This window comes from Podarcis cretensis (assembly GCF_951804945.1).
Source record: "Podarcis cretensis genome assembly, chromosome: 14".
Classification (NCBI taxonomy): domain Eukaryota; kingdom Metazoa; phylum Chordata; class Lepidosauria; order Squamata; family Lacertidae; genus Podarcis; species Podarcis cretensis.
In genome coordinates, this window is record NC_137183.1 from 48,821,255 (window position 1) to 48,882,202 (window position 60,948).

The 60,948-nt window shown below is 44.1% G+C and overlaps 2 protein-coding genes and 1 long non-coding RNA gene across 7 annotated transcripts in view; 2 read left to right on the forward strand and 1 right to left on the reverse strand.

Moving 5' to 3' along the window:
- B9D1 (B9 domain containing 1) overlaps positions 1–6,116 on the forward strand; it is a 9,482-nt gene extending 3,366 nt beyond the window's left edge. For 2 of the 4 annotated variants that reach the window (XM_079954051.1, XM_079954053.1), the window contains exons 4-7: positions 656–752; positions 1,274–1,336; positions 3,335–3,402; positions 4,404–6,116. In XM_079954051.1, the coding sequence (XP_079810177.1) occupies positions 656–752; positions 1,274–1,336; positions 3,335–3,402; positions 4,404–4,549 (374 nt within the window). In that variant the 3' untranslated portion in view covers positions 4,550–6,116. The remainder of the gene's footprint in view (positions 1–655; positions 753–1,273; positions 1,337–3,334; positions 3,403–4,403) is intronic. The other 2 variants (XR_013833153.1, XM_079954052.1) reach the window with 2 other exon arrangements.
- A 12,339-nt stretch (positions 6,117–18,455) lies between these two features.
- Positions 18,456–22,555, forward strand: LOC307203379. Its single transcript, XR_013833209.1, has 2 exons — positions 18,456–18,551; positions 20,831–22,555. It is a non-coding gene; the product is annotated as an uncharacterized lncRNA (long non-coding RNA).
- EPN2 (epsin 2) lies at positions 21,993–60,339 on the reverse strand. 2 transcript variants are annotated; one of them, XM_079953822.1, is made up of 9 exons: positions 60,142–60,339; positions 45,402–46,180; positions 38,434–38,546; positions 36,392–36,484; positions 35,934–36,090; positions 29,512–29,688; positions 28,513–28,605; positions 26,387–26,593; positions 21,993–23,957 (listed from the first exon to the last, which is right to left on the reverse strand). In XM_079953822.1, the coding sequence occupies exons 2-9, from the start codon at positions 45,994–45,996 to the stop codon at positions 23,596–23,598; spliced, it is 1,797 nt and encodes a 598-aa protein (XP_079809948.1). In that variant the 5' UTR covers positions 45,997–46,180; positions 60,142–60,339; the 3' UTR covers positions 21,993–23,595. The 2 variants fall into 2 exon arrangements, with proteins under 2 accessions (XP_079809948.1, XP_079809949.1); XM_079953823.1 differs by lacking the exon at positions 60,142–60,339 and adding an exon at positions 59,537–59,741.
- Positions 60,340–60,948: the final 609 nt, after the last annotated feature.

Consider the following 60,948-nt stretch of genomic DNA (forward strand, 5'->3'; position numbering starts at 1 on the left):
CTGTCACAACTCCAGAAATAATACAAAACAAAACGGGCCAGCCTATCACTTTATGTCACTGAGCTACTTTACCCTGGGGGCAGGGGGAGGGTGGGGAGACACCTGGCCACCTGTTTACCCAGTGGGAATTATTAGTCGCTGAAGCCAAGTGATACAGTGGTGCCCCGCAAGACGAACGCCTCGCAAGACGGAAAACCCGCTAGACGAAAGGGTTTTCCGTTTTGGAGGCGCATCGCAAAACGAATTTCCCTATGGGCTTGCTTCGCAAGACAAAAATGTCTTGCGAGTTCCTGCGGGTTTTTTTCCCTTTCCCCCCCTTTTTCTAAGCCGCTAAGCCGCTTATCAGCTGATCCGCTAAGCTGATAAGCCACTAAAAGCCGCTAAACCGCTAATAGCGCTAATCCGCTAAGCTGTCAATGGGCTTGCTTCGCAAGACAAAAAAACCGCTATACGAAGAGACTCACGTAACGGATTAATTTCGTCTTGTGAGGCACCACTGTACAACTTCAGAGCTGCTCTCCCACCAAACTTCATCCACACACCTGCAGCTGGTGCAGAAAACATGGTGGGATGCTGGTAATAGCCAGCAAGATGGGAAGAGGACCAAATCCATCACAGCACCCTTAGGTTGATGAACCTTTTCTTTTCTCTCAAGGGCCTCAGATAGTCATAAGCGTGTACGGCCCTGATCTTTTTGGGAATGACGTGGTCCGAGGCTATGGAGCTGTTCATATTCCTTTCACCCCAGGGAGGTGAGTTCATAATCACACTCCTTAACTCAGTTTGAACATAGTTGCCTTAAGCTGTTGCACTCTTCTTCTTTTAAAAAATACAGTTTTGTTGGTTTCCAGTCTATAACAATTACAAAAGAGAGAGCAAAAGATGCAAATATATTCTTGCAGTCTTGAAAACTGGCGTCCAGAGCATGAGACGGACGCTACCGCTGGATTATGGGAAGTCGGCCAAAGAGGAGCTGATCTCTCAGCAGAGCCATTGTGGGTGGGTCACTGAGATGACATAACAATTATTTCCTTAAAGAATAGGTCCCAATTCCCCACCCCACCCCACTCAGTGGGTCACTGCAACATTATTTTATCCTTGTTCATTATTGACTCCACAAAACATCAAATCCTTTTTCTTTCTGCCAAGGGGTATGTGAGATTTTTTGGCTTTGATGGGGCACTGAAAACACTGACTTTCTTAATCTTTCCTTTTCTGGATCTTTTCTAATTGGTTGAGCTCCCAGATTTGGATATCCAAAATTCTGTTTCAGGCATAGGAGGACCATCCCAATGTTTGTTCCTGAATCGACATCCAAGCTGCAGAAGTTTACAAGGTACTGAAGAATGCGTACGATGTGGGTGAATATTTACTAGGAAGTGTTTTTTTTTATACATGTCTTAGAAGCACTGGGCTCCAGTGGGCATCATCTCAATTTACTTGGTTCACTTGTCCACACTGCTGTCCCTTTGGCTGCTGGGGTAACAATATGACCTCCCTGCCACCAATTAGACGGCTTGCAAATGTAACAGCTTGACTGCAGATAGGTGCCCTTTTTGTGCAAATCATCTATTTAATATTTAGGGAGCAAGCCACGCAAACGAGGGCCCTATGCAATTTGATATTTGAACCAAACAGTTATACAAACTGGCCCCTGGCACAGCCTGCCAGCGGCTTGAAGCTTCTCCCTAACCACACTTGCATGCACACAACTGCTAACACTTTCCTCGCTGCGTGTTGGGTGGGAGGGGCTCGATCCCCATACACTGTAAACAACACACTGTTGGCCTGGGCTGCGGACGAGGCACAGGGGGGAGTTCAAACTGTTGGCCAGCTGTGGCAAAGGGAAACTCGCCAGGGGCCGGCCAAGTAAGAATAAGGAAGCAAAGGGTCATTGTTTAACAGCAGGGCTCTGGCTTTGCAAACTCAATCCTTGGCATCACCAGGTAAAAAAGGTAAAGGTACCCCTGCCCGTACGGGCCAGTCTTGACAGACTCTGGGGTTGTGCGCCCATCTCACTTAAGAGGCCAGGGGCCAGCGCTGTCCGGAGACACTTCCGGGTCACGTGGCCAGCGTGACATCGCTGCTCTGGCGAGCCAGAGCCGCACACGGAAACGCCGTTTACCTTCCCGCTGGTAAGCGGTCCCTATTTATCTACTTGCACCCGGAGGTGCTTTCGAACTGCTAGGTTGGCAGGCGCTGGGACCGAGCAGCGGGAGCGCACCCCGCCGCAGGGATTCGAACCGCCGACCTTTCAATCGGCAAGTCCTAGGCGCTGAGGCTTTAACCCACAGCGCCACCTGCGTCCCTTGCATCACCAGGTAACAGTGGGGAAATTTCCCCATCTGAAACAGTGGAGAGCTGCTGCCACTCATCAGGGTACATTTGATTTAAATCAAATCAATTTAAATCACTAGCCAGTAAGATTTGATTTAAATCATTATTTTTTTTTACGGAAAGAGTCATTCTTGCTGGAGGATGGTTTGATTTTGGGAATAACAAATTTTCAGAGCAGTTTTTACAGTTATGTTAAAAAATTACTGATTTGGTTATACTAATAGAAATACATAGGCAGATAATTATGAAATTATTGTGAGGTTTAATAAGTTAACTGCTTATATTTGGACAACTTTTCTGCTGCACATTATTGGAAGGAGAAAAACAATCATTTCCTTAATAACAATTTAAACAGTTTATTTAACTAAAACAATAACATTATAGCATATGTATCCATGTTTGTTAACTGATGTGGTTAAACAATTTAAGTGAGTTTTAGCACACATGAAAAACTTAAAACAAATCCTTATTTTCTGATAAATAGCCTTTGGACTATAATAAAACCTAAATAGAAAACTATCTTTAGAAAGATATTGTTCCCCAAAACCATTTTATTTTTGAAATCTGATTTAAATTTATATATCTATCTATCTATCTATCTATCTATATATATATATATATATATATAAATCATTGGTTTTTATCCACTCTGCCACTCACTGTAGACTAGGGGTGGGGAACCTGTAACCCTCCAGGCAATGTTAGACTACACCTCCCATCAGCCCTGGCCTGCAAGGCCAGTGGTCAGCGATGAGAAGAGCTGTGCTCAAACCACTTCCAGAGAGTCAGTTTCTCCACCCCTTCTTTAAAGCACCTTGCTGTGTGCTTTCCAACAAAGTCTGGGAGCATTTGTGGCTGGTTGAACTTGTAAGAGATTCTGGGATTGTGAGATTTAGGGCCGCAGTAACATTTGACAGGTTTGGGTTACGGGGGGGATTCGGATCGAGTGGAATTGTGAGGCTGCCTCAATGACCCGGGACCTTTCTCTTTCTCCCAGCTGGCTTATGGGAAGACGCCCAGAGTTCACGGACCCCAAGGTCGTAGCGCAGGGAGAAGGCCGAGAAGGCAAGTGCTTGGGGAGGGAACCCCCCTTGGATGGGATGAACGTTATCTGCAGGCCAGGCCCTGCGGAGGTGGAATCACAGGCAGAGCCTGGCCCCTAAAGAGCAGGGGCAAAGACTGAGCTTGAAACGTTGACCCAATTCAGAATCCGCTCATGTTCAGGGCTGCTCCTCCTCCTGCAGAAGACGTTGGCACCGGATAATTCTTGTGGCATTGGGGGAGAAGAGTCCCAAGTGGGAGGTGTTCCGTGGTGGAGGTACAGAAGACAGCATCTGGTTTGGTTTATAAATATACCCTGAAGCTGGAAGGGCATTAGGGATTGGGAGGGGAACTGCAACTAAGGGAGAAATATGCGGGGGGGGGGGGCAACATGAACCTTGAGATGCCTTCCAACTCTAGCATTCTGTGATTCCAAAGCAGGCTGTGTTATATCTGCAAATAAATATGCATTGCCAAGGGAAGACATCCAGTGTTAGTAGGGGGGCGATGAATGTGCAGCGCTTACTCTCCCCCCATTGAATTTTCAAGTGCAGTTGCATTCAGAAAAGCAAACATTGAACCACCACCCTTTGATCTTAATGACCTTTTTATGGCCTCGGCCCAGTAGACCTGAAGGAGCATCTCTACCCCCATCATTCAGCCCGGACACTTGAGGTCCAGCTCCAAGGGCCTTCTGGCGGTTCCCTCATTGTGAGAAGAGAGGTTACACGGAACCAGGCAGAGGGCCTTCTCGGTGGTGGCACCCGCCCTGTGGAACTCCCTCCCATCAGATGTCAAGGAAATAAACAACTATCTGACTTTTAGAAAACATCTGAAGGCAGCCCTGTTTAGTGAAGTTTTAAATATTTTATCGTGTTTTTAATATTCTGTTGGGAGCTACCCAGATTGGCTGGGGAGGCCCGGCCAGATGGGCAGGCTACAAGTAATAAATTATTTTTATTTTATTTTAAGAGTGAAATAAACTCCTGCTGGTTTTCATTTCATTCCACTTGGTCTTCTTCCAGTGACCCGGGTGCGCTCGCAAGGCTTCGTCACCCTCTCCTTCAACGTGGTGACCAAGGACATGAAGAAGCTGGGCTACGACGTGAGCCCTGCCAGCGCGTCCAACCCCTCGCTCCCGTCAGTGGCAGGCGGCATTCAAAACTACTGAACACCAGGTGGTTGCTGGCCTGCTTTGAAAGCCCGTAGGGTCACCTGCCCCCCTGGCAAAGGTATTTGAATTAGGATCATTCCAGATGCCAGCTCAGGCCTGTTGTAGTTGTCACGGGACTAACAAGTGTGTCCTGAGGACCGTTTCAAATGTTCTGTTACCAAGGTGCTAGGGCAGGGGTGCTGAGCTTACAACCCCATAGCCTGTATCTGAACCCTGCTCTCTGCCCCACCAAAGCAATTTTGGGTACACCCCAAATACCAGCTTTACCTGCAGTGACGAAATCAGCAGCAAGTAACGTGGCATCCCTAGACAGGGCAGAGAGGTTTAAACCCAGGCCAGCATTGTGCCAAGTCCACCCTCTTTATATGAACTGCAGAGCAGGCTGAGTTTTCCTTCCCTCTACCCAGCGCAGCAGGGATAGTGAGCATGGTTGCCTCCAGGTGACTGCATCTCCCATCATCCCTGGCCTTCTGGCCAAGCCTGATGGGAGTTGGAGTTCCAACATCCGTAGAGCACTGACAAAGGGCCACTCTACCGAAAGGAACGCGGCAGGATTCTGGAGGGCACCAGGCCATGGCAGATGGCTCATATATGGCTGGTCATGTAAGGAAGGGTTCCATGTATGTAGAAATGTAGTGCAGCAGGTAGCAAGCTTGCGGGCTTTTTTTTTTAGCAGCACAACACTTGAAAGGATTACCTGCAGCTTAAAATCATGGGTCTTTTTTTACACCTCACAAGCCTACATGGTAGGAGGGTTGGCTTCACTGTCGTGCCGCTCAATTTCTCGCTTCTGCTTTGAGGGGTCGGTTATCCCATAACAGCCGAGACAGAAAGCATAGCACATAGGAAGGGCTTACAAACTGGCCTGCTCTGTGCCAGCTACACTTAAGCCATTTGCAAGTGTTCCTCTGCCCAGCTTGCTAGCAGTTGCAAGGGGCAACTGTTTTCTTCAGGGGAACGTTACAAAGCATGTAGTGGCAGAAGCAGTCTTAATGCCCTAATGCTCCAGCCTCCCCAATTTAATCCCTTGGTTTTTGCACACACGTTACTCATCCTTAAGCATTCACTTGTTTAGGATGAGGTTTGTAACTCTTGGAAAGTTGGAGGTAAGAGAGAATCTGCTTTTCTCGCTCTCCGCCCCTTCTGGCACCTGATTTATCCAATTTCATCAGTATTGCAGAACTGGTTTAAATTAGCCCTGCAGGGAGGCCCACTGCTGTTGTGCAGCAAACAAGCGGGTTTAATGGCCAGCATGAACGAGACCTGCAGGAAAGAGGAGGGAAATCAAGTATAAGGGATAGTCTTAATATTACTTGAAAATGGTTTCTTGTAGTATGGGAAGTGATATTTTAAAAATAACGCCAACACTTATTTACGAACGCAGTAGCATTCGCTATTAAACAGATGAGCTTATTTAGAATTTCCTACAGCAAAACTGGTGCTTTGTGAATTCCCACCAACTTGCCCAGTGTACTTTGGAAGGATCTAGAGAGTACCCTTGTACTTACACCATTTTGTACAGTTTCTTTTTAAATAAAGGATTTCCACATTTGTCGGGGCAGCAGTCTTCTTTGTAGTAATATTGTTTGCAAGGTTTTTTAAAAAATGTGATGGGGAAAAGAGAGTCTTCTTATCAAATCACTCTGGGTATGTCCATACATAAATGCACAGAGCATTTAATTTTATTCCTATGTATCAAGAGCACAAAACAATGATCCTTGGGACTTAATGATGTCCAAAAGAAGAGATGGTGGTTTGGTTAGGGTGAAACAAACCACAGTCTGAAGGCTTTGTTCTCAGCTTACAAGTCATGGTTTGTTTAGAGCAGGGTTTCCCAGACTTCGGTCTCCAGCTGTTTTTGGACTACAACTCCCATCATTCCTAGCTAGCAGTGCCACTGGTCAGGGATTATGGGAATTGTAATCCAAAAACAACTGGAGACCAAGTTTGGGAAACCCTGGTTTAGAGCAAAAGAAACCACTATCCCCTGTTCGGCAATAACACCAAGCCAAGGAACATGGCGCTTGCTTCTGCTCCATAGGTGGGAGGAGCAAAACTGGAGTGCTCTGCACTTCCATAGGTAAAGGTAAAGGGACCGCTCACCATTAGGTCCAGTCGGGAACGACTTGGGTTGTGGCGCTCATCTCGCTTTATTGGCCGAAGGAGCCGGCGTACAGCTTCCGGGTCATGTGGCCAGCATGCTGGCGAACCAGAGCAGCGCATGGAAATGCCGTTTACCTTCTTGCCGGAGTGGTACCTATTTATCTACTTGCACTATGACGTGCTTTTGAACTGCTAGGTTGGCAGGAGCAGGGACCAAACAACGGGAGCTCACCCTGTCGCGGGGATTTGAACCACCGACCTTCTGATCGGCAAGTCCTAAGCTCTGTGGTTTAACCCACAGCACCACCCACGTCTCTGCACTTCCATAGTAAACAGTTAACCACAGCTTACCATGGCATGCAAATAAATACACCCAGAAAACCCTCGTCAAAGGGAAAAATGAGATAACACCTGGCAAAGTTTTGCAGAGATTTCAAATAGTGGCAAAATTCAGCAAGCGCAGTTGCAAATGGAGCAGAAAAGAGAAGAAGTTAAATTGGTGGCTCTTTGTGCCCTTGCAAAAATTAAATAATTTTGGCCTTGTTAAGGTTTTCCAGCAGGGGGAGCCAGAGCTCTTTGGGAAAACCAAACGGTAGACAGATAAAACTCAGCAACATTTGTAGTCGTTTGCCAATTTGAGGTTGCAAGTGTAGCGCAACGAAATCGCAAGACCGTGTGGCATTTGCTATGTACAAATTCCCTCCCTCCAAATGGAAGTGGCACATAATATCAAATTGGCGAGGACAAGCGTTCGCTTATAATGGAGCATCAAAGAGCTGGAGCAGATATTGTTCCCGCCGCCACCAAATCGGCTCTGCGCTCATGGAATCATATTGGATGCATGCAAAAGATGGCAGCACATTAGCGCTGTTTCATGGTGCAACCTCCTGCAGCCACAGCAGCTTTGGCGCCTATACGCTGAGGGCGGAGGTCCTTTCGAAAGCTGACGTAGTGAGGCCGTGCTGCAAGGAATTGATCCAGGCAAGGTCTTAGGCCACTGCCTGCTTCCCCCAAGTCATTTCAGTCATTCTGGAGATTGCTGCTGCTTTTTGCAATAGTGGCTTTTGACAGGGTGAGGGTTGGGTTGGGGAGCAGGAATAGAAGCTCTTGAGCGACTCCCCGTTTCCCAGTTCTTTGAGTACAGTGGTGCCCCGCAAGACGAACGCCTCGCAAGACGGAAAACCCGCTAGACGAAAGGGTTTTCCGTTTTGGAGGCACTTCGCAAAATGAATTTCCCTATGGGCTTGCTTCGCAAGACGAAAATATCTTGTGAGTTCCTGCGGGTTTTTTTCCCTCCCCCCCCCCTTTTCCTAAGCCGTTAAGCCGCTTATCAGCTGATCTGCTGATAAGCCGCTTAACAGCTGATTGCTAAAAGCCGCTAAACCGCTAATAGCACTAATCCGCTAAGCTGTCAATGGGCTTGCTTCGCAAGACGAAAAAACCGCTATACGAAGAGCCTCACGGAACGGATTAATTTCGTCTTGCGAGGCACCACTGTACTTGCACAGAGGCTCCCAGTGCACCCTAAAGTCACAAGGACGTGCGATGGAAAAGGCAGGGAGTTTGTACCACCCACCATCACTGCTTTATGAACAGCAGAATTAAGCAGGGCACTCAAAAGAGGTCCAGGTAGCACTGTGTATTCTTTGGAACAAATGTAGAATTGTAGACAGCTGTCAGGCAGAGAAAAGCAGAATGGAAAGGAAAGCATATCAGAAAATTGTAGGCAGAGAAAAGCAGAGTGGAAAGGAAAGCATATCAGAGACTGGCCAGCTCTAAGCTGGGCGCTTTCACAGGCTGGGGCCAAAAATCAGAACCAGCTGAGACACCCTTCCCTGTGGGTATGACAGAGCAGAAATCAGGCTGTCCCACACAAGGAGAACATTACTACACCAAATAGAGATTTAAAAAAAAATATTCTCTGCTTCCGGAGGCGGCGTGAAACGGCAATGGCGGTCCTCTTCGCGCTATGAAGAGGGGCTCTGCAGAAAAGGGTCGTCCGCTACGGCAAAGCGGAGACCCATCAAGAAAAACCACAGGCAGAGCGAGCCTGTGGCCGTGGGACTCGGCGGGCACCAGAAGCCCCCCCAGAAACGAGGAAGGAACCCCGTAAGGGGCTCCGGAGCGTGGAAGGGGGAGCGGTGCTGTGAGTTCATCACTCTTTCTGCGGAAGCGAAGCCGCGCGGCTGCTGCCGATGAGCGCCGACCTTTTTTCCTGGAACATCAGACTTTAAACTACAAACCCGTGAGTAGGGGGACTTTAAAAATTTGGGACAAAAGTTATTGAAATTCGGCTAAAAGCGGGAGACGTAACCAGGAAGTCCGTCTCCTGACTGTGCTTAAAGGATCAAAGCAAAGAATTTGACAAGCTGGAAGCATTTAAAAAGGACTGTAAAAAGTGTGGATTTTCGCGCAACAATTGAACTTTGTGTTTAACAATTGAAAAGAGACAATCTTGTTTTAATTTTGTTGGCTTCTGACTGGACCTTTCCTCTCCTTGGTGGATTTATAAATAACTGAGAAGCCCAAAGTCACGGGCTGCCGGGGTAACAAAGAGCTGTCAAATTGCTGAAAATGTCTTTAATTCCGAAAGTGCTACATTTGAGCACTACAGTTTAGTTACAAATTGAGGAACTGTATCTTGCACATCTTTTAAGACTTTGTTTCAACATTGAGGAAGCTCTATAAACCAAAAGGTACTTGAAGGTTCTCCTTAATTTGTTTTTAACTGCTGGGATTTTAATGGCGGAATAGTCCTTTCTTTCTGCTGAAGTACAAATGTACTCCCCCTAGAGGACTTTGGATTTATAATTCTTTGGGAACAGTATTTTGTTTTGACTCTTTGCTACCTTGTTGTTTACTTTTTCGAATCGTCTTTCCCATGGGACTGTATATAATTTAACCTTGGCACGTAGTCAGGATTGGAATGAGTGGCACAGGTAAAGCAAGATTGGCTAAAACGAAAGCTAAACAACTAGTACAAACAACTTTGACTTCTCAGCCATGTAGATCATCTGTCCCAGCTGTTCTAGTACAAGAAGAGGTAGTTGCGCAAACCGCACCAAAGGATATGGCATCTGGAGAATCTGAAACAGTTTTAAATCAAATTTTGGAACAACTGGCAATTTTAAATAAAAAGGCGGATGAACATTCATCCAAAATTGACCAAGCAACAGCCACTATAAGCAAATTGACTGATCAAGTTGCTCAACATACACAAGCAATTGGGAATATTCAGGAAGCAACTGTGGAAAATCGTAAATTGGCTGAGGAAGCCAATCAGAAAGCAGAGGTAGCCAATCAGAAAGTTGATGCTTTAAAAGGGGAGGTAAAGCCCTTGCACAAACAGATCAATGAACAGCAGGCCTACCTGGCTATGACGGAACTGAAGAACAGGGAAAATAATCTCAGGTTGAGAGCTATCCCAGAACTTGAACAGGGAGATCTGATTGGTTATTTGACAACAGAAATTACAAAGTTCTGGGATTTAGAAGAAGATAAGGACTTTAAAATTGTAACTGCTTTTAGATTGGGAAGAGTGGTGAGGAAGGATAGATCCAGAGACTGTCTGATCATCCTGAGATCTAAGCAAGAGAGAGATAAAATACTAGGCCTCCATTTTGAAAAATTGCTTGTTATTCAAGGTATCAAGGCAGAAATTTACAAAGATATCCCGAAACAACTTTTGGATCTTAGAGACACTTATATAGGATTAACAAGACTATTGAGAAGCAACTCAATTCCCTTTAGGTGGGAGTTCCCTCAAGGACTATCTTTTAACTTCAAAGGAAAGAAAGTTAAAATCAAAACAGCAGAAGACCAACAAAAGTTTTTGAACGACCACGAAGAGGACCTACAGAAAGGAGCAGCAGGATCTTGGCCACCACCTCCACCCATACCTACACCTGCACCTATACCCTCGGGACCAGAGAACCAAAAGAAGGAAACACCACCACAGGACTAACAGACTGATTCAGGATGTCTCTGCAGCTTCTTAGTTGGAATATAAATGGCGGAAACTCCCCAGAAAAAAGAAGAAGAATCTTTCATATATTGAAAAAAGAACAATTGGACATTATTTGCTTGCAGGAAACACATGTGACCAGGCTTCACAGAAAAGTGTTAATTAATAAAAGACTAGGCCAAGAATTTATCTCATCGGATAAAGTCAAGAAAAGAGGAGTGGTGATCTATGCAAAGGAGAGCCTGGCACCAAAATTCTTATTTAAAGACGAGCAAGGAAGGATTTTGGCAATTGAAATACAGGTCCAAGGAGAAAAGTTAGGAATTTACGCACCGAATGAGGGGAAATCAGAATTTTACAGGAAACTGCATGAGACAATTCTGGACTATCTGGACTATACCAACATCATCATGATGGGAGATATGAATGGGGTGGTCTCTACAAATATGGATAAATCACAAAATCAAAATTTAACAAAGGACGGCAGACTACCTAAAACCTTTTTTGAACTAACTGACAATATGGACTTGATTGATATATGGAGGACAAAGAACCCCTTAGGCAGAGAAGGAACCTTCTTTTCTGAAGCCCACTTGTCATGGACAAGAATCGACCAAATATGGATAACTAGAGGACTGGCACCTAAGACTAGAAAAGTAGAAATCTGCCCCAAAACCTGCTCCGACCATAATGCTATGAAAGTGGAAATGAGACTTATTCCAACCGGCTCCTTCAGATGGAAAATGAATGACACCCTATTAAGAGATCAGGAGATTGTTAAGAAGGCCCAAAAAACCTTAAAAGACTATTTTGAAATAAATTTGAACACTACGGTGGAAAAAAGAATAATCTGGGACGCAAGTAAAGCAGTTATGAGAGGGTTTTTGATACAACAGAACACAATAAAGAAAAGACTTTGGAATGGAAAAAAGGATAAGATATTAGACAAGATAAGAGACGGCGAGAAAAAATTGAGATCAAAACCTAAATCACAGGAGGTTCTGAGAGAAATTAAATTTTACCAAGCACAATATGCTAAATTGATAAATCAAGAAGTTGAGTGGAAAATTAAACAGATGAAACAAAGATCATTCGAATCAGCGAATAAGTGTGGGAAACTGCTTGCATGGCAGTTGAAAAAGAGACAAAAATTGAACACAGTTATCAATTTAGAGATTGAAGGGAGGAATATTCAGAAACCAGAGGAAATTAGAAAGTGCTTCCAGAGATATTTCAAACAACTTTATACGCAAGGGCCGCAGGAAGAGACTGAGATAGATTATTTTCTAAAAATTAATGGACTACCAAAATTATCCCAGGAAAAGAGAACAATCCTAAATGATAAAATAACGCGACAAGAAATTGAGGGTGCCATCCAGAATATGCAATTAGGCAAATCTCCAGGGCCTGATGGTCTTACCTCCAAGTATTACAAGATATTGAAAGATTTTTTGACACAACCATTAATGGAGGTCTGCAACCAGATCATGGAGGGGAAGAAGGCACCAGCATCGTGGAAAGAAGCTTTCATCACATTGATACCCAAACTGGAATCTGAAAAGACTCAACTCAAGAACTACCGTCCCATCTCACTCCTAAACGTGGATTATAAATTTTTTGCGGATATTTTGGCAAGTAGACTTAAAAAAGTGCTAAACGAAGTAATTCATAAAGACCAGGCAGGCTTTCTTCCAGGTAGACACTTGTTTGATAATACTAGGAACATTATTGACATTTTGGAACTTTTGCAAACCAATATAAATACAAAAGCAGTGTTAATTTTTATTCATGCGGAGAAGGCCTTTGACAACATTTCTTGGAGGTTTATGAAGAAAAACTTAGAAGGGATGGGAGTGGGACGGGGGTTTGAAAGTGGAATAGAGGCTATTTACTCAGAGCAAAAAGCTAAATTGATAGTTAACAATGTGGTGACAGAAGAGTTTAAAATTGAAAAAGGAACATGACAAGGTTGCCCCTTATCCCCTCTGTTATTTATTTCAGTCCTGGAGGTGCTTTTGAACATGATTAGGGAGGACCGGTTGGTGCAAGGAATACAGGTCGGAGTGAAACAGTATAAATTGAAAGCTTTTGCAGATGACTTGGTAATAACATTACAGGAGCCAGAATCTAGTACGAAAAGAGTTTTGGAACTGATATATAAGTTTGGTCGGGTGGCGGGATTCAAATTGAATAAACAAAAAACTAAGGTTTTGGCAAAAAATCTGACATCTTTGGAATTAGAAAGGTTTCAGAAAGAGACAGAGTCAAACGTGGTTAAAAAAGTGAAGTACCTAGGGGTTAACTTGACTGCTAAAAATTTGAATTTATTTAAAGATAACTATGAAAAATGTTGGTCAGAAATTAAAAAGGATTTAGAAACTTGGTCAAGACTGAAACTTTCCTTGTTGGGTCGAATCGCAGCTATAAAGATGAATGTATTGCCAAAGATGTTATTTTTGTTTCAAACTCTACAGATTGTGGACAGAGTGGAATGTTTTGGAAAATGGCAGAAGGACATCTCTAAGTTTATCTGGCAGGGCAAAAAGCCCCGAATAAAATTTAAAATACTAACTGATGCAAAAGAAAGATTTAAAGTTATATTATGAAGCTGCAGCTTTCTGCTGGATGAAAGATTGGTTACTTCTTGAGAACACTGATGTCCTAGATCTGGAAGGGTTCAATAATGCTTTTGGTTGGCATGCATATTTGTGGTATGACAAGGTAAAGGTTCATAAAATGTTCAAAAACCATATTGTCAGAAAAGCAATATTTATTGTCTGGACAAAATATAAAGACTTACTAGAAAGTAAGACCCCGAGATGGCTATCACCAATGGAGGCTAAGGCCCGGAAAAGACTCAATATGGAGGCCGGCTGGCCGAAATATTGGGAAATAATAGAAAAAATTGGAGATAATTGGAGGTTGCAGAGCTTGGAGAAATTAAAGAATAAGGTGCAAGATTGGTTACATTACGCTCAAATTCAAGAGGTTTTTAAATTGGATAAAAAGATAGGATTCCAGGTGGAGAAGTCGAAACTAGAGACAGAACTGTTGGAACCAAAGACCAAGGTACTTTCGAGAATGTATAACTTGCTGCTTAAATGGAACACACAGGATGAGACTGTTAAATCAGCCATGATAAAATGGGCTCAGGATATTGGGTATAACATTATGTTTGAGGACTGGGAAAGGTTATGGACCACCAGAATAAAATTCACGGCATGTAATGTCTTGAAGGAGAATATTATGAAAATGATATATAGGTGGTACATGACCCCAGTCAAGCTTGCAAAAATATATCACCTGTCTGATAATAAATGTTGGAAATGTAAAGAGGCTGAGGGGACATTCTTTCACCTCTGGTGGACATGCCCAAAAGTGAGGGTCTTCTGGGAAATGATCTATAATGAATTAAAAAAGGTATTTAAATATACCTTCGTTAAGAAACCGGAGGCCTTCCTCTTGGGCATTGTCGGCCAGAAAGTGTCAAAGAAGGGCAGAAGTTTCTTTATGTATGCAACAACAGCAGCAAGAATACTTATTGCAAAGTATTGGAAGACATAAGACTTGCCCACACTGGAAGAGTGGCAGACGCAATTGATGGACTATATGGAATTGGCTGAAATGACTGGCAGAATCCGAGACTTGGGAGAAGAAACAGTGGAAGAGGACTGGAAGAAGTTTAAGGACTATTTACAAAAACAATATAAGTTGTATGAATGTTAAGTATCTGCACGATTTAGAAAATCTCAGTTCCAGCAAATAGATTTTGTAAAATTGAAAATTAAGTTATAAGTAAGAAAAGGTCGAAATTTAAGACAACACTATGTTTAAATTTAAGGTATGAGTAATTGATAAAAATTATCTTAAATTTAGAAAAATAACATTTGGAAAGTATAAAATAAGGTATGAAACAAGGTAATGATTTGCTGATATTTTTATTATTAATAATGCAGGGTAAAGGAGATGCGAGGAAGTTCAATTAGTTATACCAAAAATTGTATGTTTTTCTCTCTATTTCTCTATTATCCTTTATTTTTTTTCCCTTTTATATTGTCTTTTGGTGTATTTGTTTTGTGTGTTATGATTTGGTGAAGGGATCTTGTATGTATAAAATTCAATAAAATATTTTTTTTAAAAAAAAATATTCTGCAAAACATTTGTACAGGCTTGAAAAGGGTATGAGCGAAAAGACTTTCAACAGAGAAACTTCTTATACATTTTATTTTCAAGTCAAAGCCAAAAGCAGAAATCTCTTAAGCCCGAGCGCAGAGGGTCTTCTGTGAAGGGAGATCTGGGCTATTTGCCCAGATTTTTATGCACGTTAACCAGACACCGATTGTCCTTGCATGCACATAACTTCCTGTTCTCGTATCTGGTGGCAGTTTATCATGTTGACCTTTTCAGGAAACTCCAGCTGGCTGTTCTGGGCTGCTTGCCAAGTTAGTGGTGGAGAGGAGAATCACCGCATATTTTAACACACCAAAGTGAATAATATTAAGGTTATTTTACATTCCCTGAAACTGCAAAAGCCCCAAGCAATTACATTCTCTGTCCAGATGAACTGTTACAAATTAGGTGCCAGGGAAGAGTCCGACACCAGGTCCGTCTGGGCTCTTAACAAAAACCTAGATTCAGCAGCAAGGGGATGAAATACACACCCAATTTTTAAAAGCATGCATACAGTCTGGGAGTAGCAAATGAAAGGGGGAGAATCAGATTAGGGCAAAGGCACTGAGCAATACATCATATTTTTGTTTGACTATAAAGCCCAGAAGTGTATACAACCCCTTTTCAGGAAATCAAAGCAACTTTGATAGTTTCAATTTTGATAAGTTTGTGGAATGCTCTCCCCAGGGATGTTCACCTGGCGCCTTCATTATACACCTTTAGACACCAGGTAAAAATGTTCCTCTTTTACCAGGTCTTTGGCTGATGTCCAATGCCCTGTTAAAATGTCCTGGGGAGGGGGGATTGCTTGGGGGTTTTTTTTGTTTTTTTGTGTGTATTTTGTGATTTTATGTTGCAACTGCTCTGAGTGAGACTTGCGAGTATAGGGTGGTATGCAAATTTTATAAATAATAAAAAAAATTTAAAAAACAGAACCACGTCCGCAAAATGAAAAGGCAGCTAAGAGTAGAATCCTCAAAGGGTTTGCTAAACAACTATCTTAGGGCTGGTACATTGCTTGACAACTGCTGCTTCTGACGGACAGCTTGTCTGTGCCGATGATACCATTCTGGCATGACAACTTCTGTCAGGTGAGAATTGTAATCCAAAGGATCTGGAGGACATCAGGTGTGGGAAAGGCTAAAAGAGAACTCCTCTCCCACAAAACTTTGTGGGCATGTTCAACTGTGAGACATCAAGGCTTGAGTGGGCAGGTGAGTTATGTACCTGGGTGAGCCAGCCCAAAAGCAGAGGAGGAAAAGAACCAGAAAGTCACCACCCAAGGTATTTCTCCCTAATCCGGTGTGTGGCAAATTGATGTCTGGACCAGGCTTATGAAATGGGAACACACACAAAAATGCCTTATACAGTGGTGCCTTGGTTCTCAAACACCTTGGTTCTCAAACGCTGAAAAACCAGAAGTAAGTATTCCAGTTTTCGAACGTTTTTCGGAAGCCGAACGTCCGATACGGCTGTTGGCTATTGTTTCTGGAGCGCCTGCACCAATCAGAAGCTGCGCCTTTGTTTTCGAACATTTCGGAAGTCAAACAGACTTCCAGAACGGATTAAGTTTGGCACTTTTCTTTTTGCTATTTATTTTGTGTTTTTGTTTCGGTTAATTTGTTTTTGTGACGGTGTGAAACCCAGTTCAACAGCTGACTTATTGATTGCGTGACTGCAGAAATGGATAAAAGCCCCTCATGCAAACAATGACACATCAGTACAGGTAAGAAAAAAAATAATATTAATTTTTATCATCTACAATACATGCAGACCACAGTGCATAAGGTGCATAGGAGATAAGGTAAAAGGTAAAGGTAAAACCCCTGGATGGTTAAGTCCATTCAAAGGCGACCATGGGGTTGCTGTGCTCATCTCGCTTTCAGGCCGAGGGAGCTGGTGTTTGTCCGCAGACAGCTTTCCGGGTCAGGATGACTAAACCGTTTCTGGTGCAACAGAACACCGTGACAGAAACCAGAGCGCATGGAAACGCCGTTTACCTTCTCGCCACAACAGTACCTATTTATCTACTTGCACTGGCATGCTTTCGAACTGCTAGGCTGGCAGGAACTGGGACAGAGCAACAGGAGCTCACCCCATCGCAGGGATTAGAACTGCCGACCTTCTGATTGGCAAGCCCAAGAGGCTCAGTGGTTTAGACCACAGCGCCACCCGTGTCCCAGCATAGGAGATAAGGCAGCCTCAAAGTATGGTAACTTGGTCCTGCACTTTGTAGGACCTTATAGGTAAAGGTAAAGGTACCCCTGCCCGTACGGGCCAGTCTTGACAGACTCTGGGGTTGTGCGCCCATCTCACTTAAGAGGCCAGGGGCCAGCGCTGTCCGGAGACACTTCCGGGTCACGTGGCCAGCGTGACATCGCTGCTCTGGCGAGCCAGAGCCGCACACGGAAACGCCATTTACCTTCCCGCTGGTAAGCGGTCCCTATTTATCTACTTGCACCCGGAGGTGCTTTCGAACTGCTAGGTTGGCAGGCGCTGGGACCGAGCAGCGGGAGCGCACCCCGCCGCAGGGATTCGAACCACCGACCTTTCGATCGGCAAGCCCTAGGCGCTGAGGCTTTAACCCACAGCGCCACCTGCGTCCCAGGACCTTATAAGTTAGTACCAAAATTCTGGACTTGACCTGGTAGCATGGATATGCTGGCTCCTGGACATATGAACCAGCCTATTAATCCCTTTCGGTGCAATTAAACAGCTCTTTTGGTGAATAGAATTGGAATCTGCCTCTAATCGCTCACTATACTTGCAGTGAAGCCAACAAAAAAGTAATTCGCCTGCCTGCCTGCCCACCCCCGGCAAAATTCCTGTTACAGTAACTGGGATATTCTGCCTGCCAGGCTTCGATCTGGTATCTGTAGCTGCAAAGAGCGAAAGAGAGGCTTCAGCTGCATAGGCATGCTGTTGCAATAAAGAGAGGGCAGGAAACGGGACAGGCAGAGGGAATTGTCACAAAGGAGAGGAAGAAATTAAAAAAGGAATTGCAACAGGAGAACATGGGGGGGGGGGAGAGCGGGGAGAGAGAAAACTTTCCAAACAAGTTATGTTGAGAACAGGCGACAAAATGTTCCGCTTTAAGAACAGGAAGAGTCAGAACCTGGGGTTTTTTGGGGGGCGGAGGGTGACAGGCAGATTTGCTGCTATGTCAGGCTTGGGAACAGATGGCTTTGATCATCGATTCATTGCAGGAACAAAAAAAAGAACCTGATGCAAAATTAATCATTAAGCGGGGGACTGAGCGCAGCCACATTCTCCTGGGGACTAGAGATTGCAAGTAATATCCATCCGTATCATTTCCCATCCCTCCAGTGCAAAGAAAGGGGGATAGGGCACTCAAGGTTGGGTTCAAATCCCCGCTTGGCCATGACGCTCACTGGGTGGCCTTGGTCAAGGCACTTTCATCTCAGTCTACCCTATCCTACCAGGGCTGCCTTGAGAATGAAAGGGGGGTTAGGGGAACACCCACCCAGGTCACCGTGTGCTCCTTGGAAGACTCCCAAGACAAACACGAAATGTAATTTCAAGTGCTTCCTGAGTTTCTGTCGCCCAGACTCCGGATTGCATCTCTTCCAGACACTGCTACCTCCCACACTGAGCAGGGCATGACCGTGTCAGCGCTCTCAAAAACAGCAGGGATTTCTTCGCAGAATGAAAGAGCAGGCCTGGTGGCTCAGAGCCAAAGGCACATCCAGTCCAGGAAAGGGGAGTGATTTGGAGATATAGGTAAAAGGAGGCATAATGCAGGTATGTCTAAAATAATGCACAGCGGAGAGAAAGTGGATGGAGTTTTCCTCCTTTTCATTACTAGAACTCAGGGGCATCCAGGCGGATGTTGGGAGATTCAAGACAGACCAATTTAAGTGCTTCATCACGCAGCAGAGTTAAATTGTGGAATTTGCTCTCAGCCTTCATACCCTCCAACATTTCTCCAATAATTTTTTTGTTGTTTAGTCGTGTCCGACTCTTCGTGACCCCATGGACCAGAGCACGCCAGGCACTCCTGTCTTCCACTGCCTCCCGCAGTTTGGTCAAACTCATGCTGGTAGCTTCGAGAACACTGTCCAACCATCTCGTCCTCTGTTGTCCTCTTCTCCTTGTGCCCTCCATCTTTCCCAACATCTGGGTCTTTTCCAGGGAGTCTTCTCTTCTCATGAGGTGGCCAAAGTATTGGAGCCTCAGCTTCGCGATCTGTCCTTCCAGTGAGCACTCAGGGCTGATTCCCTTCAGAATGGATACATTTCATCTTCTTGCAGTCCATGGGATTCTCAAGCGTCTCCTCCAGCACCATAATTCAAAAGCATCAATTCTTTGGCAATCAGCCTTCTTGATGGTCCAGCTCTCACTTCCATACATCACTACTGGGAAAACCATAGCTTTAACTATCTGGACCTTTGTTGGCAAGGTGATGTCTCTGCTTTTTAAGATGCTGTCTAGGTTTCTCACTGCTTTTCTCCCAGGAAGCAGGCGTCATTTAATTTCGTGACTGCTGTCACCATCTGCAGTGATCATGGAGCCCAAGAAAGTAAAATCTCTCACTGCCTCCATTTCTTCCCCTTCTATTTGCCAGGAGGTGATGGGCCCAGTGGCCATGATCTTAGTTTTTTGATGTTGAGCTTCAGACCATTATTTTGCACTCTCCTCTTTCACCCTCATTAAAAGGTTCTTTAATTCCTCCTCACTTTCTGCCAGTAAAAAAAGGGACGTCCTATTCCATGATAATTATATACTTTATTATTTATACCCCACCCATCTGGCTGGGTTGCCCCAGCCACTCTAGGCAGCTTCCAACATATATAAAAACATAATAAAACATTAAACCTTTTTTTAAAAAAAAAAACCCTTCCCTATACGGGGCTGCCTTCAGATGCCTTCTAAAGGTTGTATAGTTTTCTCCTTGGCTTGGGGGTCGCATAACTCCATACCCTTCAATGAAAACAGGGACATCCTACCATACCCTCCGACATTTCTCTAATGAAAATAAGGACCTCATAAGGAAAAGCAGGATATTCCGGGATCAAATCACAAACTGGGAAGGCTTATGTAAATACGGGACTGTCCCTGGAAAATAGGTACCCTTGGAAGGTCTGAAATTTTGTGTGGCTTTAAAAGAGGATTTAGACAAATTCACAGCTGCTAAACCTGATACCGTCTCCTGGAGTGTTTTTGCCATGCTAAGGTGTCTCTTTGAACTAGGATACCGTATTTTTCCATGTATAACACATCCCCGTGTATTTTGGGGACTCCAAATTAAGAAAATGGGGGGAAATGCCCAGAGTTGTTGAGCTTTTGGGGGGGAGGGTTGATGAAAACCGCTCGCCCAACAGAATAATAAATAATAATAATAATAATAATAATAATAATAATAATTTATTTATTTATACCCCACCCATCTGGCTGAGTTTCCCCAGCCACTCTGGGCAGCTTCCAATCAAGTGTTAGAAACAATACAGCAGGGAGTAGCAGGGAGCCCGGAGTCCCCTTGCGCATGAGGAATCGGCTGCAGGCCCCTTTGCCTCCATGCTATTTGACTTTACGCAGTGGCTTCCCACAAGGCGTTGCTGCAGCGAAGAGGCAAATCTGCACCGGTGCTGCAGAGCGACTCCTACTCCCTTCCAGCGGCATTCTGGCGGGCTGCGATTCTGCTAGGACACAATGCAAAACATCTTTGCGTTGGTCGCACACCACACTTCAGCTTCAAGCAGCAGAATGTTAACAACCACATCGCCTTTTTCGAGGGCTTAAAATGACACAGTGGTTTCACAAAATCTTTGGTCAACTTGACCAGTAAGGCTGTTTTTCGATGCCCTTTCTTTCAAAAGCATTAAATTGCTTTATTTGAAGAAGATTGCCAGGGGTGTGGGTGGGTGTAGCCAGGAGAGAAAGAAAGACAAGAAGTGCCAGGAAACAGATGTGGGTTTTTTATTCTACACTTCATGTTTATTTAAGAAAAGCATTCCCTTGAGCAGGAAACATTTGGAATATGGGTGCTAAGATGTTTTATTGATTTATTTTTAATTTTTTAGGAAAACCCCTTGAATGTGGATCGAGAGCGGTTCCTGATGTAAGCATGACCAAATGTGTCAATTTCAATTTCTCTCGTTTTTCTGATATTAACATTGGTCTACCCCATTTTCTCACCAGGGTGCAATTTTTATAAGTCCTGCACAAAAATGTGATTGCATCTTTGTGCATGCCTCCCTCCAAGTAATCATTTTTTTCCCAATTTGCAAATAATTCCCCCTATCGCAATGCATTTTTGTGTGTGTCATTTTTTTTTTTCAAATATAGACATCACAGTGTCCGCTTTCCCCCATAAATGCATTTCTGAACATTTTTCGGTTGTGGAGAACTGCATCAGAAAATTTCAGCGAGCGCAAATCTTGAAGGATGGTTGTGTTTCAGTTCGCAAGTTGGTTCTGGAAATGTGACGAGCTGTAAACTGGACCAATTTACTCCACCACCTCCCTTTGCCTGTCAGGATGAGCCCCACCCCCTCCCCTACCCCAACAGAAGAAAGCATAGCCGACAAGCAGGAAATACACCAACATTGGGCTGAAACATACTTGGTTCCGCTCCCATTTGCTGTAACATGTTCTGGAGGCTAAGTTCCTAAGTTCTAGAACTCCAAACCACCTGGGTTCTTCATAGCATCTCCAATGTTGCTCAAAGAGCTAACTTTTGTTGAGGCCTGTTGGACACAAGGGAGAGATCCAGAATCTCCGAGCTAAGAAAATGAAAAGTCACGGGGCATCCTGGCAAGTAGCTGCTTTATCTGCATTAGCCTCAAGACTTCCACTAGCATTTCTCAGTATGATTGCAGGCCCCTTAATGCTACTGTTGTCATGATCTTCGAGCAAAAGCCTATGAACCGGGTACCTCGACACTCTGGTCTGATGCTGGAGATGTCACCCAGCCTCTGCCCACCTGTCTCAGTGCTGTGGGGGCACTGACTGGCAGTGGGTCTGCAGGGTTTAAGAGGGGGCATTCCCAGTCGTACCTGGAGTTGCCTGGGACTCAACCACTTAGTTAGCACTGCAAAGAAGAAGGGTTAGGAAAACAAAGGGCAGCCTACTTAGCCAAGCGAGTTGCCATTTTTAAAGAGAGCCGGTAACGACGACTTCAACCTGAGTATGGCTTAGTGAGTAATCAAAAATTCACTTTGCAAAGAAGACTGTAAACAGAGCAGGTTATTAGCACAGAGTGCATCTTTAGTTAGAAGAATTTAGTTGATTAAAATTAACAATCATACAGCGTTTTCCTTTAAAAGTTTCCCAAAGTTATTACAAGAGAGAAGTGGTCTTTCATGATCTTCTGTCTATAAAAGGCTTCAGAGTCTTTCCATTCATCATGAGGGAGACATAATCGTAAAACAGGGAGGGGGAAAGGCAACTGTAGTGTTTTCCTTGTAAATGACATCTTACGTTCATATGCCACTCAAAGTTTATGCCACAGGAGCGCTTCAGCTTTCATTTCAAACTCTTCGTCCAAAAGCAAAAGGTTTATCAGTATTCCCTTTTAAATTCTCTTTATGGAAACCAAGAGCTAATATATATATATATATGTATGTATAAAATATATAAATAAGAGGGCATTAAATCATAAAGTTACTGTAACTTAATTTTTTAGCTAGACCTGATAAAGTCTACCGAAGCTACAGACTGTTAAATAAGAACCACATTATAAAAATTAGCAAGACAGAAACAGGGCGCCAATCTTGCCAACTCAAATCCAAAATGGTACTAGTCTTTCTTTTTTTAAAAAAAAAGTGCAAAAAAGTATATAAGGATAACTACGTATTAGCAGAGTTCATCCAAAATTAGTTCCCAGAATTGCCCCAATGAAGTTGAATTCAATGTTGCCTCCTCCCTCACCCCCTCTCTTCATTTTTAACCTGCATTGCAAGTCAATTTTTAAAAGAAAGGATAACTACGCACATTAATGTCCAAATGAACTCACTATCGGACAAGCACAGAGCGACACACTCCTGAACACAAGCGCAGCATGCCAGCCACTCAGACAGAAGTCCTTGACGAGTCCTTGAAAGGGTACAAACTCAACACTGCATTAAAAAAAACAGCACACCTGTAGGATTTCATAACCAAATGAGAGCTTGCTTCTGTCCCGCTTTCGACAAGCTTGCCTTTTCCACCAGTTCCAACCCGACCCCACCCGACCCCAGTCCACGGGTACAGTTTGCGCTACCATGTTTTAGTGTACAAGCAGGGGAGAGAAATATAATCCCTGGATGCCCCACATCCCTCTCTCTTCTCCTAAGATGTATAAGGACTATGGGTGAACCAACAGTCTAGAACAGTATATAGTTATGTGCAAATATGTCCACTAGCGCCTTTGAGTCTCCAAACTATTCTTTACGAGGATGGGGCTCTAGCAGACGCAGGTTGCAGCTGCTTCACAGTCCGGCACATGGTCTACAAAGAGGACTATTAAAAATGGCAGGTACTTCTTATAACATTGAAGTGATTAACAAAAAAGGGGGGGAAGCGGGAGAGAAGAAAATCTAATTTTCATGGTGCAAGTGTGGACCTTTTATGCGATGCTCCCGCAAGCTGAAAGTAAGAAGTACCATCTGCAGGAGAAGGCTAGGTTGAGATTAAACAGTGAGTAGGGAGAGAAATCTGCAACGAATGCAACTGTAAACCACAAGCCTAGTTCCCCCTGCAACCCCCAAAGTCTCTTGTACACACACAGTTCAGCCTGAACCGGCCTCAGGAAATTCCACTCAGTTCTGCAAAACCTCTTGCCAAGTTAGGCTCCACCACCTTGGCCTTTATAGGAGGAAAGGATTGGTAGCGTTAGCAGGCTGGGAGGCCGAGGGTGGAAGCCCAGTACTGTGAAGAGGCTGAGCCACTGCGCCCACAAGCCCCACGTTCATCCCATGGCCCATTCGAGTAAGAGATGCCACGGTGCCCATGACTGGCATGGGTGCCATCGCCACCGGTGCCACGGAAGGCAGAGGTACAGGCTCCATGCCCACTGCTGGCACACTGCTGAAGGATGGACTGCTTCCCATGATGGGGCTCGACCGCAGCTGATTGAGAGTGAGGGGCTGAGGCTGATTCACTTGGAAGGGGTTGATTAGCGATGGAGCTGCAGTGGCAGCAGCAGGGGCAGCGGCGGCGGCGGCCGTTCCTAGGGGAAAGACAAGGGGGTGGGGGCAAGAGAGGCACGTGAGCCTGTTAAGTATATCTGATTTGAAAGGGAGTCCTCTGCGCAAATACAAGACAAGATTTCACACCGGTCCAAGCTTCCCCCAAAAGATGATACATTGCCCAGGCTCCCCCAAAACCCGAGACAGAAGAGTGTGATGCCCTCTGCTCTAGGGTGACATCTCTTTAGAGGGCAACAGGGTTACACATCTTAGCAATGAACTTTGCCAGATAAACTTTTTGGAAAGAAAATGCTATTGCCCCACTGCCAATAGCTTCCTAGCACAACCAAGACACGATTCTGCAGAGTTTACCAAGGCGTTGTGACGTCTCGCTTTCCAAATGCGCTCGCCCTCCTTCGTAAGGTTTGAGAACCTGAGAGTTATCCCAAACTTTTGTCTAAGTCAACAAATGCAACACATTCCTATAAACCCCCCCCCCTTTCATTTCCTATTTATTTATTTATTTGTTTATTGCCACCCTTCCATTCCAATCCCAGGGCAGTTTAAAACCTTACATAGAAGGCTATCAATAAGCAAATTCTGAAACCAATAAAAGTGCATTTAGAGTGCAATTTAGAATACAACCATAAACTCCATTAGTTCTCTAAACCAGGTATCATAAACTCAAGGCTTGGGTGAATAACCATGTTTTCATGAGGCACCAAAAGGTAAGCAAGATTGGCACCTGCCTTACTTTGGGGGGAGATGGCTCCGCAAACTGAGCATGACAGAGAAGGTTGTCCCCCCGCCCCAGTTGCCACCAGATGCATTTCTGAAGGCTGTGGCACAACCAAGAGGGCTTCCTCCCAAGGTATCAGGAGCTGGTGTGGTTTATATGGGCAAAGGCATCCAGGTCCCCAGGTTGTTCAGGGCTTTATAAGTCAACACAGCCTTATACTCGGCCCAGTAACAAACTGCTGCCAGTGCTGCTCTTCAAAGGAAATTCTGTGCCAGCCTTTGCCAACCTGGCGCCCTCCAGATGTTTTGGAGTACAGCTGCCATCGGTCCCACTGGTGGAGACTGCTGTATACTGATTTCTCCTCTCCGCTTTTGTAGATGGACAGCCTTGACAAGCAGAGTCAACATCCAAAAACAGCACAGGCACTCCACAGACAGAATGCAGAGGGTTACTTTCAGGGCGTGCCTCAGAGCTTGTGCGTGCCTTGTCAGATATATTAGCATTTTGTTTTCAACAAGAGACAGCCTTGGAAACTCCCCCTAAGATCCAAAAGCAGCTCAGCATGAAGCATGAAAACAGAAGCCTGGAACGATCGTGGATGCACAGAACCTGCTGCATGGATTCTTTGGACCAGGCCCATATTTAACATATGTCATGAACGTGTAACTTAAGCAAGTCATATCCAGGGAGGGAGGGAGAAGCTGGAAAATGGCAAAGAAGAACTTTCCCAGGATAAGACATTTGGGCCAACTGCCAAGCTACAAATTCCTTGTACACAGTTTGGGGTTTTTTTACGGACCTTCGTGACCCTGGTAATAGCTTCTTCATGAGCGCCGATAACAAGAAGGGCAGGGCATTAGCTACTAAAATTTGGCTGTCTTCCTCTGAGGGTGTTCTCAAACTACCGAGAACTAAAATAGCCAGAACAAGTCACTGAAGCTCAAAAAAAGGTTGCTTGACTGTTCCAACTGTATCTCCACACGCACCCCTTGGGTTTAGGGGTTACAGCACTCCCCTTACAAAACCCTTCCATCCCCAGGGCACAGATGCAACAGATTTGGCCCACCTTAGCCCCAAATCATGAACTTGCTCTCAAAATGCATGAAGGCAAAGCCACCCATCGAACTTGATAAGCAGCCGCTTTAAAGGTGGGAGAAAAATACAGGCTGCTCCAACCTACAGAACTGTCCTGCTACTGAGAATGGGAAGGGAAACAGCGTAGTGGGTGAAATTACCATGTATGCTACCTTGAGCTCCTTAGAAGAATGGTGAGATACAGCATAATACATACATATATGCACTCGGTGATTAAATTGTTACATACAGGATTAACTCTACCAGGGGCAATTTAAGCTAAGGTACAACTTCCGTTTCAGAGAGGATATACTTCTAGGTGGGCAGGAGAAAACTGGCCTTAACTTCTGTTTGCCATGCGTAAAATGGCAACAACATTAGCAGCCTGCCCTGCAAGGCCACTGTGAAGACACACAGGAGCAGCACTGGGTGGGGAGGGGGAGAGCAGCACATGTAAACTATCAAGGGTTGGGATTGGTCACAAAGGATGGACACCTCCCTGCTTCTGAGCTGCCTTTAGTAGGTGGGGTGTTGAGCTGGGTGAACCCTTGAGTCTGGCCAAGCATGCCAACTTCTATTTTTAACAACTGTTGCCCCACCACCACCACCTCCCCGCTCCATTTGAACAGCAAATTTGCTCTCAAGACCAAGATGTACCTGTAGCCAAGAATGGGTTCAGTGACGGGGCTGGCTTGGGAGGCTTCGATACCAAGGAATCCAGGTTCACCAGGGCAGCGTTGGGGCCCAAGAAAGACTCGGGAGTTTTCCGAGCTGTGCTTTGTTTACTCGAGGCTGAGTTGGCAGGCTGAGAGTCAAAGAGGTCAGGGCTGGTCGTGCCACTGTTCTGGGCTGACAAAGTGGAACCTGAATCGCCAGAAAAGAAAATATGAATTTTTGAAAAAGGGAGGGGGGGGGAGATGTTTCCTTCATGTCAGAATACATGCTTCTGTATTTGTAATGTATTTCGTTTGTCCCTGTTTTAACTGTCATGCTAAAGGACTGCAGTCCTAAGCCAATGTGCTTAGAACTCAATGGGGTTGCTTCCAAGTAAATGCATTTAAGGCCGAGACATACACCTAACATGGGGAATGGGCACGTTATAGCTTTCTACCACTAGAGAGCCTCAAATCTTGCTGTGCGTGTGTGCTTGCTTTTACTTCCCCCAAAATCACTTCATTTAATGGGACCATTAAAAGGTTTTGCATCTAAAGCAGGTCAGGCACGAGTCCTTCCCATTCTGGAGAATAAGGACTCTAGAATCGCAATTACAGGGTAAGATAATAGAAAGTTTCTACAAACTGACCTTGGTATCCTTCTTTAGAGTGCTGTTGGATACAGACACGGATTAATTGTCTCTATGGAGAAGACATTCAGAAGCATGAGATTTTTTTGACTCCCCCTCTATTCTATTGCCATTACAAAACTGTGCATTTAGCCATGCCCCATGATCAAAGGGCTTGACTATTTAAAAGAGAGACAGACAGACAGACAGACAGACAGCTTGACCTGCCTTTAGCCAGATCACACAAACCGCTTAAATCCAAATACATAGCTATAAAATATGCAGGATGAGGTCAGATGTGGGTCTTTTCCTTCTACATAGATTTCCACAACACAGAGAACCCAAAGGTGATGGACTAGGCAGGTGTCACGTGGTTCAACAAGAGATCAGGTGCTCTGTTCAATTCCTCTTCAGGCAGGAGATTGGAAAGGGCTCTCTCTCTTTGCCCAAAGTGCTGGAGTGCTGCTGCCTTTCAGAATAGGCAATACTAGGCTATAGGGCTGGGTGACATCATCTTTTCAACATCATGATGTATCACCAGCTAAACATCGTGATACATCGCAGTGTTGAAAAGGCGCATCATTCGGCCATGGTCCCACGAGGCGCCGGGGTGAAAGTGCCTCAGCTCCTGCCGCCACCAGCACCTGGCAGTCGGAGAAGGAAGGTAAAGCGCAGGGTGGCAGGCGAGCCCCTCCCACAATATACCGCCAGATAAAGGCGCCATTGCCCTCTGGCCTTCAAACCAGTCCTGGACAATGTATTGATACATCGCCCAGGCCTACTGGGCCAAATGGATAAATGCACCTGACCTAGCATAAGGCAGCATCCTGCATTCCGCCACACCATGAACAAGCTGTGTTTTGGCTCTGTGGGGGCAACGGAACCCACCGCACACAAGAAAATCAAATCCCAACTGAGTTGCTGTCTCTCAATAGCTGCAAAACATACAGTGCAACAGGAGAGCCAAGCAGCTTTCCAAACACTTTGGAGCAAAGTGCACTGGGAATTCCAGAGCAACCACAACTGAAACCAGCGGGGGAGCCTTGCGCAACAATGGTCTTGGTCGACTCCGGTCTGTTTCAGTGGTGCCCGCAGAGGAGTCATTCCCAGCGGATCATGTGCTCTCAAAATCTTAACTCAGAATTTCCACTCAAGCCAAATTTCTACAGCATCCTCTACCCCATTAGCCCTCGGCTGAATTTACTGAAACTGTGACATTTTTAATGTCTCCGGGCTTTGGGCTGACAGCCTGAAAGGTACATCTTGATTAAAAATTATCGGAGGAAGTTCTAAATAAAGATCAGAAAATATGCTTTAAAAAATATGCAGTTTCCCCTCCAAAATACTGGCCTTTTAATCTTCCATTTATGGTAAGTCTAGACACACTTGGAGGGTGTGGGGGTGTGTGCAGAAAGAGGACTGGTGCAACTGGAAATTCCAAAGCTCTATCACGCTCAAGCACCTTTATCACACATTCGTTTGGCATTTATTTCACACATACCTTGCTTTTTAGATGTCCGAAGGTTGTCAAATTCAGAAAAGTCATCTTTAATTGCCCCATTCAAGTTGCTGAAGAGGTCAAAAGATTTACTACCTGCAGGGCAGAACAACAAGGTCCTACTGTTAGTGGGATTCAGTTAGGCCACAGCAATCTGTAAGGCTAGAGATGAAGCTGCTTCCCCTTCTGTCCCAGCAGAGGCCAAACTGTCCCTATCAGAATATTTCCTCTTTAGGACAATCCTTTTCCAAGCTGGTGCCCTCCAGACATTTTAAACTACAACTCCCAGCAGCCCCCACCAGCATAGTGAGGGATGATGGGAGAAGCTGTCCAACAACATCTGGAGGGCACCAGTTTGCGAGTGGCCACTTTAGGATTAGCAGAGCATGTGATTCCACTCCCTTTGGCTTAAGAGAGATTGGAGGGTTTATTTATTTGATTTCATTCCCATTCTGCCCTACCTCTGTGAAGCTCCAGGTGGTTCACAGGGCTCAGGCTGCTTATTTTCAGCAGCACACCTGCCATTATGGTCTTTAGGCCACTCTCTGGTCCAAGCAGAAACAAGTCAATCCACTTCACAGGGCACATGTGTGACCAAGCATGGCCCAGGAGTAACCAAAACAAGTGAGGGGAGATGGACCAGCACTGCAGGGCTGACAAGGTGCTACCAGCAAAGCTCAAAATGCAAAGGAAATCAAACTTTGGCTGGCCTCTTGGGATAACTCAGTCAAGGGAGAGGAAGTGGTCTGTGGCCCACAGGTTGGGAACCACTGACCTAGAAAGTTCACCTAAACAAAGGTAAAACAAAACCACCCACCACTGCCCAAGACAGATCATAATATTTCTAAATGGTGCATTCGCAAAAGTGTTAAGATTCTGTGCCAGTACCATCCATCCCCCCAGGTGCAAGAACCACCGGCAGGCATGTGTTTTGCTGTGAACTCCACTAAGGGAGGTTTCCCCAAAAGGAACAGAAAGGTGAGTCGCAAACACGCTGCTTACCAGAAGCAGAAAGAGGCTTGTTTGCTGGCACTGCTCCCCAGGGATCAACAGCGGCTTTTGTTGCCACAGAGGGTGGCTGAGAGGGACCCCAAGGGTCTACATTCTTTGGAACAGGCTGGGCAGCAGAGGGCACTGCTGGGGCTCCCCAGGGGTCGACGGAGACTGCTGGTTTGGCACCTGACGGCAAAGAAAACATAATCCCAAGTAATACATTAACGGGCATATATACTTGAGAACAGGCACTACCTGTGAGATAGGCTAGGCTGAGAGTAACTTAGCCCAAAGTCACTCAATGAACGGATAGCTAAATTAGATATTTGAACCTGGCTTGCCTGTTCCTGGGCCAACACACTAACCACGGCGTGGCTCTCTCGCAGTTGCCAAATCCTTTCCCATTCCCATCCTTTCCCAGCATCATCCGTCAAGCACAGGATCAGGCCTGTGTGCATCCCCCCATGCCATGCATGCCAGCCAGCAAAATGACATGGAAGGTAGAACTGTTTTAGACAAACTCCGGTAGAAAGACCCACACTTCCTAATCTACCCCAAGGCAAAATGTTCTTTGCCCTCAAGTATGGCTACGCTTAAAATAAATTCCACTGAAAGACAGCCACTGTGTGTACATAAAGAGTTCTTAAAATGCAAATTCCAACACAAGATTCATGGAATCATAGAATTGTAAAGTTGGAAGGGAACCAAGGGTCTCTTAGTACAACCCTCTGCAATGCAGGAATCAGTTTGGTTTAGCAGCAATGAGCTTTGGTGCAGAAGGGAGCAATTGGTGCTGTGAGGTAAGAAGAACAGGATGTCCCCCAATAATGTTCTTATTTCTTATACTTCATTCTTATGTTTTTATTCCAGGGAGTTCAAGGCAGACACATAGCCATATCCTCACAAAGGGGGGGAGGGAATATAAGAGAGAGATAATGGCTGGCCCTAGATCACTCTTGGAGCACCGTGGTCTAAGAGCATCCAGGAACAGGCAACCTGGTGCCCTCCAGATGTTGCTGGACGACCAACTTCCATCAGCCCTAGTCAGCACAGCCAATGGCCAGGAATGGTGGGAGCTGTGGTCTGTCAGGACACGAAAGCTCCTCACCCCTGTTCCACACCTGCTGGCTCCAAGCAGTAACCAAACTGCCTTTTTTTACATTTTGTGGCCAAAGTTTGTGAGTTTTAAACCCCATTCTGGGTAGCTGCTGTTCTTGCTGCTGAAAGGAGCTCAAGCTCATCAACAGGTGGCAGATTTTTCTTCCAATTTTAATTGTTTCAACAACGACAAAAACCCAGGAAGCCGCTGAAGTGCTTTGCAGAGAACACAACTAATCTTTTCCCACTGCTCCCATTTCCTCGTCCTCCTCCTGCTGCATTTTTATCAATGATGCCATCCAAGAAATGCTAATTGCCAGGGCCTGCCATAAATGGAGGCTTCCAGCACAGTCGCTCTTTCATGAGACAGATAACAAAAGCAGGGCAGGCAAAGAGAAACAAGAGGGAAAGAGGGAGGCATCTAGGAGGATATGCTTCTCCTCTGAGAAGCCCCTTATCCCCCTTGAAAGGCCACAGTCCACTGGTAAGCAAGACTTAAAAACCTCTGTTCTGCTCTGAGTCACCCTTCTGTGCTGGCAGCATTCAGATACATAAATCTAATTTCTGCAAAACCACTCCTGGGGGGGAAAAGTAGCTGGCAAATTCCAACAAGGGGCTCTTATCGCAGGCGTTAATGAATGCTGAAAGCCAGAGAGGGGGGAAACGCCACAGCTGCAGTTAGAAGCGACAAGTTTTTGTTTGTACCTTAATACACATAATTGATTTAGTTTTCCTGTGTCAAGAATAGAAGTTAACAAGAGAAGCTTTACAGCCCCAGGACTCAGGCCTTAGTTTGGCTTCCCTAATATGCTGTTTGATTAACAGCAACAAAAAAGGGCAATCTGACCCAGGGACTAGACAATTAAAAATGTGGTGCAACACAGGATGAAGAGCAATAGCGTCTCATATTGTGTAGGTTACGTTATGAGACATACAATATTCCAGCAAAAGCCCAGAAGCATGTTTGGCTGAGTAAAAGAGGTGATAGCAGCCAAGGAAATTCTGCATTCCCTTCCTGTACAAGGTGCATAATCTGGACCAGACGGCTCTTTGCAGCACCAGTTCCTGCCCTATTTTACAAGTGAGATAAGCAAGGTAAGCTTTGCAAAAGACCTCTGCAATACAAGGCAAACAAGCAGAAGGGCAGCCGCAGTGTGTGCAAGAGGAGTGTAGTAGGTATCTAAGAAGCCAATTAGTGTTTTCCGCTGGGGCAGGCTCGCTGGACTGTGTCCTGGTTCTGGAAGCATCTAGTGCACATGCGCACCAAACCATACTATGCTGAAGCAATCTACCTGCAAACGCCAATGGAATCCTGGCAAGTTCAAAGCTTTAACTTGGGATTCTGGAACAGGGAAGGGACCACACAAAGGCTTCATGGAAAACCTGGGACTGATGAACCTATCCTAGTGCAGAGCCAGGTGATTATATCTGTTCGCTCAGCTGGTTAGAGTGTGGTGCTAGTAATACCAAGGTCGCAGGTTCAATCCTCTTATGGGCCACCTGCATATTCCTGCATTGCAGGGGGCTGGACTAGATGACCCTCGGGTCCCTTCCAACTCTACAATTCCATGATTCTATTATCCTTTGCTAGAGGGTTGAAGGCTTCCCCCTTAAGAGTCCAGCCTGCTGGAACAACTCTCTATATACAAAAGCAGGCCATCTTCGCAAGAGTAGCACTGTCTTTTCATTGCTTTAGTCTAGTCCCATGGTCAACTGCAGATCAGGAAAGCAAACAATGCATCTCAGTACAAGGGATTTAAAGTCTCTTGTTTTCAACTTGTAAAATGAAGCTGTGCATTAAGATATACAGTAGAGAATGATTTGTCATTAATTCAAAGGGATCTGTTAAGACCGATATTGCAGATTTCAGTCTCAACAATGCCAGGGATTTTCCACACTAACACATTTTGGTCTGGCTAGCAGAGATCCTTGGGTAAAACACTGAGGGACAATGCCAAGGGTTCCTTTACTGTATTTAATGACATGGGATTTACAAGAGAACCAAAGTCTGGTTGTTCTGCTATTCCTGTTTGGTAGTAACTGGTGCTGACAGCAGCCACTAAGGGAGTATTACTTCCCAGATAACAAGTGTTTGGTAAATGAACTCTGCACACCACCAGGTGCCTTTGCAACAACTGGTCCACTTGGTTCAGGATTTGCTAGGCTTAGGAGGTGTTGCTTTTGTTTTGTTAACCATTTCGCAAAAAAAAAATTAAAAAAAATCCAGCATTGCCTTGCACAATGACTTGTCAGAATTTTCCCATAGTTGAGGCAGCTGTCCAGAGAACTAAAATGACAGCAGCACCCAACCAGCTTCTGTTTTAGGGAAGGGTTTGTACATCAGTGAGAGAGCATCTTCGTTGCATGCAAAGGATCCTGGGTACAATCCCTGGCATCTTCAGGTATAACTGGAGGGAAACCCTGACTGAAACCCTAGACAGCTGCTGCCAGTCACTTCTGACATTACTGAACCAGAGAGACCCATAGTCTAGCTTGGTGTAAAGCAACTTCCTATGTTCCTTTCATTGACGCATCTATTGCTGACACCAGCAGATAAAACAGGACGCCAAACAACCACAAAACCACTAGATTTTCCTATTGACTAAGCAAAAGTCCCTCCCTTCCTCAGGACATTTTCATAGATAACTGGCTTTCTTACCTATTCTTTTGCCCTAAAAGCACTTCACATTCTGTCCTCTATGAACCTGAGCTGATTTCTGGGTACCTATGCAACCAGATCACATAAGGACCTGCTCCAGCCAGACTGTCCCTGCCCCTACTCCCCCCAAAGGGCCAGCAGACACCACCTCTCCTTCAGGAACAGGTGCCCAAAATAGCTTTTCCGGTATTGGACAATGATCTCTAATAAGTTGCAAAAAATGTTTAAAATAACTTTTCCAAAAAGACCAGAGTCCTTTTTGTTGGGAATAATCCAGACTGAAATCCCTAAGTGTCAACAAAATTTATGTATGCAACAACGTTGGCCAGAGTTTTGTTAGCCCAAAAATGAAAAGTGAGGGAGGTACCAGGTAAAGAGGACTGGCAACTTAAGATGTTAGAATATGCCAAGCTTGCAGATTTAACAAATAGAGTAAGAGAGCAAGAAAAACATATATTCAAAGAAGAGTGGAAAATATTTATTGAGTATATGGAAAATAACTGTACACAGCTGAAAACGCTGGCAGCATTAAGATAAAAGCAACAGTGTAATTAATGTTCGAGTGATGTTAAAGTGGAGAAATGACCAATATGGTTACAGCAACATATGCAGGAATGAAAGACTAATAAAACGAATCAAGGAAATAGAAGGAGTGAAGTCGTTTGATATTTAACAGTACGTAAAATGTTTATTTTAAGATGTAAAATTGAAAACTTGATAAAAAATATTTTTAAAAAACAAAACAAAACAGAATACATTTTCCTGGTAATATACATTCTGGCCCAAAGAAGGGCCTTTCGTCTGATCCAGCAGGGTTCTTGTGCTGTTGTTTTTTAAAAAGCAACCATTAATGTTGCTTTAATAGATTTCTCCAGTTTGATCATTTCAGAGCTGAGCGATATGCATTTAATTTGGAATAAAACCTAAACTACACATGGGATCACTTCACATTTAAGGTGGAGCAGGGAAGAGGAAATGCATTTGAATGCTCCCCAATGTAAAGAACTTCCTGCCTGTTGAAAGTTAGTGCACATCTGGGAAACGGATTCTGAATTAGCCTTTTTTCATTAATCTGCCATGCTTCTACATACATAATTTTATATATTTATCCTGCACCTCCAGTGCGAATTAGGAAGGCTGTGTCACATGAAGAGGAACACACGCACACTCAGAAAAGTGAACCTTTTCAGGTGCTAGAAAGCTCTACACTTCCTTAACAGAGCCAGGCTCACATGAATGCCCACCTGGCACCAGTGGCATGATTCCCAGTCCCTACAAAAAAAATTAGGACATTTCTGCACAGACATATCACTTTCTCCAGCAACTGAGTTATTGTGAGGAACAATGTCTGGATACTCCACAACAGTTCAATAAGCACCATATATTTTATGTGCTCTCCCTCACCCACCCAAAATTAAAAGGCCATTGAAATCCTAAAACCATTTTACCAAAGGGTTAAAAACTGAAACACATTAAAAGCTACATTTTACTGCATAAGCACTGGTTGCGAGAAAGAAAGGAAAAAGCCACACAAACAACTTAATTGATTAAATACTACCCTGAATAAATACATCCTTTCGCATGACGGACAGTATTAAAAACAAACTAATTCACTGCTGTAGCACTGCTAATTATAGCAACTTGGCTTGGAGTTCTGTCGCTGCTTAATATAGTGGCTTCATCAGTAACACGGCATAGTTACCAGTGAGATTCCAAGTCCCCTTTCCAAGGAAGACAAGTCGTCTCTGCCATAAGCAGAGCAGTTCTGTATCAGCAAGCACCAGAATCAAGTTTTAAAAAACAAAGAGAGACCTTCGAATCACAGGCCAGCAGCACACTGTTCAGTCAACTGAGCATTCCATTACACCTATCCACTCTCATATTAACTGCTTTTTGGAAATCAGCAAAAACTCCACCACAATCTCTATGACACAGGAAAATATGCTCAGGTCGGTCTAGGGAAATCACAGATCATATTTTCCCCCCTCCTAATATTGCAGCAATCAACAGGGCAAAATCAGGAGGCAAAGCAGAACCAAGGCACAATACTCTCGCAAGAGACCTGAGACCATAAAAGGAGGAAACAGCCACCACAAACTGTCTCATGCATGACAGCCAGCACCGAAAAACTGGGATAGCAGGGGCTTGCACAGGGATGACAGTGGCAGAAAGCAGGTGGCACTGAGAGAATCTACAGGAATAATAATAATAATAATAATAATAATAATAATTTATTATTTGTACCCCACCCATCTGAGTCCAAAAGGATATTGAGCCCTCTCCTCCCACCCCAGTCTTTGGAATTCTATCTCCAGGGGGGCTTGCCTGGTGCTTATTCTGTTTTTCTTTTCAGTGCCAGGCTTCTCCATTTTTGCTGCTTTTATCAATTTTCTGTTGTTTTAGCATTTGGGACATAATTCATCTTTTTTTTAGCCTGACAACTGCACAAGCAATATTCATAACTAACCAAACAGACGGGAAGGCAACAGTGGACTGTCATAGCCTACCACTGAATAAGCTATATACAAAAGGAAAATGGGGGGGGGGGAGGGTCACTAACCTAGAGAGAAAATTTTAACTCAAAGTGGCCTTGGAGGGAAGTAATTTATCCAGGAGAGTCGCAACAAGGGCAACAGATCATCTCTGCAGCATCCATCGATTGCCATGTTCTTACCAAATGACTGCCAAGGGTCTGAGGTGGAACTGCTAACTGTAGAGGGGGCCCATGGATCAGCTTGGCTTGCTGCAGGTGGTGGCCCCCACGGCTCTCCTTTCTGAGGAGCTGGCACTGAAGAGGGCAGGGCATCCATCAGGTCCAGCAGAGTTCCGTGCTGCAGATGAAGAGGTTTATTTTTAGCAGGGGCACAACATCTCCAGTAGACACATAACTCATTTAGAGAGAGAGGGACAGAGAGATTGCAAGGAAAGAAAATGCATCATCTTGCTCTTTCACATGCCCTTAGCTGCTTATTTGGGCTTTTATCCCAGCACCGGGGGCGGGGAATTACAACCATGCACTCTTTCACATGCTTACACAACTAGAGAGCACCCCATCCATTCCTAACTGCATAGCCAGTGCATGCGAACCTTCCCTGTGATGGCTAGGAATATTTTCACTGACCCAAGGCCTACCTCCTTCTTTTTGGGAATTTTCACTGTATCTCTGCGACTTTCCTCCAAAGCCATCTGCAATCTCAGATCATCGCCACGCCGAAGGCGCTCCTCCTGGAAAAAGAGGTCCCGGTGGCAAGGGGAGAAGATGAGAGTGGGAGTCATATAACAGTCATCCATTGTTACTTCATTCATGCCAGGTTTAAAAACAACGGGTCCTCTACGGGTAGAAGCCAAAGCTACACAAATCTTTTTAAAAGACAGCCTAATATAATTTAATTAACATTAGACACTGCCACCATGAGTTCTGTGATGAAAGGAAGACAGGATAGGAATGTAAGAAGATTTTTTTTAAAAAAAAACCAAACAACAGACTATTCAAGAGGAAAAAAGAAACCTCTAATGTCGGAGGCAGTATGCCTCTGGATAACATTTGCTGGGAATCGCAAGTGTGGAATCACAAATGGGGAACAGTGCTGTTGCTTGCAGGCTTCCCATGGGCATCTGGTTGGCCACTGTGACAACAGGATGGAGGATGGACTAGATAGACCTTTGCCCTGATCCATCAGCCAGGCTGTTCTTATGTTCTTATAGTTGTATGAGTCACTTAGTTTTAGCCAGACAAAGTTAAGCAGCAGACTACTAGTCCAGCTAGAGGACAAAACTAGCTGGACACGAAGAACTTAGGTCATTTCTACACCTAAGAACAAGCAGTAAAACCAAAAGCTCAGTCAAACCTTTCCTTGGCAGTAAAGACCAAAAAATCAAGAGAAAAGAGGTGAGCAAAAAGATTTATTTAGAGAGGGCATTGTAGCGTAGGGGCTACCATTAAGAAAGACCCCCCTTTTAATATCCCATGCTTGGTTCACCACCATCCTTCATTCACTGACAGAGCCTCTACCAACAAGCTAAGCACACTAAAGCTCAAATATCTAGTTAGGTAAATGCAGGAGCTATAAGAATCACAGAATCATAGAATTGTACAGATGGAAGGCGTCCCATAGGTCATTGAGTCCAACCCTTCATCCTGGAGGCCCCACATAACAACCGACATTTGCGCCCGTCTGCCTAGGACACGATAGCCAGTGTGGTTGCGGTGCTCCTGCTAGCTGAGGTAATGCTGGGTGGGGTTCGCAGCCCACACTGCCCCAGAAGCTCCAGTGCATCAACAGGCAGTTGCTGCTGGAGCAGCCTGTGCTCTGGAGGATGGGGTGGGTGCTGCTGACAGCTGCACTACTCGGGAGTGGTGGGGTAGAGGGTGGCCCATTCTGCTCTCTGTACCCGGCTAGGTTCTCTGCCTTCCAGCCCTTCCTCCCTCAGGAAGGACAGGCTGCCCATGAAGCCTAGGCACCTAGCATCTCATTTCTACGGTAGATGGGGGGGGGGGCACGTATTGGAGCCTCACCTGGGCATGTCCACCTGGGCCCTGAAAGCGCCTTTCTAGTAACAGCCCCCAACTGTGGAATCCCCACTCCTTGTGACACCAGGAAAAGAACTTCCAATTTCCCAAAGCCTTTTAAATAAAGCCGTGATTTCAATACTGTTTAGCTCTGTTCATTTTTATCCCCCTGCTCTCTGTTTTGAATTGGCCATGCTGTGCTTTTTTTTATCAATACATAAATACCAAAATGATCCAACTCCTCTTTCAAAATTTGTACTTTCTTTTGAGGCTACGCACTTCGCCACCATCGGAGAGTTCCTGTTTTCAGTGCTCAAACTGGAAAACTGACTTGAGCGAGCGCACCGTCCTGCAGTTCTAACACTCTGCTTCTCTACTAGATGGACTACTGTCGTTTCCGATAGGAGAGTTCGCACATTTGGCGGCAGCTGTTGCTTCATAATACTGAACACATGCTGAATAACTGCTGCTGTCAGTTATCATGGATCACTGAAGCCAGGAGGCAACTTTTCTTGGCAAATTTATCAAATTACTTTGAGCTGCTTGATAAGGAAAGGGACCATCAATCCCTACATGCTGCCTCCTCTCCACCACCTGGTATGGAATTCTTAATGTAGGCCAATAAGTATACACTAACACTTACAAAACTACAAGAGAAACTAACCTGTTCTGCAACTTCTCTGCTCATTGCCAGGGCCAGCTGCAGCTGCAGCTCTTCCTCCCCGCTCGTCTGAGGCCGCGCCTGCTCCAACTCTGAAGACACTCGAGGTGATGTAGCTATTTGGAGAAAACAAAAGGCACAATCCCAACTCGATTTTAGCAAATATGTTTCAGCAAATTCCTATTAGTCATCCTGAGAACCAACTGTTCCAGATTATACACAGCTGGGCCACAGGTTTATGATATTTTTGCCCCACCTTTTGACCATAAGGTCCCCAAATCAAAACATTAAGCACAATCATTGTAAAAGTCCATTTACATCTAGCAAGAATCCATTTACATCTAGCAAGACCAGTAAGGTGCCCTGAACTGCCTGGGGGGAAATTAACCCTGGCATCTAAACCACCAACACTTATTGTCACTCATCTCAGGGGGGTGGAGCAATGAAGAAACACACATACAAGCTCTTCCTTAAAGAGCTCCTTCAAGATCTGCCTCTAATAACATGTTTTTCATGGAATCATAGAATTGTAGTAGAGTTCAAATGGACCATGAGGGCCTGCTCTCAAAAGTTACAGGCCCAGAGAAAATACTGCAAGTTCCACAAGCCGATGTTTCCCATTTGACATAACTGAATGAATGTACACAGCTGGGGAGATGCTGATGAGGGAGGAATCTACAAGACAGTGCAGGAATTTCAACATATAATACTATGGTGGCTGCAGGCACTACGTTCCCACCAGCCTAAGTTTTTAAGAGCTAGTAAAGGTAAAGGGACCCCTGACCATTAGGTCCAGTCATGGCCGACTCTGGGGCTGCAGCGCTCATCTCGCTTTATTGGCCGAGGAAGCCAGTGTACAGCTTCCAGGTCATGTGGCCAGAATGACTAAGCCGCTTCTGGCAAACCAGAGCAGCGCACAGAAACGGCGTTTACCTTCCCGCCGGAGCGGTACCTATTTATCTACTTCCACTTTGACGTGCTTTCGAACTGCTAGGTGGGCAGGAGCAGGGACCAAGCAACAGGAGCTCACCCTGTTGCGGGGATTCGAACTGCCAACCTTCTGATCAGCAAGTCCTAGTCTCTGTGGTTTAACCGACAGCACCATCCACGTTTAAGAGCTACTGCCCCTCTAATTCACTGCATAAGTGTGGAGGTGGGTATTTTTCCATCTAGTTAAAGCTTCTGGGGAGTCGTTGGCGATCAGAGTCATCAGCCTCTGGAGTTACTTTTGGAATGTGAAATTTGCTGTGTTGCTTTTGCTCATTATCTTTTAGGGAGGAGAGCAGAATAAATCAGCCAAGGCAGAGGCCTGTCCCCCTCTTGCCTCTTCTGGCGCTCTGCTACCTAGCGACAGCGAAAAGAAGCCACCGTGAGGATGATCATGCTCTTTCTTGGCTCAGGACATGGGGCTACTGCTGAGAGGAGGATGTCTCTATTGCAAGTGGGAGGGCTGCCTGAAGGTCCCTATGAGAATTATGCCTTCTCCTTTAGGGCTAGAGTTGAAATCCGAGCAAGTGGGGAGCTCTCATCTAGGACAAATGTGGGGCTTCTGGCTGGAAATTTGGGTTTGCATGTATATTGTGAACTGAACCATTGCATTGTGAGAGGTTATTTATTACATTTATATCCCACTTTTCCTCCAAGGAGCTCGAGTAACATACCTCCAAGGAAGGAGAGTCCACCACCTCTCATGGGAGCCTGTTTGTCCCACTGCCGAACAGCTCTTACTGTCGGGAAGTTCTTCCTGATGTTTAGTAGGAATCTCCTTTCTTGAAACTTGAATCCACTGGTTTGGATCCTATCCTCCAGAGCAGGAGAAAACAAGCTTGCTCCATCCTCCATGTGACAGCCCTTCAGATATTTGAAGATGGCTATCATATCTCCTTTCAGTCTCCTCTTTACTAGGTTAAACATACCCTCAACTGTCCCTCGTCAGCCTTGGTTTCCAGACCCTTTATCATCTTGGTTGCCCTACTCTTCACACATTCCAGCTTGTCAATATCCTTCTTAAATTGTGATGTCCAGAAGTGGACACAGTACTCCAGGTGTGGTCTGACCAAACCTAACCCAACCAGTGGGTACTGTCACAGGCCAGGGGCTGCTTCCCCTGTCTTTCCCTTACAGGATGAGGAGGCCGAGTCGCCAGCCACTGAAGCTATGCAGCGCTCAGCTCCACGACTGGCCTCCTCTTCCTCCTCCTGCCGCTTCCATCAACCTCAGCAAGTATGGGAAATGATCTGGGACAATGGGAGTTGTAGTTGACCTAGAAGGCACCAGTGCCATTTTGGATCCCTCGAGCTGGACAGCAGTTTCCAATATGCCAGCATGCAAGCTATGCCAAAGCACTATCTTCCATGCTAGAACTTCCCACCCCAAATGACACAGACACCTATCATACAGCTAGCAGGCTATTTCACTCCACAAGGCACTTGTCCTTGAGCTACAAAACAAAACTCAATATTTTGGTGTACCAGCTGTGACCAACACTCTCAATTTGGAAAAAGGCTTCAGTTCTATGCTTACCTCCAAATATGCATTGAATTATATTGCAAGACATACTGCTTCATCAAACCACAGCTTTCTGTATTCAGTTACCTTTTAAAGCCACTTTAAAGCTTCTTCTGCTCAATGGTTCTGACCGATTTAAATTCTTGACTGAGTTTCCTATTAAGACATACTGATTAAACCAAATCAGTTTTCATTAAATTTTATGAGGGGAGTGATAAATTCCATCTACACAATGAAGTGTCCTGTCATCACATGTTTCATGCAAGATTTAAATCAATGAATGAAGCTAGTGTTGTCATTAAGATTTCGGTACTGACATTCCACACACATACACACACACACACCCGACACACACACTTATCCAGTCTTTTAATTTCTAGAATTACCAAAAGATCTGTGCGTTATCAGCAAACTGCTTGATTTGCAAGGGTCTAGCATAAAGGGTGTTGCCTTAGCAAGACAAAGAGATTCTTATTCCACAGCACATGATAGTTAAATCAGACGTTTATGCAAGATGGCACTGAATAGATCCAATTTTGACATCCTAAGCCCTGTTTTGTTACTGCTTTGAGAATTTTTGAGATTAAAGCTTCTCAGACCACATGGGAATCACTGAAGGATGTTTCCTCTTACATAAAAATGCCCTGTGTTGCCATGTGGAATAAACCCCAGGCTACGGTAAAGGGACAATATTCCTAATTTTGGCAGTCATTAAAAACCAAATTCTCCTCTGTCCCTGAGATTAGCAATGTTTCATACATTTTTCCTAGATGTTTTTTCTATATTTTTGCTGGATTTCAGTCATTATTATTATTATTATTATTATTAAATATATTTGTATCTTGCCTTTTTCCTATGATGGGGTTTGAAGCAGCTTACAACAGTAAAAAACAACAACCCAACATTATAAAATACATTGTAATACAAACAAACTAGTTAAAAGTAATAATTCAAATATATCAGAGCACATTTGGAACCAGCATCAAAAACCCTGTTGGCCTTTATGGCAGCCCAGTGATTAGCATTGCCTGCACCTTAGTTTCCAAAGGTTTCCCTGAACAGGAAAGTCTTAGCCTACCCAGCAAAAGGATAACAAACAGAGAGGGAGGCAGTTTAAACCATGGGTAGGCAAGCTAAGGCCCGGGGGCCAAATCTAGCCCAATTGCCTTCTAAATCCGGCCCATGGACGGTCCAGGAATCAGCGTGTTTTTTACATGAGTAGAATGTGTACTTTTATTTAAAATGCATCTCTGGGTTATTTGTGGGGCCTGCCTGGTGTTTTTACATGGGTAGAATGTGTGCTTTTATTTAAAATGCATCCCTGGGTTATTTGTGGGACATAGGAATTCGTTCTTTTTTCTTTCTTTCCAAAATATAGTCCGGCCCCACACAAGGTCTGAGGGACAGTGGACCAGCCCTCTGCTGAAAAAGTTTGCTGACCCCTGGTTTAAACTCTCTTGGGAGGGATTTGCACAATCTGTGAGCAGCCACAGAAAATGGCTCCCAGCAAGACCCACTTGACACAGCCATTTACTGGTACTTCCTTTTAGCACCAGACATACCTCATCTTCCTCGATTTGGGGGGATAATCACAATCATGCTCCTTTTTTCTGTGTGTGCATGCACGCATGCATGTGCATTTGGGTATTGCTGACAGTTAAACTTGACAGTTGTCTATTTATTGTGTATGTAAACTGCCTAGAGAAGTTCTGCATTTGGTGATAAATAAATCAGATATATGATAATGATATGTGTGTGTGTGTGTGTGAGAGAGAGAGAGAGAGAGAGAGTGTGTGTGTGTGTGTGTTGGGGGGGGGGGAGTTCACTGGTCCTACAAGTTCCATCCCAGAGATCAAGTGAAGCAGCTCCACTCCACTCTGACCCTGGAGTAACACTAAAGCAGAGGTGACTTTGAGCAAGACAGGTAGTGGTGACTGATCAACCCCACAGCTTTCAAGTTCTGCACTCACATAATCCATGAATGTAATCAAATGGAAGCAGCAAAAAGACAACCAGGACGAAGCCCATATGGGGTTTAATTGTGATTTTAATAGTTTGAAGTAAGGAGGGGGATACGCAAAGAAAAAAATAATCATGCATATGTTTAGAGTTCTTGCCTCCGGCCCCTTTGCCCCCAAAGCTCCTTGTAGCTTCCTTGGGCTTCTTGCATTCACGCTGCAGGTTGCCCTTTCCCCCCCACACTTGAAACATCGTAGGGCTTTCAAAGCAATAGCCCCACCCTTGGGGGGGGGAAGGAGTAAAGAAACATGGTAACTTTTCCCCACCCTCTACTAAACAGCAGGATATTAAATAAGGGTAAACTACCAAATACATTACCCTTTCCAAACAAGCAATATTCCAACAGCAACACTCTATCTATCCTTCGTTTTAGTTCTTTGATTGGGGATTAGTTTCTGGAAAGAACAGGTATCAGTTTTCATCCCAAATTAATTTACTGGAATGCATGTGAATTAAGGCCAGCAAACAAAGGGGAAGAGGGAGTTCCAGAAAGGCTATCAGTTTTCACTATTTAGGAGTGCGCTTGCACACACGTGTGTGCACACACTCACACTTCAGAAGCTGGACAGGAAAAACATAAAAAAAGGCACCATGATACTAAAGCCAAATAATGAGACCTGGTAACGAGTAATGAATATTAGCGATACAAGACCTTTCCAGCAAATGAAGGGAGTTGGGGAACCTAGATGACACATTCACGTCAGGCAAAAAGCATCAAACTCCAAGCATACATAACCACTGATTTTCAAGCACCCGTAACTACCCACAAACAAAACACTGTTAATAATCACAGAACAGTTGAGAATAAGAACAAAAAGAGTCTTGTCACTCTTTTAAAACTAACACATTTTTATGGAATACTTTTTTTTACTTAATCGGTTGTATTAATATTCAACAGAAAACAAGTTTATAATATTATCACGCATGGTGGGAAAGAAACGTCTAATAACATTAAAAACTACAAGATCAGTGAAGTTATAGGACTGACGACATACATATTGCTCTGTTTCCCTCCAGAAGTCTGCTTAGTAACAGGCGGTTTTTTAGTAGTCTGCTAAAAGACCAGTAGCATGCATCCTCATTGTGTTTCTTACATAGCCAGCATAGAAACACAAGCTACAACCCTCTCAGCAGACCAGTAATTTTTTTTTTTAAGGCTAGTTGCTTTGGATGACCTATTTACAAGGCTGGACTAACATGCAATTAGATGACATAAGGGCCACTGACTCAGGTAGCTTCCTCTGCACCCCAAAGCATCAGACCAACTCATGGAGGATCACTCTATCAATAGCTACTAGCCTTGACAGCCATGCAGTATTTGTAAATATTTCAGAACATTACCACTGAATAGTGAACACTTCCCTTAGCATTACATTTTAAGAAGCAGTGGCACTGTGAACTGTTAATTCGCTAAGTTTTGCATAAAGACCTGTGTACAAATATATATGGCCTAGTTCACCCATAACACGGTCCCCATTTCTCCTACTGCCACAATAACACTAAGCTAAGTCATGATTTGCTTAGATGTTATGCCTGACCCTGGACTCATGGTTTGTCTCTTGAAACAAGCCACAAGCTGTAGCCAAGGTTTGTTCTTGGCTTACCGTTCTTGGCTTACCATCCAGAATTCGTTTGGGAGAGATAAACCATCAGCCCAGGTTCACACAAAGCACTAAGCCAAACCATAGTTTGGCTTCAGTAGTGCTGCAGCAGCAAGACTAGGAAAGGAGTGGAGCAGATATTATTTTTGCTCTGGGCACCCACATGCTTCTTTGTTCATGCTGATCTCGTTTACTGGGTCTATTAGATGTGTTTCCTAAGAATAGTCACCTGGGAAAAGTTAATTACAACAGAGATATTTAAAAAACAGTATTCCAGTTGCCCACTTTCACTTCTACTGTGTTCATTCACTATGTTACTAGTAAATTTTATTTAACAGTCATCTCCAACAGTGATAATTTTTCACAAAGTAATACAGTAGAATAGTTTTTCTAGTACAACACCTATTCTCAGTCTCCTCGTATCAAGATAATTGAGGGCTCTGTAATGGTAAATATAGTTCTGGCTCTTTTTTTAAGTGCTCCACCCAAAAACATGTGATACAGCGCACTGTGCAGTTTTACTAGTAAAACACATCGAGTTACAACCCGCACAGCATGGGCCTCCAAATTAAGAGGCTCTTTTGTTTCACACGTACCCATCTCAACTGGCTAACTGCACACACCTCACAGGTTCTACACAATTGGCTTGAAAATCCACATTTCCTTTGATGTACCCACCAATCAGAAGAGAGAACAGAAGCCCCTCAATCAAGCATACAGCTTGTTGTTGTTTTTATAATGTACTTTTTAAAAAATTGTTTAATGTATCCTTTTATAACTGTAGGTTGCTTTTGAGACATTTGGGTAGCAAGTGACAAATAAATGTATTAAGAAAATACTTACACCCGTGATAAGAGGCCGGAGAGCCTCCTGATTTGCCATATTCTTGCTCCGAGTAGCTGGTGGAGAGATTAGGCTGGCTGGAGCCTCTGCCAAAGGTGATCTGATTACTACCAACCCCAGTGGCCACCTGTGCCATACGCTCTTTGGTCTTCAGGGCTTGGGCCCTCTCTGTCTTGAGCCGGTCGTCATCTTTCAGGAGGGACACCAACTGCTTGGACTTCTCTCGCACATTGATGCCCTGGTCCTTAGCATCCCGGTCAATGTACTGGAAATCCTTCAGAGTCTGGATAGCAAAGATGTTCTCTTTGCATTGTTGCGCCACCCTTTCCGACCCAGTTTTAATCAGGTAATCCAAAAGAGTTAAAGCCTTATAAACATGCCTCCAGTTTTTGCCATGGTCATTCAGCCGCTTCCAGATCATGCTCATGATTTCAGAAAAGGCCACCACATTGTATGTTAGATCTGCTATTTCGGTCATTAAGGAGCTTGATGGGCCCCAGGGGTCATTTGAAGTCGCTTCCCGAACTTTTATTTCAGCCTCTGAATAATTGTTCACAATGTTTTTCATTTGTCTCCTAATCGAAGAAGATGTCATTTTTATCTCCTCCTAAATCAAGGCAGGTTCCCCCCAAAAAGACCTCAGAGACTGGCCACAGTTTTCTCCAATTTTCAAGTCCCTGTGATATGAAGACACGATGTGTGTGACCAACTTGGAGCAAGTTCTGGTAAAGTCATTTCCTCCCCTCACGAAAGGTACAAAAGAAACTGGAAACTCTGACCTAAAAAAGAAACACAGAAAACTATCAGTTGCCATTTTAATTGTTCGCTTACATTTAAAAAAGCTAGCCAAAGCAAACATTCAGATTTTCCCTGACCTATCACCAAAAGGTAATTTTCTTGTTCTAGAACTACAGAAGAAAATTATTACACCACAGATAGGGTTTCCCTCATAAACCAATTTCATAAGCAATCTGTATATGAAATCCAGACACAGGCACAACAGCCCTAGTTGCAGAATAAAGTGCCAGGAGAGAAGAAGGGAGTGAAGATGAAAGTGAACATTGTGACACTGGACTTCTGGTTTGAAGCAAGCTCTGTTGAAATTACTTCCTTCCCTTTAAGTACACAACAAATTTAAGACAGTCCACCCTATTGGAGGAACAGCATCCACAAGAAAGGAATCAACTCAGGGCTCAAAGCCCTGTTGCCATCCTACACACACACACACACACAAATACAAAAGCTCCCAGCCATTATCAGGAGTTCATGGACACCTCACTTCTATTATCCAGTTCTCTCACACACCCAAAGACATTATAAGTCAAGAGCACTACGCTTTTGTCAAGATGCTACTTGACCAGGGTAGGGGAGTCACAAAGTGAGTCAGAAAACAATGCACAGTAAGATGTTTTCATTATAACTGTGCATTAAATAAATTAATCTAGCAGATTACCGCAAAGTCACTAAACAAACTTGCAAACTCAGCAAAAGTAGAGGCCCCCACACAGCAAATGAACTTGCAACTGCAGCAGGAAACCAAATTAAATTTCATGCAGCAGCTGCTGGTTGAAAATACCAGAACAGGAACACCCACACGAGCTGCCTTTTCAGAGACAGAGAGCTGCTAGAACAGTTGCAGTAGCCTGTCAGTTTATTGTCAAAGAGCACTCTCTCGGTCTCTCTCAGTCTTGTGACTTATTCGTGCAACTGGAATGCCATCCGCAGTTAAGTTCAACAGATGCATGCGATGTTGTCACTGGTTTTGTCAGACAGGCCTCAACAATTTTGCCTTTCCATGGCTTCAACAGTGGCACAGCAGCTTAGTTGGATCGCTGTCCACATCCTGGGTTGTGATTTGCATGGCAGGAGCGGCTGCTGAAAACTAAGGGAGCTAGAGAAATTTGCAGTCAAATCCTACCGCCAAAACTGCACTGAACTACACTATGATCCCTTTACTACTGTGGATTTCAGATATTCCACCATTCCCTACAATGTCTGGGGTACAAAAAATTTAAAATGTCAGATGAAGCTGGCCAAAATGATGGGAGTCCATCAACATCTGCTGAGCCACAAGTTAGCAACTCCTGCTCTAGAAAAATTCAGGCACCCCCAAAAGACCTTTATAACACAATTAATGCATATGTTCCTAACTATTAATTAAGGTTCCTGCCTCAAACAGCTTCCTATTCAAATGTACTAGGCACTCTACCTCCAAGGAGAAGTTGTTTACGTTTTAAAATTGGCAATACAGCGTCATTCTCCACCACCACAAGCCCCGTTCCAGAAGTGAGCCTGCTCAGGAAAATTATTATATTACATCATATCATATCACATCATATCATATCATACCATATTATTACACACAGAGTATATATGCAGCCATAGTACATTCTACAATGTATTTACATTACACAACTTAGTCTCTATATCAATCTAAATCTCATAGATGATAATACCAGTTCAGGAAAGACCTTAGAAACAGTGACTCCCATGGTAGTAAGGTGGGTTTCATCACCATCCCATATACCAGTTCAAGTGTGGGGGGGGGACTCCCACTACAAGCTTGCCTTATAACTAAACCAGCCCAATTTGGTCCACAAATAGATATACAAAAGTGGATGCAGAGTTGAAATGACCTTCCAAGGTTTCAGAAGCTTTTGCACACACATACCAACCAAGATAGCATTCAAGCTTTTAATCAAGTAACTGCAGGTGTTTTTCCCATCTCTGAGTGCTTGTGGGAAAGTGATGTGAATGTATTATGGTCAGGTGCGTAGCCTACTAACCTATGAACTCTTTAACCGGATTTAGCGACCTGCAGCACAAAATATGCGTATGAACACTGTCACAGGCATCTAACATCATATGAAGTGATGCAAATGATCTGATGCCCAGAGCTCTTCTGTGAATCAAGTTGACCCCTTTTGCCTCATCAAGAATGTGATTCCTGCAAACTGTCAGGGGGTGGGGGCGGTGAGAGAGAGAAACAGATCTGCTTAATAAGTTCACTTGCCAAAGGCAGAGACTTCCTAGATTTTTGCTACTTCCAAGTCCTCTTGAAATGGGTGGGAGCTGAGGACTTGGCACTTAATTCTGAACAAACATGGTGAGAATAGGGCTTACAACCTTGCTACGCCAAAGCATATAATAAAAGCCTGCTTCTTTGCCTCATGGTGGCATAGGGAGTGGGTGATTTCTACCAGGGAAACAGCAGGAGAAAAAGGGCTGAGCTCTTCCTCCATCCACCACGCCTCTGCTCAAAATTGCCCCTTTCTCATGAAGCCTTGTAGCAAAGAACTGGGCTGTTTCTCTTTTTATTACATACATACATCTGCAACATTTAATTAGATCCTTAATGGTAAGTATGTAAGTGAATGAACAAATTGCTTTGGGCACCAATTGCGCTGCCTAAGAACACATGCTTTATAAGTATTTCAAAGACTTGTTTCCAAAACTAAACAGGAAAAAACAGAACTGTTCTGTATGATGCTGCAGAGAAACGTGTATTAAAAGAAGCTATGAAGCTGGGCACAATGCATAAAAGCCCACATGCAGAACACATATTAGGTCTCCTGCACCATTGTGCAGAAGAGGAAAAAGCAGCAATTCATGTGAATAGAACAGCATGGAGTGCTGGAACAGCCCCACACACGCTGTCTCACTCTCACACAGGCTATTTAAACACAAAGTTATTCAGAGATGGGGTCAAACTAGGGTTTGGGAAGCAAGCTTTCGTTCAGGAAGGGGGCAGGAACCAGAACTACTCTTCTGAAGTCTACACACTGGTCTTCTTCAAACTCCCAGTCTGTGAAAGGATGACAGCAGCCTTCAAACACTAAACTTATGGAAGTTTTCCATTTCCTCTTTCACCATTCAAACAGTAGGCCTGGTTACTGAGAAAAGTAGGCAGGTGGCAAGAGGCAAAGAAGGTTAATTGTCTAAGGGGCTCGTTTCTCCAAGATAAAAGTCTATTCATAGTCTAAAGTATTAGGAGAGAGGGAGTTAAAAGGCATTTCCCAGTAGCAGGTTAAAAAAAGAAAGATCCCAAATATTGGAATTTAACTCTTGAATAAGAGTTTGTGGGCGAAGTATGGACCACTATGCCAACCTTCCCAAACCTGATGCCCTCCAAATGTTGGATTCCAAATCCTATCAGCCACTGCCAACGTTGTCAACAGGCAGGAATGGTGGGGTTTTAATCTGGCCACATCTGGTGGGCACTAGACGGAGGAACTATACCAAAGATCTCTTATCAGAATGCTGAAAATTTACCCCCATAATCTTATCTGGGTTGTTTTTGTAAAGTAAGTGTACTTTTGCCACAATGAAATCTACAGGAGGAAATACAACTGGCCTACCTTACGTGGTAATAACACTCAAGAAAGTGTATACAATATGCTCTGAACACTTAAGAAGTGTTGTTATATTACTTGTCATGTTATCTCACACCACTTTTGCATGGAATTTAATGTGGTGCACACAGAAGTCCCAGGTGGTTCCCCATTGAGGCGCCAAACAGATATAGATCCATCAAGCTTCAACAAGGTTCACAGGACCCTGCTCTGGGACCTATGAACTGCAGATTGTGAACATGAGTATTACAAGATTTGAGGGTTTTGTCCTTAATTTAAGTAAAGCACCCCCAAAAGATTCCTCTTTCAGCCATCAGAAGTATTAACAGGGCAGGGACAGGAAGGATAACAGGAAACCTGACACAGCAAGATGCTGTGTCAATGAAGTCTTCTGGATAAAAAAAGAAATACACCGCAAACGGAAACCACGTATTATTAGTCATTCTGAGCAAAGAAAGAAAGAAACTGTAGAGTTAGTAAAATAGTGGAGAAATTCTGTTACATCACCATGTAATCAACTTGCTGTTGAAAACAGAGAAGGGGAGAAGACTAGGGACACACCTGCCCTGATCATCTGAAATTTAATTGAAGGTTGACATTCTCCAGGTTTCTCTGCAGATGCAAAGAGGCCACACTCTAGCTCCTGGTAGCTCTATGGTGAAAGACTTGTACCCTTTGCATCAGGAAATAGAGCAGGACACCAGTTCAATTTTAGACTGGCAGTGCACATAAGCTCTAGAACCAACATAGTCAAAGCATATCATCACCCAAGGATGTGATTCTCACAAAGACTACACTGTGTTCATTTCAAAACAGAACTTGACCAGTCAGACATAGCTTGACCAGTCAGAGAGTTATTTGAGTTCTTAACAAATAAAAACTTGACATATTTTTCTTCTTTCTTTCTTGGCTGGGGGTCAGAATACCTCAAAGATATTAAAAAATAATGTTTAGATGTTTTTGTATGTATGTGTTGCCTCTTGACAAATTTCAAAGCAGTGGGAATTACAAAGAACAAGTAGTATTTATAAACATTATTCTCTGGCAGAAGTCACAACCAAGTGGAGTATATAATCTGCAGTTGTACAATATTCACACATGACAGCCAGCCAGCCTTTAGAACACTATGCTGCTGTCACCAGAAACCTACAGCACTTTTGCATTCATGTGTGTCTAAACTCCAGGGAGAGCTACTCCAATAACTTGCGATTACTCTCTATTACCAGCACTAGAAGATCACCTCGCCATTCTAAACAAAAAACAGATAACCCAGCAGGTCCCAAGGGTGTTAAACTTCTACAAATCGTTAAAGAATGAAAACTGCAGTCTTCGGCAAGGGACAGAACTAAGTGTAAAACAAGCCATGTCCCACCCCCAATTTATTTCCTAATTGTTCAACATCTGGAGAAAACCAAAACCTTTGCCCTGCTTTCCAGAGTTATCTACATATCAGGTCCATTTCAATATGCACATAGTTAACAAACATTTATTTATGGAAATGAGTGCTAGCATGGACAGACCACTGCATAACACTTCCTAACAGGGTTAACAGTTTCAGCACCTAAAAAAGTTTGTATGTTTTGGTACTTCAAGCTTTTAGTTTGAATTACACTCAGTTGCATTTCTGTTAGGTATTTAAAAAAAACAAAAAACCTGCAGAAGCAGATTACAAAATCAGATACTATTCTTAAATATCTAGAAGCTGTTTAAAAAAAAAGAAAAGAAAAGAAAGAAGAAAAGCTAACATTCTGAATGTATTCAGCAGATGTTTTTGAATGCAACTAAGATAAATCCAGTCTTACTTGGTTCAGGCTGCAGCTCTCTTCAGCATTCAGCTGCACATATTCTAAGTCATTTCAAGCCCCACTTTAAAGATTTAAAAATATGAATTAGATGGATTAAAAATATTAATTTTTAAAATAAACTAGATGGACACTCATTGGGTACAAAACAATTGTCTACCCAGTAAAGCGTAGCAATGTTCTTCAAATCTCTACTGGGGAAAAAAATCAGAAATTCAACAGCAGCAGCAATATATAACATTTGGAACCCTGTTAGGATTTCATGATTTCCAGGCTATATTTTGGGATGAAAGCCACTTAGTACAACCACCTTCCAGCAGCAACTGCCTTTGCCACAACAAGACAAAGTCAAATTAGGAGGAATAGCACAGCACAGAGACAGATAAAATCAAGTGCCTCAGATAAATTTTACTTCCTCGTTTACTGGCCTGCAGAGCGGGCAGCAGCAGAGTCCTGGAAAGGCAGTCAGGTGCAAGCCTGAGTATGTCATAGCAGTTGGACCCATCGTTTTCCCCCCATTCCACAAGCTAGCCATTTATGACCAAAAAAAATCACTAAATTTCATCACAATATACCAGCATTTTATTGGTGCCAGAATGGCTTTGTCATTGCTTTCTGATCCCATCCTCCCATACATCCTCCCTATTTATACTCTATCTATTTACTGTTCACTGACATTTCACACAAGTGGGTGTTCACTTGCTCTTATACTGGAGGGGAACAATGCTTCCACAAAGCCTCTGCTGTCTGTTCCTTCGCCGAATGCTACTTTCTGTAAATTGGCTCCAGGAGAAAGTATACGTTCCCTTTTTCTCAGACATGCTCCTTTATCACAAACAGCTTTGCAAATATCCTTCTCACTCGGGATACAAATTAACCTAAGATTTTACAAGCATGAGGCAGCATTGGGGTTAGGCAAGTTAGGGGCAGTGCTACCTGCACTAACTGGAGGGAGTGTGACAGCATTCTAAGTTAAGAGCACCGTAACTTGCAAAAGGCAGCAATCATACTCCTTATAATAGAGTCATGATAAATTTTCTGCAACAGGGAAGACTTAGGCCACTGTTCCTGAATCTGGTGCCCTCCAGATGTTGATGGACTACAACTCCCAGCATCCCTGTCCCTCGGCCATGCTGCCTGGAGGAAGCAGTAGTCCAACACATCTGGAGAGCACCAGGTTGGAGAAGGCTGGGTTAGGCATTTTCATGAACAAGGCTTTTGGGCTTGACGTTGAGAATAGCTACTTTTAAGTCTCTTGCACATGAAAAATCTTTAGCGTACTTTCAATCTTGCTCAGAAGGAGCAGCCTTCGCAAAGGGAAAGATTTTTGCAATTCATCATTAACTGCTCTAACCTCCCTGACAACTGCACTTAACAAAGAGGCTCTTTGCCATCTGTTTAAGTGCCTAAAACAGAATGCCTGTGTTGAGAGTCACCTTCAACACTTCCAACTTAACACTATTAATTCAATTAAGACCAGACACTCCAAGAAAGAGACAATGCCACAGATGCACATCAAGACCTTATGGCAAAAATGATGGACGGCAGGAAGGCAAGGAAACATTAGTAAAAGTAAAGGGAACGCTGACCATTAGGTCCAGTCGCGGACGACTCTGGGGTTGCGGCGCTCATCTCACTTTATTGGCTGAGGGAGCTGGCGTACAGCTTCCAGGTCATGTGGCCAGCATGACTAAGCCGCTTCTGGCGAACCAGAGCAGCGCACAGAAACACCATTTACCTTCCTGCCAGAGTGCTACCTGTTTATCTCCTTGCACTTTGACGTGCTTTCGAACTGCTAGGTGGGCAGGAGCAGGGACCGAGCAACAGGAGCTCACCCCATTGCGGGGATTCGAACCGCCGACCTTCTGATCGGCAAGCCCTAGGCTCTAAGGTTTAACCCACAGCGCCACCGGCGTCCCTCCAAGGAAACATTACATCTCAGCAAAAGACTGGAAATAACGGTGAGTCCCAAACACGGATGAAGTTCTTTCATTGTCTACTCGAAATGCAATGTTACCTCAGTGTTGAGAAGTAATGGCTTGTAAATTTACAATTTGCACTTAACTTTTACCCATTGCAATGCAGGAAACTGCAGCTACCAATATTCAGCAGGTTAGCAGATACAGCTATTGTACACAGGCTGTAGGTGATGAAGAATTCATGCCTTTGTTAAAGAATTGAGGAATTACAGTACCAAGGAAAGTATGCTTGACACTTAGTCAACTGCAAACATACCAGCCAAACATACCCACTCATAATGACTCTTTGTTTGATATTACTGGAAAGGAGTGCTCCAAAGCTAGAAGGCACAAACTTAGATGCACTTTATTCCGTTAACAAAAATCCCGATTCTTATCAAGATGTTTCAAAGCTCACTCAAAAATCACAAGCAATATGTTCACTGACAGACGTACAATGCCACAGTTTGCATTCTGTAACAGAAAACATTTCAGAGCAGATGTCGTGTTCATGCTTCCAAGTTGTTATTATGAACAGAACATTTTGAAACTGAAATACCTGCAAACAAGTCCTCCTAAGGGTCACAAGAACTGGCAATGTGTAAGATTCGCTGGTTTATTCAAAGTCTCCCAATAAGTAGAGGCAGAGGACAACAACAAAGTATAGGACGGCAAGAACGACCTGTTTTGTTTCACAGGTTTACAAACAGTTTCTGCAAAGCTCTTAAAAATAAGCTGCATACTGAAAGAGAGTCATGTTAATTGAAGTATTTAAGTCAGCAGGATACTTGTTCAATTTCAACACCCTGCCTACTCGCATCAGAAGCATCAGGCATAGTTAAAAGAGCAAAAAGTTGCAAAAGCCAACCATCTTAGGATTTCTTGTTTACCCATGAAAACATTATTTAATCATGGCTTTGGAGAGCTGATTATTTCAGTTCATGAATCCTGACAATTCACAAAAAACAAATTTTTTAACCTTCAACCTAATTTAAAAAGAAAAATTACCGTAGCCTTCAACATCATTGAGGGAATAACACACCAAATAAACATGGACAACATTGCAAAATAAAGGCATTCCAAAATGTAAGTATAATTTTCCCTATAAAAGAAACAGGAATTGCTTCAAGAAGCTTCAGACTATCAATATTTCCATCAGCTAAAATACTTGGGCACTGGAGTTACACAGCAGAAATTCAAAGAACCAGGCTTTTTAAATTCTGTTCTAAAGGAATTAAATCATGTATGGTAAAAAAAAAAAAAAACCATTAGACGTTGATGCCTATTATTCCTGGTTATGTCCAGTATTAGAAATGTGATCTACTACCAACCAAGGTTGCTCTAAAAATCATCGGAGACTCCAGCGAGCAGCCACAGAAGCTATAGAAACTATGGGACAATCAGGGATTGAAACTCATGAAGGCTGCTCGCTGATATCCTAAACACACATTCTTTTCATGGCCCATATATTTCAGTGGGGTTTACTTAAGAACAAGCCTAGTTAGGACTGGAAGAGAAAAACAAGACGCCGTTCTGCTGCTTTCCACAGCTACTCCACCCACCACCATTATTTTCAACCAGGGACTGATTAGCATGCAGGAGGAACAGCTGCCACAAACCATAGTCAAGGAAGGAAAACTGTGTTCTGTCTCGTCCTGAAGGCCATAGCTTCCTTGCTTCCTAAAAGCCAACATTAGTTTTCATTCGTCAGTTTCTTCAGAGATAGCTTGCAGTAAATAAGGAGATGCATTTATACTGTAGCCAATGAATGTTAGCTGGCTCTAGCTTTAACCATGTGTAAGCCCTGTGAACATCCAGGCATAATGTATTACTGGAGCCAGACTGATGGGACAGGCACAGCCCTACCCAATCCATCTTGGTCTGATGAAAAGGTAGAAACTGAAGAAGAGAACTGGTCATTTCTGCCTTTTTATTATATTGAACATTTGCATCCCACCCTTCCTCTAAATACACAGCACAGTTGGGAAGGTTATACTAGAAATGACCTGTCCATCCCATTTTCCAAACCCAATGCTCTAGCCACTGCTCCCTACAGTGACTTGTATTATTTATTTATTTTATTGCATTTACATCCCAACTTTTTTTCTCCAAAGAGCTCAAGGTGGTGCACATGGTTCTCCCCATTCTCATTTAATCCCCACAACTCATGTATAAAGTGGCAGGCTACAGCAGCTTTTCACATTTTCGCCCTTCAGGGAATACCTTTCAGAATGGACTGACCTGCTAAGGGAACCAGTTGTGTTGCATATCCTGAGAGCACTTAAAAGACCTGCCGGGTTTCAACATCACCTTTCACGAACCTTGCAGCACACAACACAACACTTTGCAAGGGAAGACCTGGTGGCAGTCGAGCTGCCTTAGGTAAGATGTCATTACTGACCATACACAGGAATGTTTGCTGAGCTTCAAAGTTCCCTCGAAGACAGTTTGAAAGCATCACAATTCACAAGAAGGAATGGGTAGCATAACAGATAATTTGGTTACAGCAGCAAAATTGCCTCAACCCAAATCCTACAGAGACAGAATAGTCTATGTTAGTGCATGCTGATTTCTGAATTCACCAGTTAGAAATATGTATATATATCCTATGACTTATGCATAACAAGATTTTTAAAATCCACTGTTGCAAACAGGGATGGATTCACCTCCAGGCTGCACTACAACAGCCAGAAAGCAGGCCAACATACACCAAGCAAAATAAATTTCATGCTACCATTATGTGGGAACCCCAGCTTTGAGCAGTACAGTCATACCTCGGAAGTCGGGCACCTTGTGAATCGAATGTTTTGGCTCCCAAACGCTGCAAACCCAGAAGTGAGTGTTCCGGTTTGCGAACTTTCTTTGGAACCCGAATGTCCGACGTGGGTTCCGTTGGCTGCGCCTTGGTTTCCAAACATTTTGGAAGTCGAACGGACTTCCCAAATGGATTCTGTTCGACTTCTGAGGTACGACTGTAGCTCCCTTAGGTGTCTCCCAAAGCAGTGGCTGTAGAAAATGGACCACTGCTGAGGTGGTGAGGGGGCCAAGGAAGGATTGACAAGGTGGTCCAAAAGATTACATAGACTGGATCTGGCCCACAGGCTGCCAGTTCTCTGGCCCAATATAATGACTAGAACTGATCTCCAACTTCAGAACTGTTCGCAATAGTGGCAATATTTTACAAAGCTGTAAGATTCACTGCTTAGAAATTTTCTAACATTAAGCAGTCTATTTTTTTTCCATGTAAACAAACAATAAATGAATATGGCCACCACAGAAGTTATTTGAGGCTTCATCCCCACAAGTGGTGTATGCCATTTAGCAATGGCATAGAGCAACTATTTTTAAGGATTCCCTGAGATCATACAGGAAAAATGCCGTCAACTTCAAGGCACAAAGGCATCCAAGGAATCAACTCTACTCTGCTAAGCTTGTCAAATGGCTACAGAAAGCTATCCGGTTTATTTATACCAAGCACAATACATATTACAGTATTCCTAAAAGCTGCAAACACCCCAAAATATTCATATCTACAAGTCAGTACTTGAAAATTCATCTGTCTAGTTTGGCTGGTTTAGTTTGATCCGCGACATACGTCAGCCAGCGCTGCTCTGCATGGAAATTACACACAAGACATCTGCTAAGATCAGAAGGAATTAAGGTAATCTGAGAATGTCAGTAAATAACATTACCAAAGAATACTTCCATTCCAATTAGAAATTCCTTTTAGGCTTCAATCCCATACACAGTAGGAGTAAGCCCCGTATAACTCAATGGGTCTTACTTCTGTGCAGGCATTTGTCAGATTATGTTGTTAGAGATGGTAAATTGGAAAAAAATAACTATTTCAATTATTCTGTAGTTCTCATGTACTGCCAAAAAAATTACCCTAAAATGGCTGTGAAACCCTAAGTAGCTGTTTCACATACCACACAACGTAGTACAATAGAAATTTCCATTACCTCTAAAAAATACCAGTCGGATATGTAAGTTAAGGCTACACAGGTGTATTTCCATTATTACGATGTTCAATTCAGCATGTAAGAGGAAACATATGTGAGGCTATTGTAGGAACATGTGCTTCTCTGTAGTTTGGTCCTACAAATAAGTTACTCAGAATTCAGTCTCATTTTTAAATGGAATTTACTCCCAGCTAAGCATTCTTACAACTACAGTCAACTACAAGCCCATTCTTTCACAGAAGTAAACCTTAGTGAAATATATAGGCTATAGTGCTGAGTAACCTGCTGTCATGTTAGGCACTCTTACCTAATTTAGAAGTGGAGGGGGGGCTTTTTAAAAGACAAAAATTCACCGCACATATTAAGATTATTTCTCTGATTGGCATTAAGTAAAAACCAACACAGAACACAACTTAAGTTTCTCGGTTATTGTACTAGGAATAACAAAATAATTCAGAATATAATCAAGAGCACATATTACCAGTATTAGCAGAGAGATTAGATTTTCATCATGGCCACTAACTTTTTTTCAGATCAGAACAGTAAAGATGTTTTTGTACAGTTATAGTAGAGCAGTACGATCATTTTGTGTTAGCAAAGCTATGTATCATGTTCAAAGGGGTAACTCCCTATGCAACTACAATTTTAATGCATATTTTAACATTATGTTCTCCAGATCCAATAACATTACTTTCAAACATCTCTCAAACTAATCAGATTTAAAAAAAAAAAATGAAGAAAAAGTCAGCTGCAAATCCACAAGTTGAGAGTGTCAGGGGATTTAAAATGTATTCAGTTAGATAGATATGAACCCCCTTTCTGAGAAATTTTAATCAAATCTAGGCTAGACAGAAATGGAAAACAGATATTTCACTGCCATTAGCTGTTCCGGTATTGCAAGGATAAGCTTAGATTTGCTGCTCGGGGGGGGGGGGGGGGAATCAGTGGCTACAGACTTTGCTGCCACAATATGAAGAAACTGTTGCTGCCAGCCTAATGGAGACAACAAAGGCTACTTGGAATGCAGGGTGTTAATTTCAAGGCAGCATTACACGTGCACAAACACACGCAGTAGCGTAGCGTGGGTTGTCAGCACCCGGGGCAAGGCAAGTAATTCGCGCCCCCTAACCCATGGATTTGCGCCCAACCCGTGGATTTGCGCCCCCTAACCCTAACCCCCAGATGTTGCGCCCGGTGCGGCCGGCCCCCCCTGCACCCCCCACACTACGCCACTGAACACACGGAAAAACAAAAGCCTTCCAAACCTTGCCCAAGCCAATAAAACACCCCCATACACACCCTGCTTGTTCATGCTCCCATTGCAAACCATGTATGTACACAGGCATGTGTTCCCATAAACTGGTTTCCTCTGTAGAGACTCCCCAAAGCATAGCCCCAAGAACCCACACCCCTCAACGTCTTCCAGTGTCTCTTCTCGTCCCACCCATCTCACAGCAACATAAGCCAACACAAATAAGCTTCCTCCCCATTATCTTCCTTCCTTCCTTCATGCACCCCACTTCACTATCCCCAAACAACCACCTTCAAGATATCCAGTCACTTTAATCCCCAAACTCATCCCTCTACTCTACACCCATAAATCCAGCTCTCCCTCCCATGCTTATGAAGCACCCCGTTTCAGGAAACCCCAATTTCTTATCGCATGCCCCACCTCTTCTGCATCTGAGGAGTCTCACAATAGCCAGTATAAACAGAAATATATTTACAAAACCAGCCTATGTATCAGGTAAGTTAGTACTAAAAACAGCAGTACTGTAAAAACAAACAAAAACCAAAATCTTCACAATGAAATGTTGACCCTTTGGGGAGCAGAGCTTCATAATGGATCACTTACTGAACTCACCCCTACGGGAGTAGGGTATGCATGTGTGCAATTGATAAGGCATTGTGAATATATACGATATGGTACATAGATGTAACAGATACTTAATGCATATATATATATGTATATATATATATATATATCTCCATAACCTAAGTGTCAGTGCATAAACATTTTAAGACGCCTATATTAATACATCAAATGTAACAAATACTTACTAGTCAGTTCAGTTTAGCACACAGAAACAAAGCAAAACAGGTTAAAAGACGCAGAAACGAAGCAAAACTGGGAAGATTTAAAATGCCATAGCGAAACACACACTAAAAAGGGGGGGGGGGAAAGACACCCCAGGTAATATTTACAATGCCCAACTTAACCCAGCAACAAGCCCATCCATCCATCTGTATTGCCAAACCAGCTAAAAATGCCACATGGGAAGAGGCCGAGGAAGCAGCGCCAATTGGGGGGGGGGGAGCAAAGATGCATTTCACGTCTCAGAGGCGCTTGCCCCCCACCCCCAAGATACCCGCTTCGCAGACCCCGAGCCCTGGCCGACCCCCCTCACCCAACAACAACACCCCCCAATTCTTCCTCCTCCTCCTCAGCCCCCCGCCCCACACCCGCCCCCGTCTGCCTCGAGACACCCGCTTCGGGGACGCACACGCCCCCCACCCAGCAGCCACGCTTGCTCTTTCCCCACCTCCCTCCAGCCTGCGGCGGGGGCTGAGGGAGGGTCGGCCGCCCCTTCCCACCGCCGCCACCTGAGGCCCAGGTCCGGCCCACCCCACCCCCCTCCATAAAAAGAAAAACAACAACCCCCCACCTGCTGCTGCTGCTGCTGCTGCTGCTTCTCTCGCAGGGCCCAAGTGGCTCCTCCGGACTGGAGCGCCGCCAGGAGCAGCAACAGCAGCAGGAGGAGCAGCAGCAGGAGGAGGAGCGTCGTGGTCGCCGCCGCCGCCGCCGCCGCCTCTCGGACTGGGTTTGACACCCGCCGCCCACACGCGCCATCCAACATGGCGGAGGGAGGGAGGCACGGAGAGGGACGGGGAGAGCGAGGCAGGCAACGCGCGCTCCCGCGCGGGCGAGCGAGCGCGCCGTCCCGCCTCAGAGAGAAACAAGTGGGCGGTGGGTGGGGGGGGGCGCTTCTCCTGCCTGTGTGAGCGCGCGCGCGCGCGCGCGCGTTCTCGCCCATGGTTGTTTTCCCTTCCTCACAAGTGATAATGTGAGGGTTTATTTATTTTTTTCCCCTCCCTCTCACGAATTTTATCCACCCGCATCTGTTTTTCTTTGGAAAGGGTAGGGTGGGAGGTCGTAGGAAATGGGAGCCCTGAAAAAGGAAAAGGAAACCATCTATATGGGGGCGAGTGTTTTGTGTCTGTGTGTAAATAAATAAGATCACGCCCTCTTTTATTTGGCTTGCTCTTCTTCTTCTTCTTTTGAGGCGGGAAGTCTGTGGCTGGGTATAAAAAAAGACCCCCGCTTTTTGGAGGGGGAAATGTTGAGGGGGCGTCTAGGGGAGTAAAGCTCTCGCGCCCCCTTTAGGGGAGCAAGCACATATTTGTATACAAGAAATAAATGGCTTTTTGGGGGGGGGGAGTCTAAATATAAAGACTGGGCTCCATGATCACTG

Bases quoted from the DNA above. Each gene is read 5' to 3' on its own strand.
- EPN2 (XM_079953822.1), bottom strand. From the start codon at position 45,996: ATGACATCTTCTTCGATTAGGAGACAAATGAAAAACATTGTGAACAAT. The intron at 36,485-38,433 runs GTTAGTTTCTCT...CTCTTTTTCCAG, and splicing joins GCAGAGAAGTTGCAGAACAG to GAGGAGCGCCTTCGGCGTGG. The intron at 36,091-36,391 runs GTAGGCCTTGGG...CTTCATCTGCAG, and splicing joins AAATTCCCAAAAAGAAGGAG to CACGGAACTCTGCTGGACCT.